The sequence below is a fragment of the Vicia villosa genome, unplaced genomic scaffold, assembly GCF_029867415.1.
Source record: "Vicia villosa cultivar HV-30 ecotype Madison, WI unplaced genomic scaffold, Vvil1.0 ctg.000034F_1_1_3, whole genome shotgun sequence".
Classification (NCBI taxonomy): domain Eukaryota; kingdom Viridiplantae; phylum Streptophyta; class Magnoliopsida; order Fabales; family Fabaceae; genus Vicia; species Vicia villosa.
In genome coordinates, this window is record NW_026704969.1 from 67,340 (window position 1) to 139,428 (window position 72,089).

Here is a 72,089-nt window from a genome sequence, read left to right on the forward strand (position 1 = left end):
AACACTTGGATGTATACGGAGATTCTGCTTTGGTCATCAATCAAATCAAAGGAGAATGGGAAACACGCCAACCAGGGCTAATTCCTTACAAAGACTACGCGAGAAGATTGTTACCATTCTTCGACAGGGTAGATTTTCATCACATTCCTCGTGAAGAAAACAATTTGGCTGATGCATTAGCCACACTCTCTTCCATGATTAGGATAAATCATTGGAATGACATTCCTCGGATCGATGTTATGCGCCTGGATAGGCCCGCTCATGTTTTCACAGTAGAAGCAATCATCGACGACAAACCGTGGTATCACGACATCAAGAACTTTCTTCAAAAGCAAGAGTACCCTCTTGGGGCGTCAAAGAAAGATAGAAAGACTTTGAGAAAGTTAGCTTGTAGATTCTTCCTGAATGAAGATGTTCTGTACAAGAGAAACTTCGACATGGTTCTGCTCAGATGCGTTGACAGAAAAGAAGCAGAAATACTCATGAGAGAAATACATGAAGGTTCCTTTGGTACTCACACCAATGGACATACCATGACAAGGAAAATACTGAGAGCAGGATATTATTGGCTGACGATGGAGTCAGATTGCTACCAGTACGCAAAGAGGTGTCACAAATGCCAGATCTACGCCGATAGAATTCATGTGCCACCATCTCTTCTCAACATACTCTCTTCCCCTTGGCCTTTCTCCATGTGGGGAATCGACATGATTGGAATGATCGAACCAAAAGCGTCCAACGGACATCGCTTCATCTTGGTAGCCATAGACTATTTCACCAAATGGGTTGAAGCAGCTTCATATGCAAACGTTACAAGACAAGTTGTCGTCAGGTTTATCAAGAATCACATCATCTGTCGCTACGGCGTTCCTAGCAAGATAATCACTGACAATGGGTCAAATTTGAATAACAAAATGATGAAGGAGCTTTGTGAAGAATTCAAGATCGAACATCACAACTCATCTCCTTACAGACCAAAGATGAATGGAGCTGTAGAAGCAGCTAACAAAAACATCAAGAAAATCATTCAGAAGATGGTCATCACTTACAAAGATTGGCATGAAATGCTCCCGTATGCTCTTCATGGTTACCGTACATCAGTACGTACTTCGACTGGAGCAACTCCTTTCTCCCTTGTATATGGCATGGAGGCAGTCCTACCTATAGAGGTTGAGATTCCATCAATGAGAGTTTTGATGGAGGCAAAATTAACAGAAGCCGAGTGGTGTCAAAGCAGATTCGATGAATTGAACTTAATCGAAGAAAAGCGCATGACAGCTTTATGCCACGGACAGCTATATCAACAAAGAATGAAGAAAGCTTTCGACAAAAAGGTTCGACCTCGCACAATCAAAGAAGGCGACCTTGTACTCAAAAAGATTCAATCTTTTCTCACAGATTCGAGAGGGAAATGGACTCCCAATTATGACGGCCCCTACGTGGTCAAGAGAGCTTTCTCAGGAGGAGCCTTAATACTCACGACTATGGATGGAGAAGAATTCACCCGTCCTGTGAACGTCGACGCAGTCAAGAAATACTTCGCCTAAATAATTAAAAGAACAGCTCGCTAAGTTGAAAACTCGCAAAGAGCGGCTTAGGCAAAAAAGAGCGTCTCGGTGAATCGAAAACCCGAAAGGGCGATTCAGGCAAAAGTTAGAGACATAAAAAAATAAATAATCAATCCCGGTAAACTTAAAACCCGAAAGGGGTAGTTTACGCAAAAGTTAGGGATATATGGCAAGTAACTGTGTTCAGGACAAACTTGATCATTCAAAATCCATAGCGGAGTATTCATCAGCAGTAGGTCATCTTCTACGAAGCACGAATACAGCGCAACTCGGAGTGGAAGGGAAAGATAACGGTCGTCACGTTTCATCGTAGCCCTTTTCCCGAAAATTACCAATTTCCAACTTTGTAAATACTCCATGGAATCAAGCATTTGGCTGATTACCATTCCATATATAATAATTTGAGCCTTGTGCTTTTCCTTTGCAATCTAGTCTTATTCAGTTTCTTGAAATGCATTTTAAATTTAAACAGTCATTTTCTTGAAACAAATGTTTTCATAAAATAAAAATGAATTTACTTGCAAAAATAAAGGTGAAATTTCTTTCTAAGGTTTACAAACAATAGGAAGAATGCAAACAGTTGCTCCGAGAACGGTTGAGACTCCGGGAACCAAGATTTCCCCATGAGGTCGCTTTGCGAACATCTCCCGATGACGGATCTTTACTTCAATTCATATTACTTACTTCGGACAGCGGACAACTGATAACCAGATATTCCCAAGAGAGTTCGAACTCCAAGAAGAGGACATCTTCTGATCAACAAGAATTCAAGTCGTATCATTAGGATTTTACATCCGCGACAATTCTATTCACATTCACTTTACATTTTATAATTGTCATAATATTCATGCATACATTACATCACAACTGCATAGTCAAATCAGGCTTTTAATCCTGAGAATGCCCGAGTCATTTAGGCATGAACTCAAGTTTCCCCTGCAAGTCCTGGAGAAACTTTTTCCTTCAAACAACAGTCCATGTAGAGAGATTTCCCCAAGCAAGTCAACAGATGGTAGTCTCCCTCAAGGAGATAGTTTGTTCACTTTTGGAATTCCTCAGCCGAGATTCTCCTGCAGAGCGACATTCGACAGTCTTCTTCAGATAAGATAATCTGCTTTGCATTTTGGAATTCCCCAGAGGTTTGGTATTTCCCCAGCAAGGTCAAGAGATGCCACTTTTTCGTCAAAGAAAATAATTCAGAATCTCCCAGCAGATCGACAAATGATTCCCCAGCAGAATCAGTGAATGGTAGTCTTCATCCAGAAGATAGTTCATGATCCCCAGCGGAGTCAACAAATGGTAGTCTTTCCCCAAGGAAAGACAGTTTGTCTGTTAAATACTCAAGAGATCGACAAATGGTAGTTTCTTCAAACAGTTTGTCTGTTTCAGGGATGTTTAGTTCCCCACAGAGTCAATAAATGGTAGTTTTCCCCTTAGGAAAACAGTTTGTTGATTCCCCAGGCACCAGTCGACGAATGGCAGTTTTCACCCCGAAAACAGTTCGTCCGCCTTCAAACAAAGTCATTAGCCCCTCAAAAGAGCATGGGCCCATATGACAATCTTTCAAAGATGCCAGGTCAAAAGGGAAGATGGTGAAGTTTCTTTATTACCATCAAATGGTATCTCATCTCCAAGTGCTGATGAGAAGTTTGATGAGGAAACAACCCCTTAAAGTTTCTTTATTTACCGTCAAATGGTATCTCATCTCCAAGTGCTGATGAGAAGTTTGATGAGGAAACAAATCTTTGAAGTTTCTTTATTTACCGTCAAATGGTATCTCATCTCCAAGTGCTGATGAGAAGTTTGATGAGGAAACAAATCTTTGAAGTTTCTTTATTACCGTCAAATGGTATCTCATCTCCAAGTGCTGATGAGAAGTTTGATGAGGAAACAACCCCTTAAAGTTTCTTTATTACCGTCAAATGGTATCTCATCTCCAAGTGCTGATGAGAAGTTTGATGAGGGAACAAACCTTTGAAGTTTCTTTATTACCGTCAAATGGTATCTTACCTCCAAGTGCTGGTAAGAAGTTTGACGAGGAAACAGACCGTTGGAAATTTTCTCTTTATCTGAGATATTGTCCAAACACAACTAAGACCAGTTTCGGGGTATGGACATCCGAAACAAGGGGGAGGTTGTTTACCTTTTTCTAAGTATCAACACTTAGTTAAAGAAGATGGATTGCGCATCCTACATTGCCATCCATTCGCCAGAATCCACATCAAGTATTTCTGCAGGAGTTTGTCTCATCATCCCCCGCTAAGCGCGACAACGGGATCAAGTCATGTAAAGATTTTATCAATTACAACATCTCAGGAGCGCCCAAAATTCGGGCATTCTTTGATATTTAAGTCTCTTTTACGCAGGAGAGATCGAGATATCAATCTCTCTCCCTCCAGATAAAAGAAACTTAAATAGGGGCATCTGTCATACCCTAATTTTTGACCCCCCCTGAGATGGCATATCTTCAGGATTTTTCATCAGGTCAAGACAAGTTCCCAGAGCAGTCACTTCTCCATCTGGTATCTAATCGGGGATGCTCAAAGACAAGAAAGCTCAGGCAAAGGATCAATCAATACAAGGATGAGTCCCTAATACAATCATGGGGCTCAAAAAACTTCACTTTTCTCATCTATGATTGATTAGACATCCAGTCATATGAGTACAGGTTTACTCAGGTCACCAGACTAGGGTTTTGAGCCTATCAGGGACTAAAATCAGGGATCACTTTTGGGAAACCCTAAAAATCCCCAGGGAACCATTCAAAGACATCAATCATCTTCAAATAACTCATATAACAAGATCCACTGGACATTACATCTCAGTTCAAAGTCTACAGTCATCATTGTCCTCTGGTCGACAATTAGGGTTTTTGACCTAATTCACCAAGATAGTTGACTTTTAATCAGGGCATGAATCCAAAACTCAAGACATGATTCAAGAATCTCTACTACCTCAATATAATCCATTTACATCATTCATTTGAGGAAAAGATCTTGTTTCTACACAAAAGCCCAAAAATTCACTTTGTCAGGAAAAAGTCAACTGTGAAGGATCATCATTGACTTTTAAGGTTTTTGGTCAAAAAATGACTTTTAAAGGTCAATATCATCAATATATGGATGTCAAAGTCATTTGACCAAAGAAATTCAAAGAAATTCATCAAGGAGCGAAAAGTCGGGAATTAGGGTTTTTGAAGGCATGGTGAGAACTCAAAATTTCACCTACACAACTCAAAAAACTTCCAACATGAAAGTTGTAGATCTTGCAAAATAAAACAACATCTTACAAAGGAACTTTTTTCAAAAGATCAACCATTTATGAAGTTTTGGAAATTTTGAAGTTTAGGTCATAAACACTTAGAAATTTTTCTAAGTGTTTTAACCTAGTTTTCTTCCAACTTTGGCCTCATTTTTCACAAATTTGCCAAAGGATTCTGAAGAAACTCCAAACTAATGATTTGAATTAGATGTTTAGGGCTTTCCAAATTGTGTTCAACCTTCTCCAAATTCATTTTGAGCTAGGAGTTATGCTTGTTCAAAGTTGGCCTCATGAAGTGAAATTATAGGTCATGTACAATTTGAAACTTTGCAATTTTGTGCATTTTGCTTCACTAAATGATGCTACACGACCTCTAATACATCTGAAGACATGCCATACATTCAAATTCATCATTGCATAAGGATTAGAGAAGATTCCCAAAAACAAAGGCATGTGATTATGTAATGATTGCATTTTTGAATTTATGGCAAATGGTGAATCATCAAGGAATCTTGCTCTAAGCCAATTAGAACTCTCCTCTGAATCAGAAATGTTCCCTAAGATCATGCAAGATCAATGGTTGGGGAAGCTAGCCCGAAAATGCATCATTGCATTTGGAATATTTTCAAACTTTCTTCATGGCTAGGAAACCAAACTCACCTCATTAAGCAAGCTCACTATGCACACTTACTCTGATCCAATTGCCTATAAATAGAGGGCTCATTCTCATTCAGAAACACACCAAAGCAACCATATTACTTGCTTTCTCTTTCTCTTCTCTTGTTCATTGTTTTTCAAAGTTCTTTGGCAAGAAGAATCGATTTCTTCAAACCAGAGCTTATCTTTGGGAAGTGAGCATTCTAACATCTCAAGGGAGGTCATTTGAGGTGATCCAAGCACCTGGATCACTTCTGTAGGTGGAGGAACACCATTGTTGCTCTCACTTTGGAGCATCTGCAGTTGGAGGTCCATGGAGTGATTCAGAAGGTTTCAAGGCAAGCCAATCATCCAGACACACTCCTCAGGTCATAGTGAAGCTAACCAGATGGCTGCAGCTCATCTGTAACTCGAGAATCAACACCCTCCATGTTCACTTGAAGCTGAAATCGAGGGAGGTCCATAGAACAATTCAGGAGGTTTGAGGTCATTACAAGCATTCAGTTAGCATCACTGAGCCACAAGGAAGCTTTTGGGATCATTCATACAAGCCCAGTTGCTCTCTATCATCCTCACGATCTCCATTTTCAGAGGTAAGTTTCTGAACTCCCTCTCTTTAATTTAAGTACTCTTTGTGAAATAGCTCGATTCTATCTTGTTCAGCATCATCAGAGGATTGAAAACCCTCTATCATCATCCATTTATCTTTCAGTATAGTCATTTAATTTAATTTTGAAATTTTAGGGTTCTTCACGATTTCTGGTAAATTAGTTAGATGTAGTTAATAATAGTTCATGTTAGTTACATATTTAGAATCGTGAGTGAATTTAGAGCAAGTTTCATGTTTACATCGTTGCAAATGGTTGAGAAACGAGTAAGTTCAGAAATTCAAAAATGGAGAGCTTGAGGTTGAAGACGAAGATGGTGGTGGCGCGCAAATTTGAATTCTCAGGGGAGAGTTTATTTTATTTTGAATGGTGTGCGTTTTATTAACGACTGAACAACTTGCCCCAGTGGCCACCTATACGCCCTTAGTCTCATCATGCCACAAGTCTGGGGTTCGAATCCCCCTCGCCCCAGACTTTTTGATTCTTTTATTTTTTAAGGATTTACAACTTGTTTTGAAACATAACCAAATGAAGGCAAGTCACTATCACCACACGCGCGTTGGCTCAGTGGTGTTTGTTTTGAGTGTGTGGCCTAGAGGGCGTGGGTTCAAACCCTCCAAGGGCCAAAACTATTTTTTTTTACACACAATTTCTTTCATTTTCTCACAAAACTTCACATATTCATTTAACCTATCAAATTAATTTATTTTCACTTCATTTTTCACACACTTATCATTTAATATACCTATTTTGTGAATAATCAAAAAAAACATAAAAATATTATGTATTTCTTGAATTTTAATTAGGTTTAAAATAGTATGTTTTTTAAGTGTTTTCTTAAATACTTTAAATATATATTATCATTTTAACCTAATCAATTTGTGAATAATTTTATGATAAAACCCTAATTGTTTAGGTCTTAATTAGTTAAAAGTTCTTTATTTTTACCTTAATTAATTTGACTTTTGTCAATATTCAAATTTGTTTTCAATCTCTGATTAAACGGATGATTAGGGTTTTCAAACAACAAAACCTTGTATCATTCCAAATCATTTTCAAATTGCTTTTACACCAGTACTGTAAAGTACTGGGCCTCTAATAGAGTGTAAGTCCCAAAAACCTTCTCTTCTTAGCTTATTTTCAAAACTGTATTTTCAAAATCTTCCTTCTGTTTTCAAAACATTCTTCTGGTATTTGAAGGGCATTATTCCCGGTGAAACTCTTCAGATACCTATGTGACCTTTGTCCATCTTCACTTCTTCTGTTTTCAAAAACCATTAACTGTTTATCATATATATTCAACTGTTATCAACAAAACAACAAAAATATTGTTGAGGCTCTGTACATACTTCTTCAATGGCCTCCACTCCATCCAGGTTAGGCTTTACAAGCTTCCAATTTACAGTCTTTATTTAAATTACTGTCAAATATAAACTGTGCATATATATTAGTTTAGAACTACGTTTGAGTATAAACCTTAGGACAGTTAAACTATATATATATTATAGGAATATGACCTAGGATTGAGAATGTCTTCCCGGTGAAGGCTCTTTCCTAATTAGAGATCTGTAGTTCAAACCCCCAAGATGAATTATTCCCGGTGAAACATCTTGGCAAAAACCTTAGAATTCAAAAATATAGGACACATCCACCCAAAGAGGAATTATTCCCGGTGAAACCTCTTACCCATTTGCTTAGAGCCAAAATAAGTTCAAAACTACATAGCTTTCTCTTGTGCTATAACAAGGACCCTCGATTAGCCTCCTCTTGGGCTTTGTACAAGGACCCACAGGCTTCTTAAAAGCATTTCCAGCTTCCTCTTGAGCTTGTATACAAGGACCCATCAGGTTTCTTATAAACATAGGAACAGGTCTTTAGTCACCTTTTAGCCTACCCTGGTGAGTTTCTTCCAATTTAAACCAGACTTTAAACAAGCTAAGTTTGTCTCAATTTTGCATTGAGCACACCTTTTGGAATGAGAGACATGGACAGTCTCTGTCACCCTTATCTTCATCAATCCTCCTTAGTAGAGTCTAGGATCTATGTTTTGGTCATCCTCAGCATTGAGTCAGCCTTCATCTTGGGCTTTAAACAAGAAGTCTCCACTAGATAATCTTTCTGCCAATCTTTTCATCCTTTAATAATTAATGGAGTGCTACCCAAATCAATCACTTTAAACAAAACCCCTGGAAAGGGTTAGCCTCCAACATCTGTCTAAAATGTCAAAATCCCTGGAAAGGGTTAGCTTCCACACATTCCTTCATTTTAATAAAAATCCCTGGAAAGGGTTAGCCTCCAAAGTCAATTAATAAAAAAAAGTCAATTAATAAAGATTCGTTTCTCTTAGGAGATAATTTCCCCAAAAGAGTCAAAACCCCTGGAAAGGGTCAGCCTCCAAAAAAACATGATAAAGTCAGTCTTTTACCAGATAAATTCACCAGCTGAGTCAAAATCCCTGGAAAGGGTTAGCTTCCAAAGAAAAACAGTCTTTTAACAAATAAAATCTCCTCAGTAGAGTCAAAACCAACAAAAATAGTTAGCCTCAACCTTGGGCTTCATACAAGGCACCCAAACAATAAAACTCCCCTGTCAAGAGTCAGCCTCAACCTTGGGCATTGTACAGGGCAGATAATAGAGTCTCCCCAGTGAGTTCTTCATCACTCAGTAGCCACAACCTTGGGCTTTGTACAAGGCAGATAAACCATATTTTTCATGTGTCAAAGATTCCTAACACTTGGGATCTTCCCCCCATATAGTCATCCATACTTAATTCATTTAAGAGTCCGCCACAACCTTGGGCTTTGTACAAGGCAGAAAATAATGTTTTCCCTAGCTAGAGTCAGCCACAACCTTGGGCTTTGTACAAGGCACACAAAATAGAGTCATTCATTCAATTATCCTCAGCAGTTAGCCACAACCTTGGGCTTTGTACAAGGCACACAAATAGAGTCTCCCTAAGTAGAGTCAGCCTCAATTCTGGGCTTTGTACAGAACACTAAAATACCCTGTAATTAATCCCCAGTGGAGTCATCTCCCAGAGTCAATAATAATTAATAAGTCAATCAAAAAGCCTCAAGCTTGGGCCTCATACAAACCAGCTAAAGTCAAATCTTTTATACAGTAGATAGACATAGCTTATCTCTATAGAGAGATATTTTTACTACTCTACCACATACAAACAAACATTTCAATTTCAATTTCAATTTTAATCAAGTCTCCCATTTAGGATTTTGAAAGGCATGAGCTGGCAGTAAAACCCAGACATGTGGTAACTTTCCCTAATTTGGATGAGCATTTTTCTTTCATTTAAGAGGCATTTGACTGGTATACTTGCACATACACAAGTAAGGTCCCCCTCTTGAATGAAATGAATTCAGTTATTCTGTCACTCCTTTAAATGTTTGTGGTAGAATAGTACAAATACCTCTCTGTGGAGATGATTCCATGTCTCTTTATTGTAAACAGAGATTTAATTCCAAGCTTCAACCTTGAGCTTCAAGCAAGGCACCAAAAAATAATTAATTTCCCTAGTTAGTTCCCCGAAGTACATTAAGCTCTGACTTCCACTAGGGATATGTAGGCATGAGGTTCACAAGGAATCTCAGCGAGCTAATAAAACACCAAAAATAGTCAGTTTGTCTGTCTGTCTGTCTTTTCAAATCAATTCAATTCCTTCTCCTAACACAAAGGAGAAACTTTCCCAATCATTAGCAATAAACACAATCACAATGACACAGAGAAGGTTCCTGTAGAGTACTACAGATATGTAGGGTGTTTAAACACTTCCCTATGTATAACCGACCTCCCGGACTCCAGAATTTCTAGTCTAGGTGAAATCCCCACACTTAGCAAACTCCTAGGGTTTAGTTGAGATCTTTTTTCCCCTTTCCTACTCGTAGGACAAATAAGAAAGTTCGTGTGATATCGTAGGAAGAACTGAAACAAAATTCATCCCACCACGGGCGCATCCTCCTTCCAAATTTCGCGTGAAGGGTTTAGCGTGCCGTCCTCCCAAGTGAAACGGGGAGGTAAAGAAAACGACCACCACAATGAGTGATGAAAAAAAGGCTAACAGTGTAATTGCATTCAATGCTCACTTAGGGTACAAGACAAATGATCAAAATAATGGAGAATCCAGTAAGGAAGAAATTTTATATGAATATATTGCTGAAGCTTAAAGATCATTGTATGTCAAATAGAAAGAAGAATGCATGTCTGATGAGAAACTATTGAAATATTTTTCAAGTGCAAGGACAGATGTCAGGCATGATGTTTGGGAAAACGTGTACCACAAAAGACAGTTTATAACAAACTAAGAATTTTAAAGAGAAAGCAATAAATAACACAAAAAAATTGGTAACCTTATTCGATGTAACATCACCTACGCCTGGAGGGCTTTCAACCTAAGAAAGAAAATCCACTCTTAATAGTATTAGTTTAATTAGTCTTAGATGAACAACCCTTATTTAATGTCTTCTTCCAAATACTACCTATGTCTTTCTATTTAGGACTCCTCTTAAATGTGAGAACCTCTCTCACTTTCTCTCAATCACTAACCCTAGTGATAAAGGCTTTCAACAAATTAAAGATGTTGATTTACAACTCAACTATCAATAAACCTTTATGCCTTGAATATTTAGGTTAGGCTTTTTTGGAGGTTTACAATAAACAACAAGAGTAGAAGACTCAAGAGAAAAACCCTTTCACAATAGATCATCAATACTTGAGTTATTTTATTGTTAGGAATGAGTTTCTATAAATAGCGCTCCATCTGCAAGTCTTCATAAGATTTAATTTGATACAGATTTGTTTTTGATGAATATTTAATTTGCTTGTCAAAAAATATATGATTTAAAAACAATTTAAATCTTCTTAGATTTGATAAGGTCGTGTAAAATCTTTTAGCCAATCTTCCTTAACTTCATAGTGCTAATAGATACAAAACATAAATGAGAAATCTTTCTTGAATCAATCAAAAATGCGCTCAGATTTACTCACTGAATCTGTCTTCCAGGCTGAGGACAGATGTTGCATACATGCTGGAACATCTTATCCCACATGTTGCAAATTCATCAAAATACATCTTGTACTATGTTGTTTTACCTAACACTGCATATCAAAAGGAACAACAACTATCTTACTTTAAGAGAAATCTAACCTCACCAAAATCATTACTCACCTAAGGGAAGAAGTCACTCTTCTGAACTCTAAGATTGATGGCATGACCAAGTCAGTTTTCATGTTGAACTATAGATATGAGATTATTAATGAAATCCTTGGTGTAGGAAAAATGGCTAGAGATATAAAAGGTATTGGTTTTCATTACATTTTTATGAATGAAGAAAATAAATGTGTTCCTTCTGAATAGAAAACAGAATTCTAGATGACTGACTATGTGTCAAAGAAACCTACTAGACGTTATTTTTAATGCAGAAGTCCTTTCAGAAAACCTTTTTGAAGATGTCACCACTATTGAAATTTTGGGCATATTTGACCCTTCTGCTACAAACTGCATGGTAGACCCTATTATCCTCACAAACAACAACCAACCAAGGAAACACCAAGAATGATCATGTCCAACAGATCTGGAAAGTTAAGGAGGAAACTACAAGCCACATTATGGAGACTTTCATATTGGAAAAAAGACCAAGATGCTTCACAAGAAGCAACAATATCTTTCCACATAAAAAATTTTAGAGTTACTTCGCATGGATCTCATGTGACCCATTTAAGTCGAGAGCTTGGGTTGAAGGAGATATGTTTTATGTATGTTGATGACTACTTAAGAAGTGCTCAACTTTATAAATTTTAATGAGGCCCCTCGTCCTGACAACTTGAGAAGTGTCGGTTTATCTCTTTTCTCTTTTTGTAAACTCTATTTTGTTGGGGTTTTAATGTAAGTCTACTAGAATCTTATGTATATTTATTGCTCACGGCATTGTATAAAATCTAGTTTACAAATCAATATTGATGTTTATCCTTGTTTTTGCTTTGTGCTTGGGTTTGAGTTCCTTTAGACATAAACTTCTCAAATCTTGTTCTTGGATGAATATTTGGTAGGTTCTAGACTCTGGACATAGATTTAGGCTTAGTAATCACAATGGGTAGCGACTCTTAATGCCTCTGTATTGATTGAGTTACGCAAGACATCGTTGATGAGATCAAAACGGTTGATGTCTCAACTTTGTGTTAGACATAACCTTTATTGTGAGTGAGACGTGGTGACATTGACGAGTAATTTAGGTTGAGTGAAATTGAGTAATAATTTTAAATATTTGACGAGTAGATATAATTCAATCCCGACGAGTTCTCTTTTACTCAAAGAATGCATTTTTTTCTTGTTCATAATTTTCTTTTTGCAATTTAAGCATTAAACCATTCAACCCAGGTTCAGAAATGTAGAAACTTTTGAACATTCTTTACCTCTCACCGATCCCTGCGGATACGATAAAACCCGAAATACTTCCAATCTTTTATTTGCTGCTTTACCGTGACAGAAATCTCTAATAGAGATCCTTGCCGCCCTAATAGGTGATCAAAATATTGGATCCCTTAGAGGGATCTTTTCTGACCAAAGAAGCGATTAAAACGCTCGATCCCCCAGAGGGATCCTTGTTTCCCTAAAAAGAAATAAAAATGTTGGATCCCAAAGAGGGATCCTTGCTGCCCTATGAGGCGATCAAAATATTGGATCCTTAAGAGGGGTCCTTGCCACCCTAAGAGATGATCAAAATGTTGGATCTCCAAGAGGGGTCATTGCCGCTCTAAGAGGCGGTCAAAATACCATATCCCAAAGAGGGGTCCTTTCCGCCTTAAGAGGCGGTCAAAATTATGTATCCCCAAGAGGGATCCTTGTCGCTCTAAGAGGAAATCAAGATGTTGGATCCTTAAGAGAAATCCTTTCCGCCCTAAGAGATGATTAAAATGTTGGAACCTTAACAGGGATCCTTGTCTTCCTAAGAGGGGATCAAAATGTTGGATCCCTTAGAGGGATCCTTGTCGCTATAAAAGGCAAACAAAATGTTGGATCCTTAAGAGGGATCCTTGTCGGCCATAGAGGCAACCAAGCACTAAATTCCATATAAATCCTTATTGTTCCCTTGGTAGAAAGAAGCATTGATTATACATTTGATCTCACAAGAGGATAGTACTAACAAGTCATCTCAAACGAGGTCCAACACAATCACACATGATAGCTACGCGAGGAAGAAAAGTAAAGATAAAGGCAATCAATGCAAAAGACGCCCTAAGGAGCGTCGTTGTCTTAAAAGTTTACAAAAAAAACCATATGGGCAAATAAATACAACAAAACCCCCCATAAGCCATGGAATATCACCGGAAAAACCAAACCATCAATCCTCCTCCATATATGCCTCCTTTTTAATGGCACATTCCGGTTGGGGAGCTTTAGATTCACCCTTTCCCATTGCTACATCACCACCTTGAGTGTCCCTTGGAAGAAAGGAACCTTTGGGCCCCGAGGGGGACACTGTCTTGTCTTCAACCAGCTGGACATTATGGACATCTTTGTGAATCCCCAACTTGCTTATTATTATTATTATTATTATTATTATTATTATTATTATTATTATTATTATTAAATTACATTAATTAAATAACTAAAATAAATTTTGGCAATTGATCACACTACGTAGAGTTAGTAGGGGGTTCCGCTGCCTGGCCACTTTGAACAAACCACTTTAAATCGGTGTTATTTTTTGCAATTAACATTTGATGCTTTTTGCAAATCCTTAAGGCACAACTCTTGCATCGTTATAAATGTTAATCGTATAAATCATGATATCACTAATCTTATGTCTTCGTAAACTCTAATGCAACACGTTCATATAATATAAAAAAAACTTAATGATGATCAATTATTTAATACGACAGATTGAAATGTCATTCCTTCACCACACAACAGTTGCATTTTGAGGTAGAATGAATATTGATCATTCAAATGAATAATAACCATTATAATATTTGATTGGAAGAAACAAAATAATATATCAAATACACTGATGTCACGCCAGAATTATGTATATCATATATAAATTTATCAATTGTGTTTGTATCACTTATGAATGGTTGAATTGTCACTCTTTTACCATATAAACATCAGATTCCAAAGCATTGTTAGCATCCTAATTATACAAAATATGATTCCAATATTTAATTTCCATATTACTAGTTAATTCATTATATATGTTTGATTGAATTAACACAGAAAGCATAAAAACAAATAGTTATCTGAGACATGGTTTCGTAAGTGGCTCTGATACTACTGAAGGGAAATCGGGATACAAAATTCAGTGGAAAACAAAAATTTCCTTGAACTGGTCCTTATTAATAGACATGATCAATTGTATAATATTTACCTCTTGTGGAAATTAACCATTGATGCATAATCGAGAGAATCATCACTAGCGTTGAACGAAGAATACTGCCTCTATTCAGTCCACATGAACATAATGCCTTCAATCTTAGTGCTAACTACTAAGAATAAAGTATTTGAGAGAGTGTCTGAGAGAGATATAGAGAGATAGAGAGAGTGCATGTATGGGTGCAACTATGATTTCACAAATTGAATTTGGACAAGAAAAAATACTTCAACATAGGGGTTCTATTTATAGAACCACTTATGTGGGCTGCAAGCTAAACAATCCTAGTAAGCACATTGTACCTTACGGTGTACTGTATTTTACTTAAGTGTAACACATCTTACAGTGTTTAATATTTTGCTTAAGTACAGCGTAGCTTATGGTGCTACATATTTCACTTAAGTACCTTGTACATTATGGTGTACTGCATTTCTCTAATTAACATTACTGCACTACAAGACCATGCAATCGAATAAGCTTCACTTATTTATTTTCTCCCCTCAATTTGGATTTATGTGTATGATCATGTAGATTCTCGTGACATTGACAGTTATATCCAATCACACATTTGAAATAATAAACATTAAGCGGTATCTAGTAACACGTCATTGTTACATATGCCATGAAAATGTCATGTGATGTGACCTTTATGTGATGATACTTTTGTTTATAATTACCCTTTTACCTTATTTCTATATTGAATACAACTCATATACTCTGTCACCCTTGTCCAGTTCAATATGGGACCCTTAAACATTTATTGTGTTACGTAAGATGAGAAAATTTCATCTATGTTACTAATGTTCCTCAACAAGATTTGTGGTGTACCTATCATTAATCTTTATGTTTATCCTATTACAACCAATGTTTGATTAGAAATAAAGTACTCGGCTCCACATCTAGGATCCATATTGGTTTTAGGTCATAGGGTTGTATACACCACTATCACCATGAGAATAACTTATGACACTTGCATAACATTTTATGTAGTATTTTCATAGCGGGTAAATCTAGTATAGGTAGTATTCTTAGTATTGATACTTATGTGAAGACTTGCTAACTCTTTATACATGATCCATGATAAGTGATCATCAGTTTATCCACATAATAGTCCTAATCCCTTAATGTTATCCAACTTCAAAATAAAGTTCGACTAATGATACTTTAAGAATAATGCCCTTATGTTTAATATGATCCCATGATTAAATAACACTTAATGTTTCATTAAATGGACTAGCTATTATATGCACTTTATTATTTTGAGAAAACAAACGAAACAAAAAAATGTCTTTATATTATTAATAGATAGTTTGATACAAGTATCAAGTTCAATATAAAAACTATTGGCCTTTAGGGCTTACACCAACAAGTAGGTTGATGTTGTGCAAAAGTTCAAGTTATTGTGAACAGTTTTTGGGATGATCCTATGAAAACCTCAAGGTTGTTTCTAGTGGAAATCTCAAGAGAAAATTATTTGGGGCTTAAGTAGACCAAATTGTTAGGCTGAACTAGTATAACTCTCTAGTGGGATCTCTTTATCCCTTCTCTCTCTTTTTTTATGTTGATTATATTATTCTGCTTCTTACCCTCCCCCCCCCCCCCCGCATGCTTATGTTTGGAGTTCATAAAACTTTTGTCAGTTGTGACTCGGTCCAAAAATTTGGGGGGTTGTAATTAGACAAAGTAATTTATGTGACGACATATCACGTGTAATTATTTTGTAAAATAGTCGTAACATAAGAAGACCCATTATTATACCTCTAACGGCGACTGCTTATCAGGTTCAAGAATATTGACCACATGAAAAGGGGAAATAATTTGAAAGGCGATTTAATCTTTTCTTTAGTTAGAATTTTCCAACATTAGTTTAGTTCAAGTAGTTTTACAATTATTCGCACAACCAAATCAATTGTGCTACGCACACTCCCTTTTACTTTATGTGTTTCATTTACATAACCGCAAGTTTGATCACCTTTGCTTCGTAGAAGTTAAAATAATCTTTGTACATCGATAATTTCTATCATCATTTATAAGTTTTTTGTTGACACGAATTATACTACAATTTCATTTTCACACCAAAATACCTAATCCCAAAAAAAACTTCTTTTAAGGGTGGGAATAGGATGGGCCGAGTTAGGCTTTGCCAAGCCTGAGCCTGGCTTGCTAAAAATTATAAAGCCAGAGCTTGGCCCGTGGCCTATCATAGGCTCATTTTTAAGCCTGAGCCTGACCTTTTTGAAGGCTTGTTTGCCTATTAGCCTACATAAAAGCCTATTTTATTTGAACATTTATAAATAAGAAATTCAACTAATGTTTAAATAAACTAACAAATTAAAATATCAATGTGACTAAATTCTTATTTTCATTTACTTATTCAAGTTTACCTATTAACATAAGTTTGGCGATACTATTTGTTTAAGAGAACTTAAGAAAACAACTAATGGCATTGTTCATAATCTTTTTTCAGCTTATCTTCATATGTTCTTCAAGAAAACTAAGATTTATTTTGTATTTTATTTTAAAGTACAAATAAAATATAATGATAATAATAAATTTATTCTTATTTTTTTAAATAGTTCGGCCTTATAGGCTTAAAAGGCTTTTTTATGGTCTGTGACCTAATCTTTTTAACTAAAGAGGCTTATAAAAAATCCTAGGCCTTTTCTATTTAAAAAAAACTGGCCTGGACTGAGCCTGTGTAGACTAGGCTATAGGCTCCTATTAGTCGCCATGACCAATTCCCACCCCTACTTTTAAGGAAACTTGATCAGTAAGAGAATATAAGAAAATCCATAACCTTAACTAGCATGGACACCAAAACTTAAGTAACAAGCTTATAAGTAGGCGCCAACAGTCATATGAGACATAAATCCCCCAATTGATAGGGGAGTCAACCTTTCTAATTTAGGGAACAAAGTAAGAAGAGAAACTATACAGAAGAGATGATAACTAATGGAACTGGTCAAAAATAATACCCAAATCATTCATAAGGACATTCCATAAACTCATTAGAAAAGTTAAATTAAAACTATCAAGACCAGGACTCTCATTACCGTCGCATAGAGAGAGCTTCGAATCAAGCTCAATGAGAAGAGAAGAAGAAGAAGAAGAAGAAATGTAGCATTATCTTCAACATAAAACGAGCGTAAGGCTACCCGATCCAAATGGTTAAGAATAGGTTCTCAAAAATGTTGCAAGAAGTATCGTATCACTTCTTACCGAATATTAGCCACTCCTTATATCCTTCCATCACAAACACGGAGAACCAAGATAGAGTTCATCATACTCCTAATTTTAACATGGGCATGGAAAACATGGAATAAATTTACCTTCCTTAAGCCACTTGATCTTAGACCTATAAAACAAATGAGAAACTTTGATCCTTAATAAAAATAAAAGATCTGTAATGGCTCTCAACCTAAAAGAAATCTCCACTTGCTGAAGAACACCTTATAACCTTCTTTTAATTCCAAAGAACTAATAACATCCCCAAGTGCATCAATTCAAAAATCAAATTACCAAAAAAAACTCGTTGTTTCAAAATTTGAACACACAAAAAAGAGATTTGAGTTTCTCTTTAAAATAGAAGTTTTTCAGCCAGAGAAAATAGAATTGGTCCAACTAGCCTTAATCACCTTAAGCAAGTCTTGTGAGCAAGGAATTTCTTTTTAATTCTAAACAATTTAGAACCCCACAATTGATTAGCATAACTAATAATGATTGAACAATGGTCATAGACATTTTTAGGCAAAGCCCACTAGAACAACATCCTTGCTACTCCTACCAACCATCTAACACCAAGATCATATCTAGCCTATTCATTGCCCTTTGCTGGGTTAAAATCATGTTAAATTTCTACCTAAGAAAATAAGATCCATTTGAGAGATAAAATTAGTGTAGCTGAGACAATCTACATCCTCAACCGGACAAAATTCATCCGTTAAAACTATAAATGATTTATGAAAAAAGTCAACCGGACAAAAGTCCATCCCTTAGTGCTAATGAGTTAGGTCCAAGTTTGTTTGACAACTTTTTATCCTAACCCATTTTGTTCATTTTTGGGTGCTAATATGTTAGGCCTGATTCAATAGAAGGGGGACTCAATAGAAGGTAATTTCTTAAGCCACCCCTATATGGTGAAAAATACCTCCAAAAACCCCAAAATACCCTTCAGAAGTACATATCCGAACACACCTTTTTTCACATTTTCAAGAAGTTTCGGATATGCACATCCGAAATCACCTTTTCCAACGTTTTATTATTTAAACGTTGGGTTTAAAATGTCAGAGGTATTTTCTAACATTTTATTATTTAAGGTTGCTGCATTGTTACCAGTACCACTATTCCATTCATTTTCTTTCACTCCATAACCAAAACCCTCTCAAAAACTTCAACCATTTCCAATCTATTTTTCGTCTCCAAACTAAGTTTCAAGTGGTTGATCATAGCAAAGAGAGTATACAAAAGAGGCGAAAACTTGGCCGAATCACTTTTTTGAAAGGATGGTGGAGTTCCAAGAAATGATGAAGCATGAGAGAGAAACAAATAGAGAGAATTCGAAGAATTTACCGGTTTTAGATTTAAGCGGTGAAAATTCGTTCGGTGCATTTTAGAATGTAATCAAATCATTTTTTGAATGTATTGTCGTGAAAAATGTAAAATCAATACGATTGAATACATATATAATATGTCTATATTTCATGTAATCAATTTTTATTCTTACCAATTTTATTTTTCCATGTTAATTTGTGTCATACCCCAAAGATTGACCCTAAGATCTCAACTCATTTGCATTGAATCTCAAAGAGTATGATCTTCATTGACACATCCATTTCATATGAAAATTCGTTGATACATCATTTACTAACCAAAATATACAAAAGATTATGTTTGCTTGTTTGCTTGTTTCACAAGATAGGTGATTGATCAAGGAGCTCAGGCAAATTAGGGTTTTGTGACTCACAAAGGGACTCAAATATTCTCATATGCTCAAGTGATTTCCCTCATCAATATCTAAACCCAAGTGTGGTTCAATTTAGGATCAACAACTTTCAAATTCATCTGGTACACCAATAGGGTTATGACCTAATTCTCTAAAGAAGTTGACTTTTGGTCAAAGCATAAACTTATGGATCAAAGAATGATTCAAGAATCTCCAATGATTAATCATAATCCACTTATATCATCCATGTGGTTAGAAGAGCTTGATTCAATTGGTATTTGAAAGAATGCAATTCAATTGAAAAAACTCAACTGTCTAATGTCAACTTTGACTTTTGGGAAATTTGGTCAATCATGGACTTTTGAAAATCAAAATCATGAATATGTGGTTATGGAAGTAATTTGATAAAGATTAATCAAGAAAATCAATCAAATACTCAAAAGTCAAAGTTAGGGTTGTGACTTTTCATGAAGAAATTACATGTTTAATGCTCAACTTTGAAAACTCATAACTTTTTCATTAAGAAACCTTTTTTTGTGCTCCAAAGGCCAAAATGAAGACCAAGTTATATACTAAAATTTTGTCCTTGTGAAGGAACCTCCAAAAAATGCAAGGATTTTAAGTTATGGAGCCATGAAGTTGATTACTTTTTCAAACACTTAGAAAATTTTCATAAGGCAGATTTATTTCCAAAAAGTGCCAAAGTTTGAGGCTAATTTCCATCAAGATCCTTTGAGAATTTGAGAAAAATCCAAACACCAAAGTTGTAGAGGATGTTTAGGGATTTCCAAAAAGTACAAGAACTCCTCCATAGCACTTGTGAGCAAGGAGAATATAAGAGATGAAGTTAGGCATCCATGCTTGAATTATAGGTCCATTTTTGTGATCAACCAAGTTGCAAACTCATTCAAATCTGCAAGATCTTTGTGTTACATATCCATTGATTCATTCCATTTCAAGACTAAAGACACCATTGCTATTTATGAGAAGCTACTTTAATCACCAACAACTCTTGCATCGAGCTTCCAAAGTGTTTTCTTTGATCACACTCCATTACAAAGCCAACAAGCAACCATCTAATGTTCAGAAAAACCTCTTTATGCGCTTGATTAAAGCTTGCAAAATTCATAGAAACCATAACTTTCACATTTCTTCACAAAAAACAAACAATCACAACTTGAACTTGGAGCCTCATTTTGATATGAATTTTCCCTCCAGAAACCATAAATCTCCCTTATAAATAGAGGCCCTTTTCTCTTGAATCAAACACATAGAAAATTTAAGAGTCACTCCCCCACTTGAAAGCTCTAAAATTCTAACTTGCACAAACTTGTGATTTTTAAGTTCCAAGCAATCTTTGTGTCAAGTAACCATTCAAACACTTCCTATACACCATATAGAAGTTTTTAAAACGCACATATACCATTTGTAATCACTTTAAATCCAATTCCTATTTTCACTTCAAGCACTTGCAACTTAATTTTGATAGGAGAATCCTGACCATCACAAGGTGATCTAAGCATTCAGTTACCATCAACAAGGTTCAAGAATATTGTCCATACCATATATGGGAGTGCTCTAATCCAGTCTTCGATCTTCATCTACAGAGGTAAGTTGTTCAAACTCAAACTTTAGCATTTGTGTACCATTTTTAACAAAACTCGATTCTATTACGTTTGTTGCAATGTGAGGATCAAAAACCCTCAACTGGTTGACATTTATATTTGTTATATGTCATTTAATTTGATTATGAATTTTTAGGGTTTATATGGTTTTTAGGAAAATTATTGAGTTATATTTAAAATAAATTTATGATTGATACATATTTGAAATCGTGGTGAAAAATATAACAATTTTCATGTTTACAGTTTCTCATTTGGTTAAGAATTGAATGAATTGTGTTTTCCATAAATCCTTCATCTCAAGGTTGAAGATGAAGTTGATTTTCTGAACTTTGAGACTTGTTTTTAAATATAATTTTATGGAAGCGTGCTTTATAATGGATGTATGGTCACCCCAGTGGTAGAAACGCGCGTTTAAGTCTCTCCTTGCCACCAAGGGTACGGGTTCTTATCCCACCTTTTGCTATTTTGGTCATTTTTTAATTTGAACCTATTTTACTATAGGGTCATGCTAACATGTTAAGGATACTATAATTATAAAAAGTTAAATATAATTAAATGTAAAAAAAACATATTTAAAGTTTCGACACATTGAATGCACGTGTTCCAAGAAAATATTTCTATAAATAGTTTATTAACTGGGGCACATGTTAGCTTTTTCCTTTACTATATAATGGCTTGAAGGCGCCTTATGATCAACACAAACACTTTGCCTGGTGGCTAAGGTTTTAAACTGTGATATTGAGGGCATGAGTTCAAGCCTCCTAGGGGTCAAAACCTTATTTTTTATCACTTGTCTCATTTAGTTTCTTTACAAACTTTGATAATTTATTTAATTTAGTGAATCAATTTATTTCACTTGATTTTTTTGTACATCCCTCATTTATGTGACATATTTTGTGAATATATTTAAAAATCAAAAATATTATTTATTTGATCAATTTTTAATTAAATTAAAAATGATATTTTTATGCCATTTAAAAGGGCTTTAAATTACATATTTTCAACTGTTTTCGTCACTAAATGTTTTTATTAAACTTGTGTGATTATTTTTGGGTTGAACTTAGCTTCTTATGAAGTTCATACCACAATCCCTTTGGTTGTTCAATCAGGGCGTATTCAACTTTTAAAATGATTAGTTTAGTGTATAATACTTAAAATCTAATCATGATATCTTTAGATCTTTTGAGTTTAATGCAAATGCCTTGTTAATATTAGCTTGATTGCCATGATTTTTCCTTGTTTATCCACTTCTACATATGTTTGTTGATTTACATCTTTATACTTTATACTTTGGTTATGTCTTTGTCTTTGTATATATATACATTATCTACTAACCCCACATGCATGAGATATCCATCCATCATCACATCATGCTCATGCATACATGATATGATCTTGAGGTATGTCATCCTATTTATTCATGAAACTTTTATATTTGAGTTGCTTACATACATTAATGTCCTAACTCACTCTTGATTTTATTCATGAATACACATGACATGTCTCACACACCACACTTGAGATGCTTACCTTTAATGATTTCTTAAGATGAATGATTCCTCATTATTGCTAAAAATCCAAAAGAATGAGAATGGTATTGACTAAAATTGTCAAGGTACTCTCTCTTTCTCTCTATCTCTCTCTTTTCCTCCTCTTTTTACTTTGTGCTTAGTATTATTAAAGTTTAGCACTTTCCCCCTGTTTTAAAATAATTTTGTATTGTTAAAACTTAAACTCTTTTAAATCAATCCTGGTTTTGTATTGTTAAAGCTCAACCACCACCTTTTTAAATCACTTTTGCCTTGTATTGTTAAGCTTGACACCTTTTAAAATTTGTGAAGTATTGTTAAAGCTTAACATTTCAAAAACCCGTTAAATATTGTTAAAGCTCAACACCCAAAAAGATTTTTCCACTTGGCTCTTTATTTTCCTTTTAAAGGGAAACTACAAATGCTCTGACTTCCCTATTACACAAGAGGGGTATGTAGGCACAAGATGCGATGTCTTGCCGAACACACTTTTAAAATTTATTTTCTCACCATCCCATTCTATTTCACAAAACACATAAACAACAACGATAACAAATATATATTTTCAAAGAGTTTCCTACGGAGTACCATAGATGTGAGGGGTGCTAATATCTTCCTCTTGCATAACCAACCCCCGAACCTAAGATCTCTGTTTATTTTATTAGTTTTGATTTTAAAAATTTCTTTGGGTTTTATTTTGCTCTTTTTCCTATTTCCTTTGGAAACAATAAAGCGTGGTGGCGACTTTCACTAAAATATTATCCAATGGCCTCGGTCTCAATTTTTCACTGCTACAATTTGCTGCTGATTCTACCATATCAGAATGTCCCAGTGGTTTTGCATAATTTAGATATGCACATCCGAAGGAACCTTCAATTTAAAAAAAAAAAAAAAAGAAGCATCAGTTCTTATTTCACATTTGCATTTTCGAAATATGTTTTGATAACAAGATAAGATTTGTTGGATCCATATTGCTCCAAAAAGTTTATGAATATGGTCTCTAAATCATTTCATCGACATCATAAGCCACAATCATAAATGACTCAAACCTATCATCACCTTGCTTTTGTCTACTTCAGTGGTTACACGATGCCGCTTCAATTTAGGTTCTCGCAGGACACCACATTTGTCGAGTTGATTCTGATACTAAACTCTCTCTTGCAATATCCAGAAAATCGAAAGGTGGTCAAGCTTGAGTATCGTTCACCTTCGCTTGACACTGAAGAAAAAGTAAAGTTCACCCCATTTGAGCTCAAGAACGACGACGATTTAGAGGTTATGTGGACAACTTTTCAACAATATTCTTCAAATGGTCAGATCGAGTTGGATGCAAAGCTTCAAAGATCGGAAGAAGATGTTATCAAAATAGTACGACGTCCTCAACTACCCGTTTATAACAATATGTAACGTTAAATTTTTGTTGAACTAGCTATGTAATTTCAATAATTTATTATGAATCTATGCTTTGTTGCTTTGGTTTTAAGGATTTTGTTTCTGTTGTCCCGGACATGTTTTTGGATATGCAAATCCAAAGTCACATTTTCTTGGGGGAAAAAAGTGTCTTCAGAAGTGCAAATGCGAAAGCACCTTTTTTTGAAGAAAAAAAGGTGCTTCAGAAATGTACATGCGAAGTCACCTTTTTTTGAAAAAAAATAGTGTCTTCGGAAGTGCACATGTGAAATCACCATTTTTTTTATTAAATAATACGTTCAAATATGCATATCCGAAATAGTCTGGGATATTTTGATATTTTCACTAGAGATCTCTAAGAAAGTGAGGGTGTAATTTTGGCAGAAAAAAATCCTTTTACACCCAATTTAAGATTTGTTGAATATTTCAATCCCTCCATATGATTCCTTCCCCACCTAAGTTTTTGCATTTATCTTGTAATAATAGGAAGAGTGTTCTAGATAGGAGTGTGGTTTTGGTCTCTCCTATTTTATTAAGCCAAAGGATAGATCTTGCTTCTACCCAGGCACATGATAGGAAAATGGCGTCAACTTTAATTGCTCTCCCCTCATTCTCCATCTCAATCTTTATGTAGTGATGATTCTTCCATGTCAATGTTACAAAAATTGCTTCCAGTTATTTTGATTTAGTTCTTTTCAATAATTCAATTAATTTACTATTTATAATCATATATTTCACTTATTTATTGAAGTGCCTAGTACATTTGTGAAATGACATAACTTCTAAGAGAGATTGGATGTAACAACAATTACACAATACAAATTGATGATACAAGCTTAGTTAAAAGAAAATATCATAAAAGTATGAATGTTATAGGTTCAAATATAAATATACTCTTAGAAATGCCAGAAAATTAGTTTTTAATTCTTTTTTTCTTTTGAAAAACACATCGACAAATACTTTCTACGCACGTTGGACTTTGAGGAACGATACATCGCATTTGAAGACAGTCTCTATCTTCGTAGCAAAACTCCAAATCTTTGATGCCATATAACAAACAAAAATGTTAACAATATAGAAAGTAAATCGTTGTGTATAAGGTATAGAAGAAATTTAAGGAAAAAACAGCAAATGCACTTACATACACCTTCGGTTATAATGATAAACATGAAAAGATAAATGATCACAATATATGTAAACTTAAGAATTTCAGTCATATTTTTCTCATTTTCTCGTAGAAATAGAAAATGATACAATTATTTTATAATGTAAGACACTTCATCCTTCTAATTTAAATAATAGTTAGACGTCTCTTGGATGTATACATATAGTGTTTGTCTTTATAGCCTATTGAATTGATCACTCAACCTTAATCTCAACCTTAATTAAAATAATATTTAAAAATCATGAAAAGAGAGAGGTTTGAATATTTGACTCCATTAGAGAGAATTTGAGAGGAGTTGAGTATTTTTTTGTTTAGGTTTATGATAGTTGGCATAGAGAAAGAAGATGAGAGAATTTGTATTTGTGAAAGTTAGTTTTGTTTTGAGATGAATAGTGTTTGTGAGTATTGAGTGGGGGATTGTGATTTTCTTGGTGTGGATTGTGGGTGGTTTTTTATCTCCTCCATTTTCATAGAAAATGATTGAGAAATTGTGTACAATTCGATCTCTCACTTAAAATATTTCATTCTTATATGGGTCATGCTTGAGGAATTGTGTCTGTACTCAGTAAGGTGGAATGGACTTAAACTCGGATTGAACAAAGCTCGTTATGGTTTTAAGTCATCCCATAAGGGCAAGAGCAAGTTAGTTTAACTTAACAGGCTACGACGAGCATGTCATCCTAGAGCTAACATATTTTACTTTTGATTGATACACTTTAACACTCAGGTAAAGCAATCAAGGTGTATCAATAGCCATAAGTGGTCAGTCTAAGACAAAAAAGTAAAATACTTGATTCCCATTACTTTGTCTCATGTAGACAAGGAGACATGAGTCTTAATGCCAATCAATTGGTTTTATAGATATAGAGCCCATGAGATCATATATATACTAGCAATATCAAAGCCCAAGTCTCTGACAATTTCAAGCCACTTCTCTTGACGATGTTCGATGTCAAGAGTGGTCCTTAAGAGCATATCATCACTATAAACACATAAATGACTATCATAGGGGCGACTGACTCCCTTAAGTGAAATTTGATGTCGGGGACATTAAAAGAAGCGTCCCTTAGATAGTATACAAGCATCCCAAGATTTTCAATAATAAGTTACCACGACATAACGAAGAAGATGATTCATTAGTTTTCATTTAGTAAATATGGGAAGGTTTCCACCACGAGTCTTTTTAATTTTCGCCAAGGTCATTGTGAGTCATTACGAGAATACTTGGCGTGGTTTAATAAAGAAACCATCAAGGTCATTCATCCAAACTAGGAGATATTTGTAGGGGGCTTCTAGAATGACCTCAAAGTCGGGCATTTTAGTGAGTTCCTAACACAAAAATCTAGAATTCTCAAAGAGGGAAATCATGGTCGGGGAGATTTCTATATCAAGGGAGAGAAAATAAATATCGATAAAGGAACCAAAGAAATCAAAGAACAAGGTAGGAAAAAATCTCAGATAGCTGGACATTGGAGGAATCAGAATGTGATACCGGTTTGGGAAAAAATATCAAGACGTTAAATCTCTTCACCCCATTAAACATAAGGAAGGAGAAGATCCTTCAAGATGCCTACCATACCAAGATAATCCTTGAACCTCACTCCCTTAAAGGAGATTCCATGGAAAGAGGTCTGGATAAATGGTTTAAACATCACTAGATACGGTGACATCATACCGATGATTGCACCATTTGTAGCTGGATATTAAAAAATTATTTCAAGAAAGGCGCTCTTGTTCATCCAGGAAAGAGTATGCTTGACAAGTGACGCCCAATGCAAAGGTTGCACTCATTGATAAAGGAATCCCCTCTCCAGAAATTAGTTTTTCCAACAAATATGTGAGGAAATCATACCCCACGAGGATGATCTGATGGTAATCAAATTTCAAATTCATGACTAAAATGTCAAAAGAGTTTTTGGTAGATCCCAAAAGCTTTGGTGACGTCCTTTAATGGATACTTTAGAAGGTTTTAAAATAGACCATGAGCTTCTCCAACCTTTTAAGGGCTCGCTGATTAGAAGAACGTGTGCATGACAAGGGGTATGTAACCATTTTAACTACCTTTGGACATGGAGGAAACAGAAAGACCATTAAAGTGAGATATATGGTGTTTAATGCCCCTTCCTCGTACAATATCATCATTGGCTAACATGACTTCAATGCCCTGACGGCTGAATTATTAACTTTTTACTTAACTATGAAATACCCTTTAAGTAAAAGGTGAATTAGGGGCAGTCAAAGGTGATAAGGATATAGCGACAAGGTGTTACCAAGACAATTTTAAGTTGAGAATGAGGGGCAAGGAAGAATCACCATATCAATATAGTTCTGAAAAAGAAAAACAATATGGACTAGATCCACGGGCGAACCCTATAGAGGAAGTGAAGGCCATACAAAATAATTCCTAAAAAGCCATCAAACCACTCACCGACCTTAACAAAGAATGCCTCAAAGACCTTTACCCATTATCGATCATTGATAAATTAATTGATGGTGCTTCCGGGTTCTGGGTGTTGATCTTTATGGGAGAATCAAAACACTATATGGTTTTTTTATCAAGTATATGTGATAAAACCATCCATTTCTTTGCAGCAATAAATAAAAGGCAGCAAGCTTTCAATGAAATGAAGAGTGTGAAGGGGATTTTTAGGAGTTAAAAACTTTTTGGAAACCCTTTCCATACTCACTCACCCAAAGAAGTAAATTCCCTTGTAAATTTAGTGATCAATCACTACCAATACCATAAGCTCAATCTTAGTCTAGGAAAAAGATGAAGGTGAAAGACTAGTTTACTTAGACAACAAGGTCTTTGTCTTGAAAGGGGTCAAGCTATGTTATGAGAAGATAGAACATTTGGCTTTAGTGACCGTAATCACCGTAGGGAAGCTAAGGACTTATTTTCAAGGACACCCAATCATCATAAAGACCAACTACCCCATTAAACAAGTACTAAAAAATCGAACTTGGATAAAATGATGGTAGTGATGGTAGTTGAGCTCTCATAATAGATATTTCTTTAATACCCAGAAGCACCACCATGTCCCAGGAACTAAAGGATTTCTTAGTCAAGTTTAGCACACTAGTGGAAGTAGAGGTCCCCCTACCTTTGGACCCGAAGAGGTGTTGTTAGAATAATCCTTATGTTTTGGATTTGCGGACTGTAAAAGTCAAGCAGAGTACAAGGTCCTTATGTTTTCTTCACTTCCAAAAAATTGTTGATTAACCTATGAGTGTTTTCAATCCATATGCTTATAGTGACTTCATGTTCCAATCATTTTTATTTCATCATCACATGTATTTCATGACATAACTCTTGACAACGCCACTAAGTGGTATGTGTTTTGTTGAGTGTTTTTCTCTTTTTGATGTTGTCAAAGGGAGAGAATTTATGCAAGCAAGAACAATGTTTGGTTGCAAATATTAAAAGGAATATGCACATATTCAGGGGGATGCATGATAAGAGGCTACAAATACGTCGTATGTTTTTCCATCAACGAAAAGAGGGGTATATGAATGCAATATCATCTCTTAGATGTTTTGAATGATGTTAAAACTAGGAATTATGTAGTATTTGTACATTTGATCTTATCTCTCTATGTCTAGGTTACATTTTCATCTAAGGACACTTCTAGATCAAGTCATAAGCTTTTGGACTAGTTTAAAATGTCAAAAATATGCATTTTTATGAAAAATCATGCTTGGAGTCGACTCACCCGTGGTAGGAGTCGACTCCAACTGAAAGATTTTTGAAAAATAACTCTCTGGTCAAAATGAGTCGACACCTAGCCCCTTGGAGTCGATACACAACGCGAAGGGGTCGACTCCCTCGAGTTGTGGGTCGACTCCCACTAAAAGTGTTTTCAAATTTTTTTCTCTGCCATAAGGAGTCGACTCCCACGCATCTAGAGTCGATATATAACACAAAGCAGTCGACTTTATGTGTTGTGTCTTGACTTCTACTAAAGTTGTTTTTGAAAACTGTTTTCTGTCAAAAAGGAGTTGATTCCTAGGAAGTATGGGTAAACTCCCTTGCCCTTAGGAGTCGACTCGGACTTCGAATGAGTCGACTCCTTATTCTAATGGACGATGTTCTTTGAGAGACTCGTCTCTTTGTCTCGTGCATAAGTAGTTTGGATAGTTCATTCAGTCTAGTATTTCATTTGAAATGGCTACCCCTGAATCTAAGATTATCGTTGACCAGTCTCCTTGAAACCAGAGTCTGTGTGCTTTCCCCTGAGCGTGCTTCGTGAACCTCTATTTCATGATTGGCCCAAGCGATAAAGGAAGGATGTAGCGAGCTTCACATTGACCTGTTGGATCCGGCCTAAGAATACATCTTTTCATCAGATGGAGATCCTTTGGTACATGTAGGAGGCGTTTCAATAGCAGATCTACGGTCTGACTTTAACTAAGAACTCTTTCTGTCTTCGATGTGGCATACTAAGGACCACGTAACGACGGGAAGTATAAGCCACGTTAGATCGAAAGATGGATCATGAATCCTCAACATGATCTTCAAGGAAAACTCCTTCAGCCCTCTTTAATCTTGGTGTAGATCGAGATCTAAATCTAGAATCCTTTCTTCTGTTGTTTCGTGGAGTTTTTGAGGGAATCCGAGATTCTGGGATCTAAGAAGGTAGCAAATGATGGAGTTTGAGAGAAAACATAAATTTATGGAAATCGTAGGAATCAAATGTTGATTCTCACAGACGGCGCCACTGTTCCATTCAGGAACCAGGAATGAATGCAGTTGGAGAACTTATGATCTTGAAACAGTGGTGTTGATCTCCGTCACGACCGCACAGGATGGACCAACATGATAAACACTCCATCGATCAAACCAGTTCAAGATTCAAGATGAATATGAAAAAAAATAGAGATCATATAATATACCTTGCTTTTATGTGTGAATTGATTTTTATACATTAGGCTAGAATAGATTTGAAGAGAAATATGGATCTTAGCTATTAGACCTCTAACTAACCTAAAACAAAAAGTAAAAAGTTAAGCTTAATAACAATTTTGATATTCTGTTCTATTTCAATTATGAAATTAATCTTTTTATTCTAAAGTCAAACAGTTCTTATCTTTCCTCACAATTTCATATTTAAAATTGGCTTAAATATACGATACTCCTTACCATTGTAGCGAGTTTTAATTTTCTCTTTAAAAAATTGATTTTCCCCTATAATATATATTTTTTTTGAATTCCCTCGTAAACGTACTAGTACAATTTTAACACTTAATTTGGGGGGTGAATAAAAAAAAATTATAGGGGGATAACTTGTGCCCTTAGGAGGCAAAAGACATAGAATTTTCACATTTTAAGGAGAAATACAATTTTTTTTTATAAAGAGATAAATCGATTCTCGTCTATATTGCATGTAGGTATTAACCCTTTAAAATTTATGGTTATTCTTTTGAAACAATATTTTACTATATTATTAATCTCGAAATTTTCACAAATAACATGTCATTAAAAAATAAATATATTATTAAATTATAAATGTAAAATTATGAGTTAAATTTAAAATTAAAAACTACACTCTCTATTCTATGTTATAAATAAATTTATTTTTTAAAATTTATTGAATAATTAATATATCTAATTTATAATTTATATATAGATCAAATATATTAATTATTTAATAAATTTAAAAAATTAAAATTTAATTATAATATGAGACGGATAGAGTAAATTAAAATAGAGAATCAAAATTATAATTAAACATAATATTTAATAAAACAAAATCAACTTCAAAAAGAAAAAGAAAGAAAAAAAATAAAGCAACAACAAATTAAGACACGTTTCGAAAGGTCAAATAGCCACATAATTATAACTCATATATATTTTTTCATCGAAAACAAAGTATTGTAGTTAGAAACAGACAGGATTGAAACCAAGAAACATAAAAGGAACATAAACAAATAGACCAATATAGAAAGCACAAAAAACACATGTTGCTTAAAAGTAACCACAAATAATCATAGCTGGCTATTACAATATTCTAAAAGGAATCAAACCACCTTTCTAAAACCATTGAAATTGAATAACTTTGCAGAATTTGTGGTCAAAACTCTTCCCTTCAAGTCTTGTCTTCTCTGAATTCTGGTGATCTATTTGTTAGGTTCATCAAAAAATGGATGGTGTCTCTGTCAAGGTTGAGCCTGAGGAGTTTAGGGGTCTAGAATCTTCTCCTGTTGCTGTTGATGGTGTTAGTTCTAACATGGATGATGGGTCAATGGTGAATTTCTCAGCAAACAAGTGAGTTTTTGATGTTTTTAAGAAGAAAAAAAATCATGTCTTTGGTTATTGATCTTTTATGTGGCTTACTTTACCCTTTTATTTTTGTTTCTGTTTTTTTAGTTTGCAATTGTTTTGAGTGCCAAAATTGCATGGGATGAATAATAAACTATGGTGTTTCTTTTCAATTTGTTGTGCCTTAAATTGTTTCAATTTGTGTGATACAACTGCATATATGATTGTGTAACCCTTATTTCTCTGAATTGAAATTGTTCTAAGGAGTTGAGGGAACTTGTTAGTTAGGATGGTTGTAGTGTTCTACTAGGTGGAACATGCAGCAGAGCTATGTAGATCTGTGAGTAGAAATTGAAGACATGTCTGGTGTTGGACATGTGTTTGTGTGAGGGTCATATAAAGACCAAAATATATGTGATTATATTGAATGATTTTCACATTTTAAGATTATTATAGGTCTTAGTGTTGCGTTTGGTGTCTGTGTTGTGTCATGTGTCTGGTGTCCGTTCTTCTAAAGATGTGTACAGTGTACGTCAGAAGGAGGCTCTGTGTTCTGTTTTGTATGAAGTCATTGCTAGCCTCACACATCACAGTTCACAATGTTTGTCAAGGCCGGCATAATTTGCCTTTCTTGTTTTGATGAGTTTAACACATAAAGATGTTTTAGGCATAAGTTGATGAAAGTTGCATGTAACCAGATTGAAGAGGGACAAAACTTTATGATGATGATCCCATGTAATGGCTTGGTCCCTCGCATATGTTTCAGAGGGACTGAGAAGCTTCTACATGGTGATTGTGGAAAATCAATGTCAAATGCGGTCGATGTAGCCTCAATCACGGCCACTTTGCATTATTTTATGCTTTGTATTTTATTTTATCGATCAAGTTTATCATTATTAGTAGTTTATTACCCCTATTATTATTATTATTCTCTCTATTAGGTCGATGGCAGCATCTCGAATGAACGAGGCGTTTCCTAGTACAAATCAGCTTACCATCTTCTATAACGGGAATATTTGTATCTATAACGGAATTCCAGCAGAAAAGGTAGCCCTATGCTGCACTATGAGATGATTACGATACAATTAAAATCATATTTTGACTTTCTCTAGTTCACTAACAGATGCAAGAAATAATGCTCATGGCTTCTGCTTCTGCCAAGTCTACGGAAACGAAGAATATTGTGAAACAGTCTCCTGTTCCTTCACCTATGCCCTCAAGCCCCTCTTCTCCACTTGCCGCCACTGATAATGTTGCTTCATCGCAGGCACTCTGCTTTCCTGCAAAGAAGAGTTCCGTCTGCAGGCTGCAAGGTTTGAATTTCGTTATTATTATTATTCTATAATTAGATGATAATCTTTTAAATAATTACGTCTTAAAGTATTCAGAAACTGTTTGAACTAGATAGACCGTTAATGTAACATAAACTCATATGTTCGTGTTTTTTTCTTGATATTTCTTGTCAGAATTTCCAATAGCACGCAGACATTCACTTCAAAGGTTTCTTGAGAAGCGGCGAGACAGGTACTATATATTAATCAGTTTAGAGTTTCATATTTTCTGTATGATTGTCATCATGTACTAGAATTCATACTCGGAACATGTTTGTTTATTACAGGTTGGGTAGTAAAGCACCTTATCCGTCTTCGCCGATAACAAAGGTGGCTGACAACATTGAGAACAACTTCTGCTCTGAGAATTCGCCAGATTCGGTTTCGTTGAAGGGGCCAAACGAAGAATTTCAGCCAACTATATCTGCCTCTTGAGCAGAATTCTAGTGTTGGTTGCTGTGTTTTGTCTGTATGCATGTAGAACTACTATATAAACTAATGTAACTGTTATTTTTCATGTTCTGAAGACATCACTACTGAACCTGAAATTGTAAGAAGTGTGACTTGGAAGTTGCATGTTTCTGGTCATGTCTAGAAAGAATGCTTTCTGCTTAGATCACACATTTGTAATTGTTTTTCTTGTATTTGACTGTTTGTAGACAACTAATTATCATTGTGTTAATGTTCGAAAATATACTTTTATGATATCTTCGATTCGATCTTTTTCCTGCCTGTTTGGAACAAAAAGCATTATATGTTAAGCTATATAGATAGTTAATAAGAACCTGAAGACTGGCCAAGCGACTTAAATAGTCAGCCAATCGTTCCAATACAATTCGTTTGAGATTTTGACACTTCTATGATACGCAAGCCCCTATCGATATTATTGCGACCAAGGTTGTCAAGATCTAAATATTGCTCGAGATCATGATATGGTAAGATCGTATAACACGATATTATGACTAAGATCGGAAGATCTTACTTAGTATGTGTTTGGATTTCTGTCTACTTGATCAAAATCTTGTTAAAAAATCACATCACCTCAAAAGCTCCAAATAGTAGCTTCATAATTTTCACATTTTTTTGTATTGCGATGTGGTTTTTTTTTTTTACTGTGATTTGGTTTTAAATGCAAAGCCAAATACACTTGATATTTTTTGTAACATTGAGAGGAGGTAGTAAAATTGTAGAACATCCTAGTAAAAATTTGTAAGATGCTACTAAAACGTAAAATAAAGTGTTTTTACATGATATTTTGGTAAGCGTGTTTGTCGGAAAATGATCGCCACCAAAACATAATTGTTGCGCTTCTGCATCTTGCCATCTTTTTCGGCTTGTAATGGCGATAGCCAAAAAAAGGCCAATCGTTGCCAATATTGGCACAATCGCACAAAATCAACAATTTCAAGATCTTTTTTTGTTACGGCACATGATTCCACTTAAGATTTAGATTATTGGGCGAGTGAGATCGCAAAATTTTAAGATTTTAAATCTAGATCGAGATTTTGACAACTTTGACTGCGACAGATGTATACATCTAAGCATGTAAAAAAATGGATAGATATATATTAAATGGGAGTAGTTTAGCCATAATAAAGTCACTTGAAGCGAGGAAATGCCATTAAAAAAACTGTTTTTCTCTAGTTAGAAAATTAAACATGAAATACAAAGAGAGTGCTCATTTTAGAACTCCAGGCCATGTTCGCGAGCCGCATCAGCGAGAGCTTTAACACGGCCATGATACGGGTAACCACCACGGTCAAAGGCTACTTTTGTGATTCCCTTCGCCAGACAGTATTTTGCAATGATCTCACCCACCCTCTTTGCTACTTCCTAAAACCAAACAATTTAAATGAATAAGGATCATCATTAACCAAACAAAAATGAAGAAATGTCTTTATATCTATGTTCAATTAGAGACTAGTGAAGTTGAATAATGAAAGGAAGGTCTTAAGTGAATATGAAACTTTTCTAAATGCAAATATTGAGCAGTTTTTGAAGATGATTTGCTTGGTTGAACTTATTGTAACAGCGAACCGTAACAGCATCTTGCAAACTTACAATTGTTGGGCCAGAGGTGTAGTTGAACTCTTCAGCAATTGCCTTCTGCATTGTGGAAACTGAAGCAACTGTATGCATCTTTGTGTCATCAATCACCTGGACAAAGAGATGCTTGTTGGATCGGAAGACAGACAATCTTGGCCTTTCGGGTGTTCCTTCAACCTAAAATATCAGAAAACAATTCCAAAATAAAAATGCACTGCATTATTCATCGTAATAGATTTCCAACTTAACAGATATCATCTCAACAACGAACGATTACAAAAAATGGTTATGCACTTTTGTATTATCACGCACATTTATCGCGATACTAAAACTCAAAGTAATCTAAATGCCTGCTCCTCTATCTTCCCTTGTTACTTTCTTTCGTTTCTTCTATTCGTAAATCATTGGACAGTTAAATATAAACTTCTCCACAAAAGCTCACAATTTTACAAATTTGTTTGTTTATTCACTTAGTCAGATAAGGCCTGGTTGTTATTTTTATTAGTTTAGGTGCGTCCTCGTTCTCATTGAATCACAGGTAATCCTAAATCTCGATGGCCTGTGACGAATTTCTTCTCGATGAAAATGGAGATCATCAAGCACATTTGCATTGATTACATAAGATCAACTAAATAATCACTCCATGTTCTGTAACAAGAAAAGCAAAATCAAAGGGTTGTCAAACATGATGCTCGAGGGATTTTTTATTATGGTTTGGTTCGGTTCAGTTCTTAGTAAATTGAAACGGTTCGGTTCAATTTGAGTGAATTTTTACTATGATTTAGTTCGGTTCGGTTCAGTTTTTCTCAGGAACTGTACCATAAACAGCCCTACAAACATATGACATTAGTAAAAAAATACATAATTTTTACCATTATCAAGTAAAATTGGTTTTCCCCAAACTTTGCTTCGAGCAGAGCAGATAAAAGAAGCTTTAGTATTGGGTTAAACAAACTAACACTAAGTTTTATGAAGCACGGGTTCCGACATAACACGCACAACACGCACACTCTGACACCAATAATTTGAATAGAACCCCGACACCTACTAAAAGAATTAAAAATATTCTAATCAAAATGAATATCTTTAACTCTTCATTAATAACATTGCTTCAACCAACTTGTTTAAATGCGTGAAATTTGTCCGAAAAATGTATAACGTGTGTTGAAGCATTGAAAAAGCATATTTTTTCTGAAACCTTTGTCAGAATTGTCTGTCGCGTCTTGTATGAATGTCATACGGATGTCAGACACCGATTTAAAAAGTGTTAATTTAAAGAAAAAGACACATTTTTTTGAAATACTATCTGACTTTTCCGGCACTAGTCCGACTTTTCTGACACATGATGTACAAGTGTCATACAAGAGTCGGACACCAACGCCTATTTGACACCGCGGTACACCTACTCTTAGAAATGTCATACGGGTGTCGGACACCAATTCAAAGTGTCACAGCAAAGAAGTAAAATATTTTTTTTAGACACCTGTGCAAGTGTCGAACACCGACGCGCGTGTCTGACATTGTGATACGCAAGTCCTATAAGTGTCATACGGGGTTGGACACTAACTCAAATGATTCAAAGAGTGTCAAAGCAAAGAATAAAAACTTTTTTTGGATGTCTGACTTTTCCGTCATGTGTCGTACGAGTATGAGTATCATATAAGTGTCGGACACCATCTACTCTTAGAAGTGTGTGCTTCATAAGCTTTCCACAAAAATTAGGTTTGGAATAAAAACATTGAAACATAAATCACTTCCCAGGTAAACCACTTCAGTCCAAAATCATGTTCATCAAACCCTCATTCAAACAAACATTTACTACAAAATGTAGATTCATAGTGTCAGAAAAGAGTACAGAGTAAAGATATGTTACAGAAAACTAGTCATGGCCAAGTAACACAGTCACCAAAAGCAAATTATACCGAATTCCTAGAAAAGAAGATAATTTAGGTCAGAAAAGAACAACAATTAGAGTTAGTTACCTTTTTCCTGATACGAACATGGCGAGCAGTTCTGTCTTCCCTTCGGGTGCTTGACTTGGCTTCAACCACAAAGGATAAAGAAGACGGAGAATTCGGATTTGGAGATGGAATTGTGAAGGAAGAAGAAGAGGGAAAAGTGCAAGAATGGAGAAATGAGAGCGAAGAAGATAACATTGTTGGAGGTTATCGTTTTCGGTTTCCAAAACCCACAGTTACGAAAACGTTTTCTTTATCTATCTATCTATCTATCGGGTACCTTATCCTTCTACTGTAATGTGATGACTCGCTTGATTTCGGAACTGGGTTCAACTTTATGTTATTTTTTATTTTTTTTAGCCTAAAATTCATTGGGATAATTTGTTTATAACTGGATTTTTTTGTTTTTTATGCGGTAAATTAATGGTTTAAACTTTATAAAGTGAATTTAATTGATGTAATGTACTAATAATACAAATAAATTTTACAGTTAATTAATCATAACTATTGAAAATTTTACTTTTAATTTAATTATAATTATCAGTGAATTACAATTATTCATAAGTAATATTTTAATTGTGATTCAAAAGAAAATAAAATATATATTAAAATTTAAAGATTATGATTAACTCAAAATATCTTTAGTATATTTCAATTAAATTTAATGATAAATTTATCATGAATTTTACTTTATTTTACATCAATATTCTAAGATTTAAACTAGTCAAAATGGACTACCCGATCCTAAACGGGTCGGTTCTGATGGACTTTGGACTTTTTTAAGGCTAAGTCAAAAAACCCAATTTAATATGGACTCAATAATTACTATCCGAACTCGACCCTAGATGCGCTTCGAGTTACCCGGTCCTAAACGGGCTTTTTTATTTAAAAAAATTAAAATAAAACTCCATAATATTTATTATAAATAAAATTATAAATTATATCATTTTAAACATAATATATTTTTTAAGTAGTATATTATCTCTTATAAATACTATAATGTGTTTTTATAAATTATATAAAATAATACTTGAATATTTAACATAAGAGAAAAACTAATATAATACGACGCAAGAATGTTGATTATGTTAATATATAATATTTAAAAGTGAAAGATTGAATAGAATAGAAATAAAATTTAGTGAGGAGAGAAAAATCAATGTGCTATTTTGAAATAAATAATATATATATATATATATATATATATATATATATATATATATATATATATATATATATATATATATATATATATATATATATATATATGGGTCTAATGGGCTACCCACGACCCACATGGGTTAGCCCTAATGGATAGCGGATTTTTTAGAGTTGCGCTAAAAAAGCCTAGAAAAATATGGACTCTAATTTTAAGGTTCAAACCCTTTAATTTTTCGGGTTTGACGGACCGGCCCATATAGGCTGGCCCATTTTGACAGCTCTAACTTAAACTATTAAAGTATCGGCTATAAGGTTTCTAAAAAACCATTTATTGGTTTCTAAAAAAATCATTTATTAAGAATAAGAAGGCTAGAATTTTATATTTTGATTCCCTACACACTTTAAAAAATCGTCTTTTATGTGTATTTATGTGTTTGTATATACAATTATTACCATTGTTAGATGATCATGATGGTTTTAATTATTACTAATTGTATATCAAATGATATTATGTGAGGTCTTCATTTGTTAATCAAGATATTCTTTGTGAGATCAAGATGTCAAGTCAAATTCAAATGGTGACAACACCCAAAGCTCTTTTGATTCTGTGTCTGAGTGATAAGTTTAATATAAAGGTATAAGAGTAATTCTCAAATTACTAAAACAACATGCACTCAAAATATTTTTAAACCTCTCTAAAATTTTTAAAACACCTTAAAACTTGTACAAGACTATCAATTCTTATGTCAAAATATTTTTAAACCTCTCTAAATTTTTTAAAACACCTTAAAACCTGTACAAGACTATCAATTCTTATGTGGAATTGAATGAGTGTTCCTAATCAATTTGAAAGTATTTTACACTGTCTAATCGATTAAAAACTTAGTACAATCAATAAGAGCAAGACAAAACACTCCTTAATCTATTAGAAGTACTCTTAATTGATTAAATCACATATTCATTGAAGGATTTCCTTTTTGGGATTAGGGATTCTATTTTTTTGAAAGCTCTTAATTTATTAACAATTAGGGATGATCGATTAAGTCATTAAAAATGCTCATGAATCTTTTCCTTTTTGAGTCATTTATTTTCCTATAACCAGATGGTTTCTCCTCATTAAGGATAACAATGGGTAGAGTGTGGGTAAGGTACTATAGTACCCCGCCCTTATACCCGAAGTTTGAAAAAATCCTTATACCAGAGCCCATACCAGCGCGGACACCAACTTTTATATCCGTACACATATCCTAAGGATACTTAATATCTGTATTTGTTACCCGCAGTTCTAATAAAAATAAATCTATCAATTGAAAAATATCTTATCATTTCAAATTTTTAACAAAATTAACGGAAAATTTAAAGATTTTAATGTTGAATTATTAAATAAACGAACACTTATCTTAAAATTCGTAACAATTTAGTTGTGATGTTTTCTTTTAAAAGATAGACATATATTTTTTATATGATAATATAAATTAAAATATGTAAATATACATTGTGCAGGTATGGAGCGGATGGGAACTAAGGTACCCGCATCCATACTCGCTTTATTTAACGGATAATTACGCGTGTCCATATCCATTTTGTGGGCTTTTACCCTACCCATTGTGGATATTTTTTATAGGTACTCATTGGATATGGGTACAATTTCCATCTCTACTCCTCACTTTCATTTTCCACTAGAAATCAAATTTAGAAATATTCTTTTTAAATTTCTACTATCCTCTACTTCATTTTATTCTAATCCTCACCAAAGTTATCATAGAGCTTCGAGAATGAAAAATGTACATTAGAGTTTTATTGTATTGGTGTTGTGATTATCTTATGTTTTACTTAATAGGGTGTTATCTCTTGTGCAATATCCTTAAGATAAGTTATTTTTTGGTTCTTGAGATTAACTGAAGGATAGAAAAACACTTAGAAAGGGGGGGTTTGAATAAGTGTAGCTTTAAAAACTTGACAGATAAAAATAAATTGCGCAGTTATTTTTATCCTGGTTCGTTGTTAACTAAACTACTCTAGTCCACCCCCGCAGAGATGATTTACCTCAACTGAGGATTTAATCCACTAATCGCACGGATTACAATGGTTCTCCACTTAGTCAGCAACTAAGTCTTCCAGAGTCTTCTGATCACACACTGATCACTCCAGGAACAACTGCTTAGATACCCTCTAAGACTTTCTAGAGTATTATGATCCACACGATCACTCTAGTTACAACCTGCTTAGATAACCTCTAAGACTTCCTAGAGTATTCTGATCCACACGATCACTCTAGTTCCTTACAACTTAATGTAATCAATTCTAAGAGTATTACAATTGCTTCTTAAAAGCTATAATCACAAACTGTGATATTTCTCTTAACGTTTAAGCTTAATCTCACTAATATATTACAACAGCAATGTAGTGAGCTTTGATGAAGATGAAGATTCTGAGTTTTGAGTAGAACAGAGTTTCAGCAAGTTAATATGAGTTGTTTTGTTCAGAATCGTTAACCTTGCTTCTCATCAGAACTTCATATTTATAGGCGTTGGAGAAGATGACCGTTGAGTGCATTTAATGCTTTGCGTGTTCCGTACAGCATCGCATTTAATGTTATACGCTTTTGTCAACTACCTCGAGCCTTGTTCACGCTGTGTCTACTGACGTTGCCTATAATAGCTTTTAACGTTCCTTTTGTCAGTCAGCGTAGCTTGCCACTTGTACTTCCTTCTGATCTGATGTTTGTAAATACAACGTTTGAATATCATCAGAGTCAAACAGCTTGGTGCAAAGCATCTTCTGATCTTCTGACCTTGAAGTGCTTCTGAGCGTGATACCATCAGAACTTCAGTGCTTCTGATCTCATGTTCTTCTGATGCTTCCATAGACCCATGTTCTGATTCTGCTTCGACCATCTTCTGATGTCTTGCCAGACCATGTTCTGATGTTGCATGCTGAACCCTTGAGACAAAGCTTCTGAGCGCTGAATTATGCATACTCTTTATATATTTCCTGAAAAGGAAATTGCATTGGATTAGAGTACCATATTATCTTAAGCAAAATTCATATTATTGTTATCATCAAAACTAAGATAATTGATCAGAACAAATCTTGTTCTAACAATCTCCCCCTTTTTGATGATGACAAAAACATATATAAATGATATGAATTTGCGATCAGAAAGAGCAGACGACAAAAGACAAATTACACAGCTATAACATAAGCATATGAATATGTCTCCCCCTGAGATTAACAATCTCCCCCTGAGATAAATAATCTCCCCCTGAAATAAATACTCGAAGAACTTTAATAAAAGACTTCCCTGATTATTTCGGTAGAGACGATCACATAAGCTTCTGTCTTCAGAGAATTCATAGCTTCTGACTTCTGCTTCCATTGGACAGCTTCAGAACTAGAATTTCTTTAGATCCCTAGAACACTCACAGCTTCTGATTCCTGCTTCCATCTAGGACAGCTTCAGAACTTGAATTTCTTTGATCTTCAGAACATTCACAGCTTCTGATTTCTGCTTCCATTTAGGACAGCTTCAGAACTTGAATTTCTTTGATCTTCAGAACATTCACAGCTTCTGATTTCTGCTTCCATTTAGGACAGCTTCAGAACTTGAGTTTTCTGGATCTTTAGAACATTCACAGCTTCTGATTTCTGCTTCCCTCGGATAGCTTCAGAGCTTTGAATTTCTACCAACATCACTTCATGCTAGATTTGTATCAGAACATTGTTGAATGTACCAGAGCATCATCAGAGCATCTCTACATCCTGAAATGTTACAGAACAAAAACTAAACGACAAAAGTCAGCATGAACGAGTCAGAACATAAAATGTATATTTGAACACATGATATGTATCAGAGCCATATAGGCTGAAATAATGTATCAGAGCAAATAGAATTTTGTCAAAGCAAATAGACAAATTTGGATCAAATTCTATTATCAGTGCTTCTGATTCATTCTTCTTTCTTGCTTCTGATTTCTGAAGCTTGACAACACTCAGCTTGCTTCAGTTTCCATGAGCTTATTCTTTTTACAGAATAACACTTCTTATGGTTTTGCTTCTTGTGTTTGCTTTGAAGATTCTCTTCACTTCTTTATACCTGCAAAACACTTAAACCATATAGAACTTGCAGTTCTTGTTAGTAAAAGCAACTGATTAAATCAAATCATTTATCACATATTTCTCCCCCTTTTTGTCATATCATCAAAAAACAAAAAAGATTCAGAGACAAACAAAACGAAACACACGGAGGAAGAAGATGATTTCATTGAAGTTCAAACAGCAGGTACAGAAGTACATGAAGATAAGTAAGATCAGATGCACAAAGACAGATGCAACGAAAAGAAAGAAACAACACAGACTCAATCTAAGATGGCCCTAGCCTTGACAAGATCTTGGCCAGCATCTCTTGAACCTCATTGTTGTGTCCATCTTGCCTCACCATGAAAGCTCTATACTCAGCATTGAGTGAGCTTTGCTCATCCTGTCTCTTCTGAATTTCTTCTAGAGTCCTTGCAAGACGAGAAGATTCATCAGAAGAAGCTTCAACGCTTTCAACCACAGGAATAGCAACTTGATCTATAGCTTCCATGGATAGATCATTTGCAGGGATGTCCTCAACAGGATCTGATTCAGCAACATGATATTCAGCATCTGCTTCTTGCATGGAAGCATCTCCATATTCTGCAGCAGGAATTTCCGAGTCTCCATTCTCAAGTGCCTGAAGAATGGCAGCTAGATTCCTGGGAGCAGAAGGACCTTCAACTTCTGGTGGGTCAACAACTTCTGGAATGACCAAGCTTGGGTCTTTCTCCGAAGGGTTTTCCCTCAGATAGTCAAAGAGAGTCTTGAAGTCTCCGAGCAGAACAGGATAATCAGGAATAAAGATAACGATATCCCTGCATGGATTTGCTTCCATTTCAGCAGCCAGTCTTGCTACTTCCAATTCATCCACAAAGGGCTTCTCCTCAGCAGCAACACAATTTCTGAGAGGATGGTAGTATATACCATTATCATCCTCCAGAAGGTAACCAGGGTAACCAGGGGCAGCAGCCACTAGTCTTTTCTGTACTCCCATTGCTTCTACTTGAAGATCCTTGCGAAATCTTCTCCAGAGATTTCTTGTAGAAACATCATCCAGACCATTTAGAAATGCATCCTTCAGAAGGTCTAGACTGCTAATCACCTCATGTCTGAAAAGTTCCAGGTAGGTATAGGGTTCAGGTTCAGGCGGATTGAAGGTGAATTTGTAGTCAGGGTAGAGAAGACAGTAAGGTTTGGATTTTCTGGTAGGTAAGGGATGGGATATAAAAGGTGGAGGTGCGGTGGATGAGGAAGAAGGGATATCTGAGAGAATGATTGATGAGGATGGAATATCAGAAATGATAGATTGAGACGAGGATGGAGTATTTGTAAAGGGAATTGGTGAGAAAAATTTATCAGAAGGAGTTGGGGGAAGAATACTTAAAGGTGTGGGGTTTAGAATGGGAGAGGAGAAGGATGATGGAGAAGGATTTGGTAAGGTGAAGTTTATTTTTGGTTCAGATGGAGGTGATTGGAAAGATGGTTTAGGGACAGAAGGAGGTGGAGTAAAAACCTGTCTGGAGATTTGTACAGAAGAAGAAGATCTGGTTCTGCGAAAGGAATCTCTGATCCTTTTATCTCTTCGTTCTTCAGAGTCCACCTTGTCAGGATCATAGGTGACCCTCAACTTCTTGGCTTTCTCAGCCTCATCTTCTCGGGCTTTTCTTTTTAGCCTAGCCTTTAGTTCCTTCTGATCCTTCTTCAGAAGATCAGCCTTGGACGGAAGTACTCTGCCAGGGATCCAAGCAGGATCAATATCTGATTGCTTCCTAACACAATCTTCCAGGTAAGACTTGACAACCTGATGCAGTTCTTCTTGAAACAAGGAGGCAAAACCTTCAACAGCAACTCTTCTTGAGAGAATGTCAGGAAAGCTTGGGCACACAGAAGGTACATTTTGAATGAGTTCTAATCTGAACAAATCCACACCATTAAAAATGGGACCTTGAACTACTCCAAGCAAATGGGATGCATTGAGTTTTCTGATGGAGTCCAGCACTTTGCTTTCAGTAAGAATGTCTGAAATCATTCTTCCAAACGGAATAGTCGTTCTTGAAAGATGAGGGTACTTCGCCCTTTCCTCTTCTCTTGACTCAAGGATTGAAGTCTTTAGATTCTCAAACAGAATGTGAGAAATGTTGATCTCAGTCTTTTTGCCAATGCAGAAAAGAGTGTGCTTGTGATCTGGACTGATGTAAGAAGAGGAGAGCATCCTTTTTCTGTGGTGAAGAGAACCCAGAATAATCTCAGCCCATACTCTATAAAATGGCCTCAAGGTGCCTGTGTTATTCGAGTCAATCCCAGAAGACTTAGAGATTTGTTTTTCAACTATCGACCAATCAACAGATGCATGTCGAAAACCAGACCAACCTTCTTCATCATTCAGATTGTATAGCTTCCTGATCAGTTTTTCAGAGATAACCACTTCATGCCCTAGCACGAATGAAATGATGGCCGTTGGGGTAACCGTTGCATGTACCCAGAAATCCTTCACAAGATCAGGATAAATTGGACCAACCAATCTATTAAGGTACTTGGACCATCCTTGCTCAAGGATTCTTGCATCACACTTAAAGCCATTCGCTTTAAGATTGTTTAAGTCCACAGCAGTTTCACATAAAACCTCCAAGTCCTTCGTGGGTATCAAGCAAGTTTTCAAAGGAGCATATTCATAATTTCGTAGAAGGATTTGTGAAGAAGTAAGTCTTTCTTTTGAGGAAGATGAACAAGAGGAAGAGTTCATGATGATTATGTCGTAAGATTAGAGCAAAGACTAGGGTTTGAAAAAAACAAACAGATGCAGCGAGAAAAAAGTGTACAGCAAAATAGAGAGAAGGAGAAAAGAATGAAGTTGAAGCGGGCTATTTAAAAGATTTGAAAATAATTTAAATCATTTTGCATTAAATGTGAAATGACATTAGGAGAGATAGCATGGTAAATGAAATGATTTAATACAGTTACCTAGGTCGGCGTCTTTTCAACTGCACGCTTCGTACTGACCGTAGAGACACGTGTTCATCATCAGATAATGGATGACAGGTGTGAAATATTCAATAGGCTTTACGCCTTCTGATTCCGATCACTGCTTCTGAATTGATCAAGTTTCTCTTCTGGAAACACTCCTTTTGAAGTGTGCTGATATAAATCTGAATGATCTTCTGATCCATTACTTCTGATATACACAGCTTCTGGAGATTCACTTTTTTTGTTCTGCAGCTTCTGATAAGACAAAACTGTATCTGCAGAAATTCTTAAGCTGCTTTGTTTCATCAGAAACAAGTTTATCATCAAACCAGATATTTATTGATTCGTCCACAAACAATGTTTCAATATTGTATATTCTGTAGCATTTAGAGCATTCAGAATAGTCAAGAACGAAACATCAATGCTTTAGAAACAAACAAAACAGATGGTTCCAAGACTAATAAACTTTCTTTTCTGATCTCCTACGAACATAGTTTCTTCAACAGATTTAAGTACCAGAACTTGGAAGACAGTCCTTCTTCCCTTCAAGTGTTGAGACTAACTTGAGTCCAGGTGACATGACATGTTGACTTTTATCTTCTTTGTCGCCAAGAGAATCTGCAAAAGAAATAGTCTTTTTCTTTGGTACCCACATCTTCTTGGGTCCTTTCTTGTTAGATTTTCTCAAGTTCTGATTGAACTTGGGTTTAACATTGTAAGCAATAGGAGGAACAGCATGATAATTTTTAATGTGAGTTTCATGATATTTCCTAGGTTGTGTCACATGCTTTTTGGTGTGTGTTATGTGAAAACTTTGAGCATGTGAAGTGTGCCTAATATCATGGGAGTGGCCATACTTGAACTGATCATACAATGGCTTGTATGTGAATTTCATTTCATCAACAGGTTCAAGTTTGTATGGGGTTTCACCCTCAAAACCAATGCCGACTCTTTTGTTTCCAGACACAGCATATATCATAGAAGCTAGCTGACTTCTGCCAATACTTCTAGATAAGAACTTCCTGAAACTTAAATCATATTCTTTCAGAATATGGTTTAGACTAGGAGTGGATTTTTCTGAATCAGAAGGAGATCCAACATTATTGGATAATTTTAAAAGTTTTTCTTTTAATTCAGAATTCTCCAACTCAAGCTTCTTTGTTTCAAATTCAAATAGCTTTTTCAGCTCTTTGTATTTGAGACTAATCTGAGACTTGAATTCCAGAAGTTCAGTTAGACCGGAAACTAACTCATCTCTAGTAAGTTCAGAAAATACCTCTTCAGAATCTGATTCTGATGTAGATTCTGATCCGTCATCTTCTGTCGCCATCAGCGCACAGTTAGCCTGCTCATCTTCAGAGTCTGAATCATCTTCTGACTCATCCCAGGTTGCCATAAGACCTTTCTTCTTATGAAACTTCTTCTTGGGATTTTCCTTCTGAAGTTTTGGACATTCATTCTTGAAGTGTCCAGGCTCATTGCATTCATAGCACATGACCTTCTTCTTGTCAAATCTTCTGTCATCAGAAGATTCTCCAGGTTCAAATTTCTTTGAACTTCTGACGCCTCTGAACTTCCTTTGCTTGTTCTTCCAGAGTTGATTTAGCCTTCTGGAGATCAAGGACAGTTCATCTTCTTCTTCAGATTCTGATTCTTCAGGATCTTCTTCTCTAGCCTGAAAAGCGTTAGTGCATTTCATGATATTGGATTTTAATGCAATAGATTTACCTTTCTTTTGAGGCTCGTTTGCGTCCAGCTCTATTTCATGGCTTCTCAAGGCACTGATAAGCTCTTCCAGAGAAACTTCATTCAGATTCTTTGTAATCTTGAATGCAGTCACCATAGGACCCCATCTTCTGGGTAAGCTTCTGATGATCTTCTTTACGTGATCAGCCTTGGTGTATCCCTTGTCAAGAACTCTCAATCCAGCAGTAAGAGTTTGAAATCTTGAAAACATCTTTTCAATGTCTTCATCATCCTCCATCTTGAAGGCTTCATACTTCTGGATTAAAGCGAGAGCTTTAGTCTCCTTGACTTGAGCATTTCCTTCATGAGTCATTTTCAAGGACTCATATATGTCATAGGCCGTTTCCCTGTTAGATATCTTCTCATACTCAGCATGAGAGATAGCATTCAGCAAAACAGTTCTGCATTTATGATGATTCCTGAAAAGCTTCTTCTGATCATCATTCATTTCTTGCCTTGTCAGCTTTACGCCACTGGCATTTACTGGATGTTTGTAACCATCCATCAGAAGATCCCATAGATCACCATCTAGACCAAGAAAGTAACTTTCCAGTTTATCTTTCCAGTATTCAAAGTTTTCACCATCAAATACCGGCGGTCTAGTATAACCATTGTTACCGTTGTGTTGCTCGGCAGAGCCAGATGTAGATGCAGGTGTAGACTTTGCAGTTTCATCAGCCATCTTTTACTGAAGCGTTTTTCTCTTCCTGAATCTTTTCTAAACACGGTTAAGTGCTTGCACCTTAGAACCGGCGCTCTGATGCCAATTGAAGGATAGAAAAACACTTAGAAAGGGGGGGGTTTGAATAAGTGTAGCTTTAAAAACTTGACAGATAAAAATAAATTGCACAGTTATTTTTATCCTGGTTCGTTGTTAACTAAACTACTCCAGTTCACCCCCGCAGAGATGATTTACCTCAACTGAGGATTTAATCCACTAATCGCACGGATTACAATGGTTCTCCACTTAGTCAGCAACTAAGTCTTCCAGAGTCTTCTGATCACACACTGATCACTCCAGGAACAACTGCTTAGATACCCTCTAAGACTTTCTAGAGTATTCTGATCCACACGATCACTCTAGTTACAACCTGCTTAGATAACCTCTAAGACTTCCTAGAGTATTCTGATCCACACGATCACTCTAGTTCCTTACAACTTAATGTAATCAATTCTAAGAGTATTACAATTGCTTCTTAAAAGCTATAATCACAAACTGTGATATTTCTCTTAACGTTTAAGCTTAATCTCACTAATATATTACAACAGCAATGTAGTGAGCTTTGATGAAGATGAAGATTCTGAGTTTTGAGTAGAACAGAGTTTCAGCAAGTTAATATGAGTTGTTTTGTTCAGAATCGTTAACCTTGCTTCTCATCAGAACTTCATATTTATAGGCGTTGGAGAAGATGACCGTTGAGTGCATTTAATGCTTTGCGTGTTCCGTACAGCATCACATTTAATGTTATACGCTTTTGTCAACTACCTCGAGCCTTGTTCACGCTGTGTCTACTGACGTTGCCTATAATAGCTTTTAACATTCCTTTTGTCAGTCAGCGTAGCTTGCCACTTGTACTTCCTTCTGATCTGATGTTTGTAAATACAACGTTTGAATATCATCAGAGTCAAACAGCTTGGTGCAAAGCATCTTCTGATCTTCTGACCTTGAAGTGCTTCTGAGCGTGATACCATCAGAACTTCAGTGCTTCTGATCTCATGTTCTTCTGATGCTTCCATAGACCCATGTTCTGATTCTGCTTCGACCATCTTCTGATGTCTTGCCAGACCATGTTCTGATGTTGCATGCTGAACCCTTGAGACAAAGCTTCTGAGCGCTGAATTATGCATACTCTTTATATATTTCCTGAAAAGGAAATTGCATTGGATTAGAGTACCATATTATCTTAAGCAAAATTCATATTATTGTTATCATCAAAACTAAGATAATTGATCAGAACAAATCTTGTTCTAACATTAACTAGTTAACATCTTTGTTAGGTTCTTGATCTTAGTCGGTTAACAGATCTATTTGATTTGGAGATTAGCCAATTAAAAATCTCTTGTTTTATTTCAAGATTAAACTATTAAAATCTCTTGTTTGGTTTAAAGATTAGCCTGTTAAAACCTCTTGTTTGATTCGTGAGAGTAGCTAGTGAAATTTTTTGCTTGGTTGTAAGAAGTTTTATGGGCATAACTTGTGAAAAACTCACATCTTAAGAGAAACTCTCAAGAGGAAACTCTTGGAGACTAGAGTAGGCAAGTGATTAAGCCATAAATCTTTGGTGCATGTTCTCTTTTCTTTATCTCTTCATTATTCATTGTTTTATTTTCTTTATGCTATATTTTTATATCTTCATCTCTTCTTCATTATTTATTTCATCTATTATGTTGCCTATTCTTTGTGTGTTTTATAATATTAACTTAAAAGTTTTTACTAACTTAATTTTCATAATTTGACATTGTTTTTTAATCAACACATTTCACCCCCGTCCTCCTTCTCTTGTGTTTGGAGTTACTTGGTTAACAAGTGGCATTGGATTCTAATTTTTTTTATAAGACTAATCGTCTTAGGAGATAGAGTGAAGACTTTAAACAGTTCTTCTGTTTTTAATAAGGGACTTTTCACAAATACACATCCACTGTTTGATGGTGAAAGGCTTGATATATGGAAAGAAAGAATTAAATTTTTTTTGACTCAAATTGATCATGATTTGTGAAATTTTGTTTTAAATGGTCCTTTTGTCCGTATAGACAAACCGAATTACCTGCTTGGCTGTGATCACTTGACAGACTTGGCTGTCTGTTACTTCCAGCTCGGTTTGTGCTTCATCTATTCTTCCCAAGAATTTATTAATCATAGAAGAGAGAACGATACACACTTACCTCTTACAAACACCTTTCTGTAGTCTGCACTCCTGTTGTTGCCACAATCTTCAGATAGGTTTACCACAAATTCTTTTAGAAGTCCAGCTTCTTGAATCAGCTCTAAGACCTCCTGGTTTTCAAGAGCATTTGGAGCCAATTCCCTTTCAACAGCCAATCTCTTTAGAAGAACATACTTCCATCCGCAGGCACTAGAGGCAAAGTGGAAAGACACATTATCCATGGGAACTTCAGGAATACTAGCAGCAAGCTTACTGGTTGTAGGCTTCTTCCTCGATGGAATGTAAGGGACATTCACTTCAACATCAGATTCAGGCTCAACAATTTCCCGCTCCTTTCTTTTCTTTGGAATGACCCTGCTCCAAGATTTTGATGGACCAACCCCTTTACTCTTGGTTACAGCTTTGCTCTTGACAGGACCTGCAGAAGTACTCTTCTTCCTGACAGTGTCTTTGGCAGGGTTGTTTACTTGAGTGCTCCTTTTAGGAGATCCTTGGACAACAGCTTTGCCTTTTCTTCTTGTCATTAGCATGTTGGCTACACTAGGATTCAAGGAGGTAAGTAATTCGTCGTCAGAGTACTCATCTAAGTCTACCACATTAGTATCAGTTTCAGTATTGGCCTTAGGGTGCTCATTATTGTCGATGTCAATGACATCCTCGGTAACATTGGTATTCTTAGCAAACCCTTGTTCATCCTTGTTGATTTCTAGGTCACTATCAACGGTGTGAACAGCCTCAACCTTATTGGTGTTATTGAGGGGATCAGCCATTATGGTTTGAAGAGGAATAGATATTCCAGGCACTTGATGATTCTCCTTCAGAATACGAGTGACAATCCTGGTAATTGCGCTATCGACATATTTGGATCCTTCTTTAGTAAGTTCCTCCATGGTAGCAAATGCTGAGGATTTGGTACCCTTGTTGTGAATACCCTCCCTGGGCCGTTTTACATGAGTCGTTTTAGGCTTTGTGGCATTTACTTCGTCACTGCTAATCGTCCTTAAAGGGACAACCTTAAGAATTCTATTAGGGTTAGAGGACTCTTCCAGTGTTGCCGAGTCTGAAACGGGGGAATCATCACTCGATTGCTGAGACATTCCGAAACTTAGAGAGCCAGAACTTGTTTGACGCCTGTGAGAACAATTGAAGTAGATCAACCTCAGAGAGTAGCTAGCAGAACTACTAGGAAAGTTTGTCGTTTTTAGAATTCTAGGGGATCGAGGGAGCTTTATGTTAGACGCTGGCCTTAGGATCTAGAGGGGGGGTGAATAGATCTTAAACATGTTAGACGCTGGCCTTAGGATCTAGAGGGGGGTGAATAGATCTTAAACAGTTTTGCGGAATTAATTGAACTTTAAGCGGAAGTGATTCTGAATCGACTCGCGTCTATTCCGAACCACTATTGAAACGATTGTATATGTGTTAAAACCACTAACCAGCTTGAGATAAACGATAAGAGAATACACTATAGAATCAATACGTCGCTCTATTGAAAATCAATTAACTTCTTATATGATGAACGACGTTTGCAATGCAGTAATGGTGAAAGAAACAAAAACACAAACACTTGGTGATAATGATCAAATTGATGGTGATTCAATGTGTGATGGATTGTGATGTTTATATAAGTTCTTAATTCACAATCTTAACACTCGAATCGTTGATCAATTTGCTATTATAACCAAATATGAACAGAACGTAAATGAAAAGGTAAAAGCGACAAGAACACGATATTTGTTTAGGCAGTTCGTCGATCGTCCTCGCTACGACTACGTCTGCCCCCAATTCCAAACTGAAATTGGGAAATCTTTCATTAATGTTGAAAGCAGTTTATACAAAGAAGATAACAAAGCGATAAACCATAAACCAATTATGTCGATCCTTTGAATCTTCTTCCCCCTTAATCTTAAGTCAGATCAAGGTGATCCAAGAGCTTCACTCGATCCCTTTTCTGCAGTGTCTTGAATTGCCTTGAACCCTTGTTCTTCAATCTTCACACTCAGATGGATCCTCGTTGAAACCTCTTGATAAAAACCCCCAAGAAACACCTATCTTGGAGGACAAAACCCGCAGATTTTATTCACCAAAAAACCCCACAAATCTTCACCCACTAGGAATCTTCAATTCCGTTCCATGGATGTTATCGAACTCGATCACTAACCCTCAACGCAAGAATGATTATGTGTAATTGTGTTGGAGATGACGAAGAACGAAGATGGGAAGCCTTTGTGTATCTTTCAGTCTTTGGTGTTGATGAATAACTAACATGGAATGATATATATAGTTGCTGGTATGTTGGAGCAGAGAAAACACATAATTTGGGAAGTTTTCAGCAAATAGGTTGACCTACTTTAGTGCTTAGGTCGACCTAACAGAAGCAGAGTTGAAATTGTCCCAGTTAGGTTGACCTGTTAGGTTGGCCTAAAATCTGTTAGGTTGACCTGCTGAAGGTTTAGGTCGACCTAAAGTCAGTTAGGTTGACCTGTTGAAGGTTTAGGTCGACCTAAAGGCAGTTGTTTCCAGTTAGGTCGACCTGTTGAAGGTTTAGGTCGACCTAAAGTCAGTTGAAATGCATTTTTGTGACTTTTCTTCAGTTTAGGTCGACCTAGGAGTGTGGGTAGGTCGACCTAACAGTGACATGTGTAAATCCCTTCAGTTTAGGTCGACCTAGGAGTGTGGGTAGGTCGACCTAACAGTGACCTTGTCAGTTTTGCTGAGTTTGCTCTGGTTTTGAGTCGACCTAGGGCTTTGCTTGGTCGACCTAACAGATGCAATACCATTTTCTGAGTGATTTGAGCTTCATAATCTTCCATTGTCTTGAGTCATTCATTTATGCTTTTGTATTTGGTTGCTTGTGATGTTTGCCATGAATCAAAAACTCATTTGTGAGTGTATGCTTGTTCTTACAAACTCCCCCTTTTTGATGATGGCAAACATTTGATTAAATGACGAAAGCTCCCCCAGTCTTGTATGCGTAAGCTCCCCCGTACTAAGCTCCCCCGCACTCTCAACTCATCTCCCCCTTTGACAACATCAAAAGAAACCAGGAGAATAGTAGAAGAGAATAACAAAATAATCTAAACAAAACAATGTCTTACATAACACAATAGTAAAGAAATAGAGCATAATATTCAAACATATTTAACGGTACAAACCAAGCTTAAGTTCAAGTAATAAAAGACATAATAACATGACAGAAATGAGATGCAATGCAATGAAACGAACTAATGCAATGCTCGCTAACGTTTGCCCAAACATGTTAGATGTATGCTTATTCTACTATTTTTATGTCCAAACATGATATGTTATGAGTAATGATGAACAACATATACATGTAAATGAGATAGGTGGAGAAGCATATAAGAAGTCACTATAAACATGTTAATTGATAGCATATTATAGCATCAATGATATTTTTGGAAGTGAACAACAAACATGTTACCACTTTCTCAATTATAGGTATCTCGTCATCATTTCGTAGAATGAAGTATATTCCTCTAGTCAATGTGGAATGATACTTGATTTGATGATGAACTACCTTCATACTGAGAGAGATGTTAGCTTGAGCATAATCAATACTAAGAAAACAAACGCATTTAGCTCAAATTAGAGATATCTAATATCCCTAATTCCCAATGAATGTTGAAGAACTGCTCCGTTGCAAGAGGTTTGGTAAAGATGTCAGCTAGTTGCTTCTTGCTCTTCAAGTTTATGGCACTTGTGTTGTCGCACATGATAGGTATACGATCAAGCATAGGCCATATGTAGGAGTTCCACGTAGATATCGCAGAATTCTTTTGACAGCTTTTAAGTGAGATTCCTTTGGACAAGATTGATATCTTTCTCATCTTTGTCTAGGTTAGTATTTGTTGCCATAGGTGTGTCAATCTCCTTCGCTTCACTCATTCCAAATCTTTTGAGTAGCTCCATGAGACTCATCTCAAATTCACTCTGCATGAGCTTAGAAAATTCTTTGACAAGTTTTGCATTAGTCGACCCAAATATAATATCATCCATTTGGAATAGTTTGAAGTCTTTTGAACAAGCATAGGCAAGTAAGAGGCGAATAGCTTCGAGACGTGCTACAGGAGCGTATGTCTCTTCATAATCAATACCTTCCTATTGATTGTAACCTTGAGCAATTAATCTAGCTTTGTTTCTAGTGATAACTCCGTTTTCATCAAGTTTGTTACGAAAAACCCATCTAGTACCGATTACTTGATGATCTCTCGGATGAGAGACAAAGTCCCAAACATCATTCCGTTTAAATTGGTTTAATTCTTCTTGCATGGCCATTAGCCAATGCTCATCAAGTAATGCGTCCTTCACGTTTTTCGGTTCAACTTGTGAAACAAAAGCAAAATGATGACAAAAGTTACTTATCTTGGAGCGTGTTGTCACGCCCTTTGAGATGTCCCCTATTATGTTGTCGATTGGATGATCTTTTACATTTGTCCAGGCCTTAGGAAGTTCTTCATTGTTTGAGATGCTTTCTTTTTCAACACTGTCATGAGACTCATCTTTCTCTTTCTTAGCATCTTCCTTTGCAACACTTTCACTTTCGTCTTCCTTATCTTTGACAATGTCTTCAATAGATGGGCCTGCACTATCAAAAGATATACCTTTCTCGACACATTTTGCATAAGATTCATCAAAAGGACACATGAACTGACTCTTCAACAATAAGTAGTAACTGAATTGAGAGAACCTATATGCCTATATGCCTTACTAGATTGAGAGTAACCAAAAAAAATATGCCTTCGTCCAAGTTTTAGCATATAAATGTGGTTTACTCATGTGCCATTAAACATGATATCTCTTTTCTTAATATGTTCTATTGTGCAGCCAGAATTTGTAAAAGTTACTTTGAAGTCTTTGTCGCACAATTGACTAATACTTAGGAGATTATGTTTAAGACCTTCTACTAGTAACACATCAGTTATAGTTGTGGTAGACGGGTTACCTACACTTCCTTTACCAAGTATAGCTCCCCGATTGTTGTCTCCATAGGTAACATACCCCTTTTTCTTTGCGTGGAACTCAACAAAGAGTGATATGTCTCCCGTCATGTGTCTTGAACATCCGCTATCAAGGAACCACAACCTTTCGGCAATGTCAAGACACTTTTCCTGCAAAATTAATTTAGAGTGGAAGGTCCCCAATCTTCATTGGGTCCTAGGTGGTGAGTACATAAATTGTTGCACTTAGGCAACCATTGAAATACTCCTTTAGGAACTAAAATCCTCCTAAATTTGCATTTTTCAATGGTATGACCCTTTTTGCAACAATAATGACAGGTAATATGATGAGAATATGCTGTTTTGCTAGTTGATACTTTTGGTACAAAAGTGTATTTACTATATAGAGGAGTATACGATCTTTTGAACTTATTTGGATCAACCGCAAAAGTCACTTTTGGTTGTAGAGCCTTGTCTAACTTGTCTTTTAGATCTCTTACTTCTTTTTGCCAAATGTGACATGTCTTACAACCAAACCATGATTTAGGATCTATTTCAACTTTATCCTTTTGAATGTCTAGCATAGATTGTTTTAAAGCTTCCATATCCTATTCGGTTTTCTCAACTTTTGATTCAAGATATGAAAAGATTTTCTTATTTGAGGCCAAAAGTTTGAAAGCTTTAATTGCATCTCTATGTAATTCTTCAAAAGCAAGTTTTAGTTGAGAATGAGATACCTTATCTACGAGTTCAGGTATAAGATGACTTACAGCTTTCTTTTTCTTGTGTTGATGAGCCATAAAACATAGGTTTGCTGATTTTTCTTCATCGCTTGATGAGCTTTCACTAGATGAATCACTTTCCCATGCTATGTAGGCTCTCTTAGATTTGTTATGACCTTTGCTTTGGTTCTTCTCTTTTTCCTTCTTAAGGTATGGACAATCCGGTTTGTAGTGACCGGCTTTCCCACAATTAAAGCAAGGGCCTTTGATTTTTCCTTTGTTGTTGTCATCTTGTTTGAACTTGTTTGATAGCTTTCTATAGTTGATCAAGCCTTTATCAGAATGTTTTGCTCCATTTTTCTTTAGATATTTGTTGTATCTTCGCACAAACAGTCCCATTTCCTCATCATCGGAGTCTTCGTCATCACTTGTATCACTATCCTCTAGCTCTTGTCTTGAGGTCTTGGAGCTTGAAGCTTTTAGAGCTATTGACTTCTTCTCTACCTCTTTCTCCATGTTCTTTTCTTTCTTTGCCCTTTTCTCATGCATGTCAAGGCATTTAAGGTGTTGTTCATGTTCCTCTAGTTTACCAAAGAGAGTGGTAATGTCTAAGGTGTTTAGATCATTTGCTTCCTTTATTGTTGTAACCTTGGGTTGCCATTCCCTGTTCAAGCATCTTAAGATTTTGTTAGTAGCAACTGCATTGGAAACAGGTCTATCAAGAGAATTTAACCGATTTTTCAGGTGAACGAATCTCTTATGCATGTTTTCGATGGATTCACCATCTTCCATGTGGAAGAGTTCGAACTCTTGAGTTAACGTATTGATCCTAGCTAGTTTGACATCATCCGTTCCCTCGTGGGCAACTTGCAATGTGTCCCACATAGCTTTAGCGGATCTACAATGGGAAACGCGATAGTATTCATCAACTCCTAGAGCTGAGATTAGAATGTTTCTCGCTTTCCAATCGTATGCATATCTCTTTTCATCTTCAGCATCCCAAGTATTTTCTGGTTTTGGAACAACTGCACCAGCTGCATTTGTCATGGTGATCTGAAAGGGACCATTGACAATAGCTGTCCAGATGTTCCTATCAATTGCATTGATGTGGACACACATACAATCCTTCCAATAGCCATAGTTTTCACCGTTGAAAACTGGAGCTCTATTGTGAGCCCCTTTAGGTCCGGAAGCCATCTTTCCAATAAGTGTTTCACGTAGCACGGAATAAACCAGAGCTCTGATACCACTTGTTAGACGCTGGCCTTAGGATCTAGAGGGGGGGTGAATAGATCTTAAACAGTTTTGCGGAATTAATTGAACTTTAAGCGGAAGTGATTCTGAATCGACTCGCGTCTATTCCGAACCACTATTGAAACGATTGTATATGTGTTAAAACCACTAACTAGCTTGAGATAAACGATAAGAGAATACACTATAGAATCAATACGTCGCTCTATTGAAAATCAATTAACTTCTTATATGATGAACGACGTTTGCAATGCAGTAATGGTGAAAGAAGCAAAAACACAAACACTTGGTGATAATGATCAAATTGATGGTGATTCAATGTGTGATGGATTGTGATGTTTATATAAGTTCTTAATTCACAATCTTAACACTCGAATCGTTGATCAATTTGCTATTATAACCAAATATGAACAGAACGTAAATGAAAAGGTAAAAGCGACAAGAACACGATATTTGTTTAGGCAGTTCGTCGATCGTCCTCGCTACGACTACGTCTGCCCCCAATTCCAAACTGAAATTGGGAAATCTTTCATTAATGTTGAAAGCAGTTTATACAAAGAAGATTAGAAAGCGATAAACCATAAACCAATTATGTCGATCCTTTGAATCTTCTTCCCCCTTAATCTTAAGTCAGATCAAGGTGATCCAAGAGCTTCACTCGATCCCTTTTCTGCAGTGTCTTGAATTGCCTTGAACCCTTGTTCTTCAATCTTCACACTCAGTTGGATCCTCGTTGAAACCTCTTGATAAAAACCCCCAAGAAACACCTATCTTGGAGGACAAAACCCGCAGATTTTATTCACCAAAAAACCCCACAAATCTTCACCCACTAGGAATCTTTAATTCCGTTCCATGGACGTTATCGAACTCGATCACTAACCCTCAACGCAAGAATGATTATGTGTAATTGTGTTGGAGATGACGAAGAACGAAGATGAGAAGCCTTTGTGTATCTTTCAGTCTTTGGTGTTGATGAATAACTAACATGGAATGATATATATAGTTGCTGGTATGTTGGAGCAGAGAAAACACATAATTTGGGAAGTTTTCAGCAAATAGGTTGACCTACTTTAGTGCTTAGGTCGACCTAACAGAAGCAGAGTTGAAATTGTCCCAGTTAGGTTGACCTGTTAGGTTGGCCTAAAATCTGTTAGGTTGACCTGCTGAAGGTTTAGGTCGACCTAAAGTCAGTTAGGTTGACCTGTTGAAGGTTTAGGTCGACCTAAAGGCAGTTGTTTCCAGTTAGGTCGACCTGTTGAAGGTTTAGGTCGACCTAAAGTCAGTTGAAATGCATTTTTGTGACTTTTCTTCAGTTTAGGTCGACCTAGGAGTGTGGGTAGGTCGACCTAACAGTGACATGTGTAAATCCCTTCAGTTTAGGTCGACCTAGGAGTGTGGGTAGGTCGACCTAACAGTGACCTTGTCAGTTTTGCTGAGTTTGCTCTGGTTTTGAGTCGACCTAGGGCTTTGCTTGGTCGACCTAACAGATGCAATACCATTTTCTTGTCTTGAGTCATTCATTTATGCTTTTGTATTTGGTTGCTTGTGATGTTTGCCATGAATCAAAAACTCATTTGTGAGTGTATGCTTGTTCTTACAAACTCCCCCTTTTTGATGATGGCAAACATTTGATTAAATGACGAAAGCTCCCCCAGTCTTGTATGCGTAAGCTCCCCCGTACTAAGCTCCCCCGCACTCTCAACTCATCTCCCCCTTTGACAACATCAAAAGAAACCAGGAGAATAGTAGAAGAGAATAACAAAATAATCTAAACAAAACAATGTCTTACATAACACAATAGTAAAGAAATAGAGCATAATATTCAAACATATTTAACGGTACAAACCAAGCTTAAGTTCAAGTAATAAAAGACATAATAACATGACAGAAATGAGATGCAATGCAATGAAACGAACTAATGCAATGCTTGCTAACGTTTGCCCAAACATGTTAGATGTATGCTTATTCTACTATTTTTATGTCCAAACAAGATATGTTATGAGTAATGATGAACAACATATACATGTAAATGAGATAGGTGGAGAAGCATATAAGAAGTCACTATAAACATGTTAATTGATAGCATATTATAGCATCAATGATATTTTTGGAAGTGAACAACAAACATGTTACCACTTTCTCAATTATAGGTATCTCGTCATCATTTCGTAGAATGAAGTATATTCCTCTAGTCAATGTGGAATGATACTTGATTTGATGATGAACTACCTTCATACTGAGAGAGATGTTAGCTTAAGCATAATCAATACTAAGAAAACAAACGCATTTAGCTCAAATTAGAGATATCTAATATCCCTAATTCCCAATGAATGTTGAAGAACTGCTCCGTTGCAAGAGGTTTGGTAAAGATGTCAGCTAGTTGCTTCTTGCTCTTCAAGTTTATGGCACTTGTGTTGTCGCACATGATAGGTATACGATCAAGCATAGGCCATATGTAGGAGTTCCACGTAGATATCGCAGAATTCTTTTGACAGCTTTTAAGTGAGATTCCTTTGGACAAGATTGATATCTTTCTCATCTTTGTCTAGGTTAGTATTTGTTGCCATAGGTGTGTCAATCTCCTTCGCTTCACTCATTCCAAATCTTTTGAGCAGCTCCATGAGACTCATCTCAAATTCACTCTGCATGAGCTTAGAAAATTCTTTGACAAGTTTTGCATTAGTCGACCCAAATATAATATCATCCATTTGGAATAGTTTGAAGTCTTTTGAACAAGCATAGGCAAGTAAGAGGCGAATAGCTTCGAGACGTGCTACAGGAGCGTATGTCTCTTCATAATCAATACCTTCCTATTGATTGTAACCTTGAGCAATTAATCTAGCTTTGTTTCTAGTGATAACTCCGTTTTCATCAAGTTTGTTACGAAAAACCCATCTAGTACCGATTACTTGATGATCTCTCGGATGAGAGACAAAGTCCCAAACATCATTCCATTTAAATTGGTTTAATTCTTCTTGCATGGCCATTAGCCAATGCTCATCAAGTAATGCGTCCTTCACGTTTTTCGGTTCAACTTGTGAAACAAAAGCAAAATGATGACAAAAGTTACTTATCTTGGAGCGTGTTGTCACGCCCTTTGAGATGTCCCCTATTATGTTGTCGATTGGATGATCTTTTACATTTGTCCAGGCCTTAGGAAGTTCTTCATTGTTTGAGATGCTTTCTTTTTCAACACTGTCATGAGACTCATCTTTCTCTTTCTTAGCATCTTCCTTTGCAACACTTTCACTTTCGTCTTCCTTATCTTTGACAATGTCTTCAATAGATGGGCCTGCACTATCAAAAGATATACCTTTCTCGACACATTTTGCATAAGATTCATCAAAAGGACACATGAACTGACTCTTCAACAATAAGTAGTAACTGAATTGAGAGAACCTATATGCCTATATGCCTTACTAGATTGAGAGTAACCAAAAAAAATATGCCTTCGTCCAAGTTTTAGCATATAAATGTGGTTTACTCATGTGCCATTAAACATGATATCTCTTTTCTTAATATGTTCTATTGTGCAGCCAGAATTTGTAAAAGTTACTTTGAAGTCTTTGTCGCACAATTGACTAATACTTAGGAGATTATGTTTAAGACCTTCTACTAGTAACACATCAGTTATAGTTGTGGTAGACGGGTTACCTACACTTCCTTTACCAAGTATAGCTCCCCGATTGTTGTCTCCATAGGTAACATACCCCTTTTTCTTTGCGTGGAACTCAACAAAGAGTGATATGTCTCCCGTCATGTGTCTTGAACATCCGCTATCAAGGAACCACAACCTTTCGGCAATGTCAAGACACTTTTCCTGCAAAATTAATTTAGAGTGGAAGGTCCCCAATCTTCATTGGGTCCTAGGTGGTGAGTACATAAATTGTTGCACTTAGGCAACCATTGAAATACTCCTTTAGGAACTAAAATCCTCCTAAATTTGCATTTTTCAATGGTATGACCCTTTTTGCAACAATAATGACAGGTAATATGATGAGAATATGCTGTTTTACTAGTTGATACTTTTGGTACAAAAGTGTATTTACTATATAGAGGAGTATACGATCTTTTGAACTTATTTGGATCAACCGCAAAAGTCACTTTTGGTTGTAGAGCCTTGTCTAACTTGTCTTTTAGATCTCTTACTTCTTTTTGCCAAATGTGACATGTCTTACAACCAAACCATGATGTAGGATCTATTTCAACTTTATCCTTTTGAATGTCTAGCATAGATTGTTTTAAAGCTTCCATATCCTTTTCGGTTTTCTCAACTTTTGATTCAAGATATGAAAAGATTTTCTTATTTGAGGCCAAAAGTTTGAAAGCTTTAATTGCATCTCTATGTAATTCTTCAAAAGCAAGTTTTAGTTGAGAATGAGATACCTTATCTACGAGTTCAGGTTTAAGATGACTTACAGCTTTCTTTTTCTTGTGTTGATGAGCCATAAAACATAGGTTTGCTGATTTTTCTTCATCGCTTGATGAGCTTTCACTAGATGAATCACTTTCCCATGCTATGTAGGCTCTCTTAGATTTGTTATGACCTTTGCTTTGGTTCTTCTCTTTTTCCTTCTTAAGGTATGGACAATCCGGTTTGTAGTGACCGGCTTTCCCACAATTAAAGCAAGGGCCTTTGATTTTTCCTTTGTTGTTGTCATCTTGTTTGAACTTGTTTGATAGCTTTCTATAGTTGATCAAGCCTTTATCAGAATGTTTTGCTCCATTTTTCTTTAGATATTTGTTGTATCTTCGCACAAACAGTCCCATTTCCTCATCATCGGAGTCTTCGTCATCACTTGTATCACTATCCTCTAGCTCTTGTCTTGAGGTCTTGGAGCTTGAAGCTTTTAGAGCTATTGACTTCTTCTCTACCTCTTTCTCCATGTTCTTTTCTTTCTTTGCCCTTTTCTCATGCATGTCAAGGCATTTAAGGTGTTGTTCATGTTCCTCTAGTTTACCAAAGAGAGTGGTAATGTCTAAGGTGTTTAGATCATTTGCTTCCTTTATTGTTGTAACCTTGGGTTGCCATTCCCTGTTCAAGCATCTTAAGATTTTGTTAGTAGCAACTGCATTGGAAACAGGTCTATCAAGAGAATTTAACCGATTTTTCAGGTGAACGAATCTCTTATGCATGTTTTCGATGGATTCACCATCTTCCATGTGGAAGAGTTCGAACTCTTGAGTTAACGTATTGATCCTAGCTAGTTTGACATCATCCGTTCCCTCGTGGGCAACTTGCAATGTGTCCCACATAGCTTTAGCGGATCTACAATGGGAAACGCGATAGTATTCATCAACTCCTAGAGCTGAGATTAGAATGTTTCTCGCTTTCCAATCGTATGCATATCTCTTTTCATCTTCAGCATCCCAAGTATTTTCTGGTTTTGGAACAACTGCACCAGCTGCATTTGTCATGGTGATCTGAAAGGGACCATTGACAATAGCTGTCCAGATGTTCCTATCAATTGCATTGATGTGGACACACATACAATCCTTCCAATAGCCATAGTTTTCACCGTTGAAAACTGGAGCTCTATTGTGAGCCCCTTTAGGTCCGGAAGCCATCTTTCCAATAAGTGTTTCACGTAGCACGGAATAAACCAGAGCTCTGATACCACTTGTTAGACGCTGGCCTCAGGATCTAGAGGGGGGTGAATAGATCTTAAACAGTTTTGCGGAATTAATTGAACTTTAAGCGGAAGTGATTCTGAATCGACTCGCGTCTATTCCGAACCACTATTGAAACGATTGTATATGTGTTAAAACCACTAACCAGCTTGAGATAAACGATAAGAGAATACACTATAGAATCAATACGTCGCTCTATTGAAAATCAATTAACTTCTTATATGATGAACGACGTTTGCAATGCAGTAATGGTGAAAGAAGCAAAAACACAAACACTTGGTGATAATGATCAAATTGATGGTGATTCAATGTGTGATGGATTGTGATGTTTATATAAGTTCTTAATTCACAATCTTAACACTCGAATCGTTGATCAATTTGCTATTATAACCAAATATGAACAGAACGTAAATGAAAAGGTAAAAGCGACAAGAACACGATATTTGTTTAGGCAGTTCGTCGATCGTCCTCGCTACGACTACGTCTGCCCCCAATTCCAAACTGAAATTGGGAAATCTTTCATTAATGTTGAAAGCAGTTTATACAAAGAAGATAACAAAGCGATAAACCATAAACCAATTATGTCGATCCTTTGAATCTTCTCCCCCCTTAATCTTAAGTCAGATCAAGGTGATCCAAGAGCTTCACTCGATCCCTTTTCTGCAGTGTCTTGAATTTCCTTGAACCCTTGTTCTTCAATCTTCACACTCAGTTGGATCCTCGTTGAAACCTCTTGATAAAAACCCCCAAGAAACACCTATCTTGGAGGACAAAACCCGCAGATTTTATTCACCAAAAAACCCCACAAATCTTCACCCACTAGGAATCTTCAATTCCGTTCCATGGACGTTATCGAACTCGATCACTAACCCTCAACGCAAGAATGATTATGTGTAATTGTGTTGGAGATGACGAAGAACGAAGATGAGAAGCCTTTGTGTATCTTTCAGTCTTTGGTGTTGATGAATAACTAACATGGAATGATATATATAGTTGCTGGTATGTTGGAGCAGAGAAAACACATAATTTGGGAAGTTTTCAGCAAATAGGTTGACCTACTTTAGTGCTTAGGTCGACCTAACAGAAGCAAAGTTGAAATTGTCCCAGTTAGGTTGACCTGTTAGGTTGGCCTAAAATCTGTTAGGTTGACCTGCTGAAGGTTTAGGTCGACCTAAAGTCAGTTAGGTTGACCTGTTGAAGGTTTAGGTCGAGCTAAAGGCAGTTGTTTCCAGTTAGGTCGACCTGTTGAAGGTTTAGGTCGACCTAAAGTCAGTTGAAATGCATTTTTGTGACTTTTCTTCAGTTTAGGTCGACCTAGGAGTGTGGGTAGGTCGACCTAACAGTGACATGTGTAAATCCCTTCAGTTTAGGTCGACCTAGGAGTGTGGGTAGGTCGACCTAACAGTGACCTTGTCAGTTTTGCTGAGTTTGCTCTGGTTTTGAGTCGACCTAGGGCTTTGCTTGGTCGACCTAACAGATGCAATACCATTTTCTTGTCTTGAGTCATTCATTTATGCTTTTGTATTTGGTTGCTTGTGATGTTTGCCATGAATCAAAAACTCATTTGTGAGTGTATGCTTGTTCTTACAAACTCCCCCTTTTTGATGATGGCAAACATTTGATTAAATGACGAAAGCTCCCCCAGTCTTGTATGCGTAAGCTCCCCCGTACTAAGCTCCCCCGCACTCTCAACTCATCTCCCCCTTTGACAACATCAAAAGAAACCAGGAGAATAGTAGAAGAGAATAACAAAATAATCTAAACAAAACAATGTCTTACATAACACAATAGTAAAGAAATAGAGCATAATATTCAAACATATTTAACGGTACAAACCAAGCTTAAGTTCAAGTAATAAAAGACATAATAACATGACAGAAATGAGATGCAATGCAATGAAACGAACTAATGCAATGCTCGCTAACGTTTGCCCAAACATGTTAGATGTATGCTTATTCTACTATTTTTATGTCCAAACATGATATGTTATGAGTAATGATGAACAACATATACATGTAAATGAGATAGGTGGAGAAGCATATAAGAAGTCACTATAAACATGTTAATTGATAGCATATTATAGCATCAATGATATTTTTGGAAGTGAACAACAAACATGTTACCACTTTCTCAATTATAGGTATCTCGTCATCATTTCGTAGAATGAAGTATATTCCTCCAGTCAATGTGGAATGATACTTGATTTGATGATGAACTACCTTCATACTGAGAGAGATGTTAGCTTGAGCATAATCAATACTAAGAAAACAAACGCATTTAGCTCAAATTAGAGATATCTAATATCCCTAATTCCCAATGAATGTTGAAGAACTGCTCTGTTGCAAGAGGTTTGGTAAAGATGTCAGCTAGTTGCTTCTTGCTCTTCAAGTTTATGGCACTTGTGTTGTCGCACATGATAGGTATACGATCAAGCATAGGCCATATGTAGGAGTTCCACGTAGATATCGCAGAATTCTTTTGACAGCTTTTAAGTGAGATTCCTTTGGACAAGATTGATATCTTTCTCATCTTTGTCTAGGTTAGTATTTGTTGCCATAGGTGTGTCAATCTCCTTCGCTTCACTCATTCCAAATCTTTTGAGCAGCTCCATGAGACTCATCTCAAATTCACTCTGCATGAGCTTAGAAAATTCTTTGACAAGTTTTGCATTAGTCGACCCAAATATAATATCATCCATTTGGAATAGTTTGAAGTCTTTTGAACAAGCATAGGCAAGTAAGAGGCGAATAGCTTCGAGACGTGCTACAGGAGCGTATGTCTCTTCATAATCAATACCTTCCTATTGATTGTAACCTTGAGCAATTAATCTAGCTTTGTTTCTAGTGATAACTCCGTTTTCATCAAGTTTGTTACGAAAAACCCATCTAGTACCGATTACTTGATGATCTCTCGGATGAGAGACAAAGTCCCAAACATCATTCCATTTAAATTGGTTTAATTCTTCTTGCATGGCCATTAGCCAATGCTCATCAAGTAATGCGTCCTTCACGTTTTTCGGTTCAACTTGTGAAACAAAAGCAAAATGATGACAAAAGTTACTTATCTTGGAGCGTGTTGTCACGCCCTTTGAGATGTCCCCTATTATGTTGTCGATTGGATGATCTTTTACATTTGTCCAGGCCTTAGGAAGTTCTTCATTGTTTGAGATGCTTTCTTTTTCAACACTGTCATGAGACTCATCTTTCTCTTTCTTAGCATCTTCCTTTGCAACACTTTCACTTTCGTCTTCCTTATCTTTGACAATGTCTTCAATAGATGGGCCTGCACTATCAAAAGATATACCTTTCTCGACACATTTTGCATAAGATTCATCAAAAGGACACATGAACTGACTCTTCAACAATAAGTAGTAACTGAATTGAGAGAACCTATATGCCTATATGCCTTACTAGATTGAGAGTAACCAAAAAAAATATGCCTTCGTCCAAGTTTTAGCATATAAATGTGGTTTACTCATGTGCCATTAAACATGATATCTCTTTTCTTAATATGTTCTATTGTGCAGCCAGAATTTGTAAAAGTTACTTTGAAGTCTTTGTCGCACAATTGACTAATACTTAGGAGATTATGTTTAAGACCTTCTACTAGTAACACATCAGTTATAGTTGTGGTAGACGGGTTACCTACACTTCCTTTACCAAGTATAGCTCCCCGATTGTTGTCTCCATAGGTAACATACCCCTTTTTCTTTGCGTGGAACTCAACAAAGAGTGATATGTCTCCCGTCATGTGTCTTGAACATCCGCTATCAAGGAACCACAACCTTTCGGCAATGTCAAGACACTTTTCCTGCAAAATTAATTTAGAGTGGAAGGTCCCCAATCTTCATTGGGTCCTAGGTGGTGAGTACATAAATTGTTGCACTTAGGCAACCATTGAAATACTCCTTTAGGAACTAAAATCCTCCTAAATTTGCATTTTTCAATGGTATGACCCTTTTTGCAACAATAATGACAGGTAATATGATGAGAATATGCTGTTTTGCTAGTTGATACTTTTGGTACAAAAGTGTATTTACTATATAGAGGAGTATACGATCTTTTGAACTTATTTGGATCAACCGCAAAAGTCACTTTTGGTTGTAGAGCCTTGTCTAACTTGTCTTTTAGATCTCTTACTTCTTTTTGCCAAATGTGACATGTCTTACAACCAAACCATGATGTAGGATCTATTTCAACTTTATCCTTTTGAATGTCTAGCATAGATTGTTTTAAAGCTTCCATATCCTTTTCGGTTTTCTCAACTTTTGATTCAAGATATGAAAAGATTTTCTTATTTGAGGCCAAAAGTTTGAAAGCTTTAATTGCATCTCTATGTAATTCTTCAAAAGAAGTTTTAGTTGAGAATGAGATACCTTATCTACGAGTTCAGGTTTAAGATGACTTACAGCTTTCTTTTTCTTGTGTTGATGAGCCATAAAACATAGGTTTGCTGATTTTTCTTCATCGCTTGATGAGCTTTCACTAGATGAATCACTTTCCCATGCTATGTAGGCTCTCTTAGATTTGTTATGACCTTTGCTTTGGTTCTTCTCTTTTTCCTTCTTAAGGTATGGACAATCCGGTTTGTAGTGACCGGCTTTCCCACAATTAAAGCAAGGGCCTTTGATTTTTCCTTTGTTGTTGTCATCTTGTTTGAACTTGTTTGATAGCTTTCTATAGTTGATCAAGCCTTTATCAGAATGTTTTGCTCCATTTTTCTTTAGATATTTGTTGTATCTTCGCACAAACAGTCCCATTTCCTCATCATCGGAGTCTTCGTCATCACTTGTATCACTATCCTCTAGCTCTTGTCTTGAGGTCTTGGAGCTTGAAGCTTTTAGAGCTATTGACTTCTTCTCTACCTCTTTCTCCATGTTCTTTTCTTTCTTTGCCCTTTTCTCATGCATGTCAAGGCATTTAAGGTGTTGTTCATGTTCCTCTAGTTTACCAAAGAGAGTGGTAATGTCTAAGGTGTTTAGATCATTTGCTTCCTTTATTGTTGTAACCTTGGGTTGCCATTCCCTGTTCAAGCATCTTAAGATTTTGTTAGTAGCAACTGCATTGGAAACAGGTCTATCAAGAGAATTTAACCGATTTTTCAGGTGAACGAATCTCTTATGCATGTTTTCGATGGATTCACCATCTTCCATGTGGAAGAGTTCGAACTCTTGAGTTAACGTATTGATCCTAGCTAGTTTGACATCATCCGTTCCCTCGTGGGCAACTTGCAATGTGTCCCACATAGCTTTAGCGGATCTACAATGGGAAACGCGATAGTATTCATCAACTCCTAGAGCTGAGATTAGAATGTTTCTCGCTTTCCAATCGTATGCATATCTCTTTTCATCTTCAGCATCCCAAGTATTTTCTGGTTTTGGAACAACCGCACCAGCTGCATTTGTCATGGTGATCTGAAAGGGACCATTGACAATAGCTGTCCAGATGTTCCTATCAATTGCATTGATGTGGACACACATACAATCCTTCCAATACCCATTGTTTTCACCGTTGAAAACTGGAGCTCTATTGTGAGCCCCTTTAGGTCCGGAAGCCATCTTTCCAATAAGTGTTTCACGTAGCACGAAATAAACCAGAGCTCTGATACCACTTGTTAGACGCTGGCCTTAGGATCTAGAGGGGGGGTGAATAGATCTTAAACAGTTTTGCGGAATTAATTGAACTTTAAGCGGAAGTGATTCTGAATCGACTCGCGTCTATTCCGAACCACTATTGAAACGATTGTATATGTGTTAAAACTACTAACCAGCTTGAGATAAACGATAAGAGAATACACTATAGAATCAATACGTCGCTCTATTGAAAATCAATTAACTTCTTATATGATGAACGACGTTTGCAATGCAGTAATGGTGAAAGAAGCAAAAACACAAACACTTGGTGATAATGATCAAATTGATGGTGATTCAATGTGTGATGGATTGTGATGTTTATATAAGTTCTTAACTCACAATCTTAACACTCGAATCGTTGATCAATTTGCTATTATAACCAAATATGAACAGAACGTAAATGAAAAGGTAAAAGCGATAAGAACACGATATTTGTTTAGGCAGTTCGTCGATCGTCCTCGCTACGACTACGTCTGCCCCCAATTCCAAACTGAAATTGGGAAATCTTTCATTAATGTTGAAAGCAGTTTATACAAAGAAGATAACAAAGCGATAAACCATAAACCAATTATGTCGATCCTTTGAATCTTCTTCCCCCTTAATCTTAAGTCAGATCAAGGTGATCCAAGAGCTTCACTCGATCCCTTTTCTGCAGTGTCTTGAATTTCCTTGAACCCTTGTTCTTCAATCTTCACACTCAGTTGGATCCTCGTTGAAACCTCTTGATAAAAACCCCCAAGAAACACCTATCTTGGAGGACAAAACCCGCAGATTTTATTCACCAAAAAACCCCACAAATCTTCACCCACTAGGAATCTTCAATATTGTTCCATGGACGTTATCGAACTCGATCACTAACCCTCAACGCAAGAATGATTATGTGTAATTGTGTTGGAGATGACGAAGAACGAAGATGAGAAGCCTTTGTGTATCTTTCAGTCTTTGGTGTTGATGAATAACTAACATGGAATGATATATATAGTTGCTGGTATGTTGGAGCAGAGAAAACACATAATTTGGGAAGTTTTCAGCAAATAGGTTGACCTACTTTAGTGCTTAGGTCGACCTAACAGAAGCAGAGTTGAAATTGTCCCAGTTAGGTTGACCTGTTAGGTTGGCCTAAAATCTGTTAGGTTGACCTGCTGAAGGTTTAGGTCGACCTAAAGTCAGTTAGGTTGACCTGTTGAAGGTTTAGGTCGACCTAAAGGCAGTTGTTCCCAGTTAGGTCGATCTGTTGAAGGTTTAGGTCGACCTAAAGTCAGTTGAAATGCATTTTTGTGACTTTTCTTCAGTTTAGGTCGACCTAGGAGTGTGGGTAGGTCGACCTAACAGTGACATGTGTAAATCCCTTCAGTTTAGGTCGACCTAGGAGTGTGGGTAGGACGACCTACCAGTGACCTTGTCAGTTTTGCTGAGTTTGCTCTGGTTTTGAGTCGACCTAGGGCTTTGCTTGGTCGACCTAACAGATGCAATACCATTTTCTGAGTGATTTGAGCTTCATAATCTTCCATTGTCTTGAGTCATTCATTTATGCTTTTGTATTTGGTTGCTTGTGATGTTTGCCATGAATCAAAAACTCATTTGTGAGTGTATGCTTGTTCTTACAAAACAGTTTTGCGGAATTAATTGAACTTTAAGCGGAAGTGATTCTGAATCGACTCGCGTCTATTCCGAACCACTATTGAAACTATTGTATATGTGTTAAAACCACTAACCAGCTTGAGATAAACGATAAGAGAATACACTATAGAATCAATACGTTGCTCTATTGAAAATCAATTAACTTCTTATATGATGAACGACGTTTGCAATGCAGTAATGGTGAAAGAAGCAAAAACACAAACACTTGGTGATAATGATCAAATTGATGGTAGTTCAATGTGTGATGGATTGTGATGTTTATATAAGGCCTTAATTCACAATCTTAACACTCGAATCGTTAATCAATTTGCTATTATAACCAAATATGAACAGAACGTAAATGAAAAGGTAAAAGCGACAAGAACACGATATTTGTTTAGGCAGTTCGTCGATCGTCCTCGCTACGACTACGTCTGCCCCCAATTCCAAACTGAAATTGGGAAATCTTTCATTAATGTTGAAAGTAGTATATACAAAGAAGATAACAAAGCGATAAACCATAAACCAATTATGTCGATCCTTTGAATCTTCTTCCCCCTTAATCTTGGGTCAGATCAAGGTTATCCAAGAGCTTCACTTAATCCCTTTTCTGCAGTGTCTTGAATTGCCTTGAACCCTTGTTCTTCAATCTTCACACTCAGATGGATCCTTGATGAAACCTCTTGATAAAAACCCCCCAAGAAGCACCTATCTTGGAGGACAAAACCCGCAGATTTTATTCACCAAAAACCCCACAAATCTTCACCCACTAGGAATCTTCAATTCCGTTCCATGGACGTTATCGAACTCGATCACTAACCCTCAACGCAAGAATGATTATGTGTAATTGTGTTGGAGATGACGAAGAACGAAGATGAGAAGCCTTTGTGTATCTTTTAGTCGTTGGTGTTACTGAATAATTGAACCTTGGACAATATATATGATAGCTTAACAGTTGGAGATGAGAGAAACATAATTTTTGGCATTCTTGATCAGTTAGGTCGACCTCTTATAGTGCTTAGGTCGACCTAGCAGAGCTTGCAGAATTTTGCTCCCAGTTAGGTCGACCTGTTAAAGGAGTAGGTCGACCAGAATCCTCTTCAGATGCATTCTGGGGACATTTTCTCAGATTAGGTCGACCTAGTTGTTGTGTAGGTCGACCTAGCAGACTGATATGTAAATTTCTTCATTTTAGGTCGACCTAGATGATGTATGAGTCGACCTAGCAGAAGTATATGGATTTTTCTCCATTTTAGGTCGACCTGGGTTGACAGTAGGTCGACCTAACTGCTGCTTTTCTGCATTCTTCTTGTTTTGCTTGTGTTGAGTCGACCTATATGCATAATAGATCAACCTGTACTATCATGAGTGTTCAATGCTTGCTTTTCTTTGAGTTTTCTGCTTCCGCCTTGTTGTTTGAATGCTTATTGAGTTTGCCATGAATCAAAAACATCTTTGAGTGTAATCTTGTATTCACATTCTCCCCCTTTTTGATGATGGCAAACCAGTAGTTGGAGCCATGGTAGTAAGTGATAAAGACTCAACAAAGCTCCCCCGTACATTCAGCATCTATCTCTCAACAAGGCAATCTCTCAACAAAGCTCCCCCGTACACTCAGCATCTATCTCCCCCTTTGACAACATCAAAAAAGGATACAACGAAAATAGAAGAGTAATGAGAGAAACATATATAAAATAATAAAACAGGAAACACTAGCATTCATAGTGTAATAGATAAAATGTAGATAGTGAAACCATAAGAACTAAACATGTTTTAAAAGAACACTACAACATACATAATCGTTAACAGAAGCAAGTAGAGGTGACATAATATCCAAAGAAAACTTTTAATATTACAACCAAGCACAGACAAATTTAAAAGAAAACTAAACTAAGTACTTAGAAACTTTAGTAAATATTCATGACAATGATGGAATGAGATGTAATGATATGATGGAATGAAAAGATATGCATCCTAACGCCTTCCCCGTCTTCCTCTTCCTCTTTGAAATGTTTGAGGACGGTCTTCTTCAACTTATTCCAACAGATCAAGCACGGAGTGGTTTAGAGTATTGAAGCTTTGACTTAAGTTGGCATGACGATGCAATGCCGTTTCCTCAAACTGATTCTGTCTTAGAGTCGAGTTGGAGGCAAAAGTCTCAAAATCGCTTTTGTGGTCTTGAACTAAGTTGTACAATGATTGATATTGTCGTTGTTGTTCTTCATAGCGATCTTGTTGGAGCTGTTGCATTTTTTGGAATTGAAGCTGTTGTGTGTTGAAGTGTTGTTGTTGTAGGAGCTGCATATTTTCTAACATGGAAATGATGTTGGTTTGATCTGGCGGAGGCGGAGCCGTGTATCCCCAAGGGATATCCTCTTGTTGTGAAGGAACATATCTCCAATTTGCATCCGTATCTTGTGCAACATCTTCCATGTGGTGATCATCATCATTTGCATTGTCTTGATCAAGTCCTTCTTCTTCATTTCCTGCATTGTTTCCAAACTCCGTGGGATCATCATAGTTGTAGATAACCTTCCCTGTTCCCTTTTGAATGAGATAGTAGGTTTTCCTAACTGGATTCCAATGGTATCCCATAAGAGTCAAGGTGGTTTGTGAGAATTCTTGAGATTGATGTATGCGAGTGTAGTGTAAGTGATCAAGTCGCATGCCGAAGTGATTGACAATTGTTTGAATGATTG

At 36.2% G+C, this 72,089-nt stretch overlaps 3 protein-coding genes across 3 annotated transcripts; 1 reads left to right on the top strand and 2 right to left on the bottom strand.

Annotated features, from left to right (window-relative positions):
- Positions 1–31,070: 31,070 nt before the first annotated feature.
- Positions 31,071–33,443, top strand: LOC131622636 (protein TIFY 3B-like). The gene is made up of 5 exons (XM_058893673.1): positions 31,071–31,411; positions 32,347–32,452; positions 32,529–32,718; positions 32,872–32,929; positions 33,024–33,443. The coding sequence occupies exons 1-5, from the start codon at positions 31,287–31,289 to the stop codon at positions 33,169–33,171; spliced, it is 627 nt and encodes a 208-aa protein (XP_058749656.1). The 5' UTR covers positions 31,071–31,286; the 3' UTR covers positions 33,172–33,443.
- An 839-nt stretch (positions 33,444–34,282) lies between these two features.
- LOC131622637 (large ribosomal subunit protein uL18c-like) lies at positions 34,283–37,049 on the bottom strand. The gene is made up of 3 exons (XM_058893674.1): positions 36,765–37,049; positions 34,798–34,959; positions 34,283–34,569 (listed from the first exon to the last, which is right to left on the bottom strand). Exons 1-3 carry the CDS (start codon positions 36,936–36,938, stop codon positions 34,420–34,422), a joined length of 486 nt encoding a protein of 161 aa, XP_058749657.1. The 5' UTR covers positions 36,939–37,049; the 3' UTR covers positions 34,283–34,419.
- A 12,496-nt stretch (positions 37,050–49,545) lies between these two features.
- Positions 49,546–50,673, bottom strand: LOC131622629 (uncharacterized). Its single transcript, XM_058893667.1, has one exon. The coding sequence runs from the start codon at positions 50,671–50,673 to the stop codon at positions 49,546–49,548; it is 1,128 nt and encodes a 375-aa protein (XP_058749650.1).
- Positions 50,674–72,089: the final 21,416 nt, after the last annotated feature.

Bases quoted from the DNA above. Each gene is read 5' to 3' on its own strand.
- LOC131622636 (XM_058893673.1), top strand. From the start codon at position 31,287: ATGGATGGTGTCTCTGTCAAGGTTGAGCCTGAGGAGTTTAGGGGTCTA. The intron at 32,453-32,528 runs GTAGCCCTATGC...GTTCACTAACAG, and splicing joins ACGGAATTCCAGCAGAAAAG to ATGCAAGAAATAATGCTCAT. The intron at 32,719-32,871 runs GTTTGAATTTCG...ATTTCTTGTCAG, and splicing joins TTCCGTCTGCAGGCTGCAAG to AATTTCCAATAGCACGCAGA.
- LOC131622637 (XM_058893674.1), bottom strand. From the start codon at position 36,938: ATGTTATCTTCTTCGCTCTCATTTCTCCATTCTTGCACTTTTCCCTCT. The intron at 34,960-36,764 runs GTAACTAACTCT...CTGATATTTTAG, and splicing joins ATGTTCGTATCAGGAAAAAG to GTTGAAGGAACACCCGAAAG. The intron at 34,570-34,797 runs GTAAGTTTGCAA...GTTTGGTTTTAG, and splicing joins ACACCTCTGGCCCAACAATT to GAAGTAGCAAAGAGGGTGGG.
- LOC131622629 (XM_058893667.1), bottom strand. From the start codon at position 50,673: ATGTCTCAGCAATCGAGTGATGATTCCCCCGTTTCAGACTCGGCAACA.